Raw genomic sequence first — 72,089 nt, forward strand, 5'->3', positions numbered from 1 at the left:
ACAGCTGTATCCATATTAACCTTTAAAAAAGCGTGAAAGAATACAGTTTAATTCGACAGCTCGTTGTAGCATATTAATCAAACAAGGTGCTCTTTCTGGTGCTAATGTAAGAAATCTCTATATTAGCGCTCCTTTAAAACAACATTTCAGCACTTAAATTACTTTTAGCCTTACCCAGGGTCCTGACAGTGAAGCACCTACCCAGCACAGGAGCCCCATCTCTTAGGCTCTCGCTGTGGATACTTCTCTCAACTCAACACTGCAAATTTATTGGCAGCTTTTAAAAAATATTTACTGCTCCACTTCCTCTCCCTGTGGGCACCTAGCCTGTAATCTTCCAACTCGTTTATTAGATCATTTGTCAGAGCCTTGAACCTTTCTCTCCCCTCCCACACACATTTCTTTTTTGTCATCATCTTCTCTTGACTCTTTCTTTAAGGAGTGTGTATCACCTATAAAGGTCTACATATGAGAGAGAGAGAGAGGGAAAGCGAGAGAGACAATTAGGTGAGACAGAATGGGCCTTGGAGATTAACTCCTTCCGTGCCCCTCTTTTCCTTTTTAAAACAGAATTTACAGCTGATTAGCCTCCACTGTAAAGACAGGCCCCAGCTCACAGAAGGAACACTGCAAAACATTTATGCAAGGCCAGACGCAAAGACCCTTATTAAAAACATGTGTTCTTCCAAAGACCCCTCAGAGAGACATCTAGAAAGGGGCTGAATAAAATCTCTGCAGAGGGCTCGCTCATCTCGTTTTCAGCACATTGTTGAAGGAAATGTCTGAAATAAGACTCATGAATATTTAAAAAAAAAACATAAATAATAAGTACCTTAAAAATGCAAAAGTTCAAAGTAAGTGTAAGACAAACAGAGGAATGAGCTCTTTACAAAGAAACAAAACACACTTGCAAGATCCTCTTAAGCATGAATTAACAAAATATACGCTTTATCATGACGATTATCCATATATTTAAGCATTAAATGTGTTTGTTTCCTGGCCAACAGCTTATTTTACATCATCTTAATAATCTAAGCTAACTGGTTTCTAGGTGTAGCCATATTTATTTGGCCTACTAACTGCACAAGGGGACTAGTCTACAATTCCTACCATCTAACTCTTTGAAAGAAAGTAACCAAACTGTCAAACTAGTTCTTTAAAGACCAACAAATCTATATATTTAAAACCACAAAATCTGGTTAATCAACTGAAATAATAACTGCTCTCCAAATGGATTTTTGCTCAGTGTCCAAACTTAGCACTGAGCTCACTGTACCACAGCAGTGCTTAGATTCACTGTTTCCCCTTATGGCTATAATCTGTGTGTGTGTGTGTCTGTGTGAGTGTGTGAAGGCAGGAGAAAGTGAGAGAGGGCACGAGAAGGTGAAATTGGGTGTAGAAAATACTGAAAAAAGTGAGAGTGAACTTTGTTATTGCTGAAGACGTGTATGGTGAGGCGGCGGCTGGCGTGGACACCTAGACCCTTAGCTACTGTTGCTGCCAGGCTTCAGCTGCTACGTGTGCTCAGTCTTCACCACGTGCCCACAGAGTACACAAAGCAGCCACAGGTATGTCCCCATCACCCCAGGCCACACCGATCACAGCCAGGACGCTGTCAGAACCTTTCTGCTAGCCTGTCAGGCTAACGAGTTGTGACTGAGTCTTTGCTGCCAGCACACAAGGAGTTGTTCCATTCATATACCTTCTATTGATGTATGGAGACTTTCCTTACCAGGTCACAGCCATCAAGGAGGAACCCTGGAACGTGTGTGTGTCTGTATCATAAGCACGTCTGCTTTTAGAGACTGCGAATGCGTGTGTGCTTGCATGTGGGCGTGCATGTATCCATTTATCTGTTGGTGGGTGTTCAGTCTGGTTTGCCACAGTGGAAAAGATAATCATAAACTGGCTGGGTGATGGTAAAAATGCATCCAGGTGGACTGCGCTTGTGTGCTGCTGCATGGCTCTGTGTGTCAGCTTGGCTGGGCTCACAAAGGTCCCAGTTCTTCATGAAATTTGTGGTAAATAAATTGTTGAGCTGTACACTTCAGTGCAGCCAGTGGATCAAAACTATCACACAGCTGGCTGCTGCGACAGGGAAAAATGTCCCGCAATCATCTGCAGGAGGAATTACGACAACATTAGGCATGTTTTTCTTTATCATTCCTGCACAAAGTTGAGCAATATAAGCAAAACCTAATTTGATCTTTGATCATTTAAACAATGACAATTGTGTGGTTAGGACTTGATGCCAAATTACATGAGATAATTTACCGTACAAGCTATCAAGAGTCTATATCAATATATGGCAAAAACTCAATAGGGTTAATAACACTAGCATGGCTCAGACCAAGAGGATAGAAAAATTAGTTATGGCCAGTGTTTCCAACTGACATAATTTTAGCTATGTGAGTTTCAACATAAACAGAAAAAGGAATGAGAAAATAATTGTGGTCGACTGGTGTGTGGTAACCCGTTGGTTTCAGTCTACATGTTGGATGTGGTGTTCTTTTTCCAGGGTTTTGGATTTCTCATTATATGTTAGGTACATGAACTTGTATATGGCTCGATACGTGCTGTTAGAGTTGACTGAGTACAGCAGCATTCCCTACTCAACCTAAACTCACAAAATATTTTTTTCATTTGCCAGGATTTTTATTGAGGGAGAATTTTATGGTAAAGGTAGATTTGCAGTTGAAATCTGAAAGTTCATGCACACGGTGGGGCGTCACTGTCCACTGGAGTCGTTCCAGAAAAGTGTGAAATGATGTCAAAACAGCCTTTAAATTATATTATTCCTGTATGGGCAGCAGACAAATAAAATAAATTGATGGGATTCAGGAAATTAAAAGGATGCGTGCTGTCAAGGCATGATTAGTTTTGAAATGTAAAATGTATTACAATTAATCATTAACAATAAATATTTCACTGAAAACTGAATAATGCTGGCAAATCTCCTGCTTATCCAGCAGTCTCTGAGATACAACAAGATTGTCTTTCATTCATAAATCTACAAATTTAACATCTTTTATTTTTGGCATGCTATTTTTCAAAGAGTTGGGCTTTGGAAAATAGTCATGTCATTATTTATAAATGCATAAAACAGATATTAATCAACTGTGGCAGCTATTCCCATTGCAGGATGGCATTTCGTTAGTTACTACAAATAATCACATTCTTGCCTCTGCACATTTTTTAAGGTGAAATCTGCCAGAGGAAAAAAAGGAAGAAAGATTTACCTTCTCACCATCCCCCATGATAAATCTGAGAAAATAGCCCTCTGCTCTGTTCCAAATAATTTCCTTCCAGCTCTGTCCAGAGAGATTTCAGGGACTAGGCAGTTTGGTTTTTCTCCTTCAGAGAGCGTTAGCTTGGTTGGCTGCAGGGCTAAGGGTCCAGCTCTATCAACTAGCGCCAATGTAAACACAGCAATTCCTCCCCAATTAGAAACGCTAAATGCATTGGACTCGGTGCAATACCAGGGCTGGTCTATGCAATTAATGCAGTCTTAGTCTCCACTGGCTGCTTTGGATGACTGGGATGGTTAAGATGTATACAGTTTCAGTTCAAGGCCAGTCACTGGAAGTCTGATTATGCAGGTTGGACTCATCATGGAAGTATAAACATGAGGCTGGATGGGCGCTTAGTGGTTGGGGTTTTCTTTGGGTCAGCCGTGCTGGGTAGCACCACCAAGATATGCGTGGGAGGGAGGTCAATCAGAGGGAGATATTTGTAAAAGAGGAAGCGGCATTTCAGCTGTGGAAACTAATCAGATTCAACTCTTAGAAAGCACAGAAGCTGTGATTATTACAGTGAGGATCTGTATGCACTTTTTCAGACCAGATGTAAAAAGACTGATTATTTTGCAATTAGGCCACTGCAATGCCATTATTTTATCAGTTAGTAATCAGTAATTAAAAATAGACCTTGCGCCTGCAATATCCAGTCACTTCTTAAGATTTAGAAAACATATGGACATTCAGACTTGCACTATCCCTATTCTTACTTTTTATATGTGATAATTTCACATTCTTTTTAATTAGATTAAAGCTACAGTGTCTGGTGACTTATCCTGCTACATGTGTGTATTTTGAGTTTCTGTTAGCATGCAAAAAACATGCAAAATAATTCAAAAAATGAAGAAATAAATAAAAAAGATGGTAAAAAAGATATAAATGAAAGGTGCAAAATACAACAATGTATCCACTGATGAGGTGAGGTTAGTTACGTACATCACACACACACACACACACACACACACACACACACACACACACACACGTGCACGCACACACACATACAACCTCTTTTTTGTGATAGAAGTGATAGAAGATCACACAGGGTTTCTTTTGTCCTTTGGCCATTGTGCATTTAGGTGTTGATTTGCTTCAGCCCAGGGCACTGTACTCTCTCAAAGATAGTTTGCTAACAGAGCTTTCACTCCATTGCCTCTAATGAAAATCCATACTAAACATTTAGCTCTGTGTGAGAAAGGGAGGAAATTCAATAAGACACATAACACAATTTATAAATTACAGGAAGAACCAATCGAACCAACAGGGAAAATGGAAAAAATGTTTTTATGTTTGTATTTGTTAATTTTGCTTATTTTGGGCAATGTATTGTATTTTGTATGTGGCTTCCAGTGTGTGGTGAGCATAAAGAGGTTGAAATCTATTTTCTGGGCCAAAATGAAGTCTAGTGCTGGGTTTTTATTCCTTCTTCTTTTCCACAACGATTATCAGTCATGCCGCCAGAGATGTCTCCACTGAGGTATTCCCCAAACTAATGGTCGCTCTTGGACAGCACTATCGATAGTAAACTAATCTGCAGCCTGCAAGGCACAGGAAACAGATCTCATTAGCACTCACTGAACTATCTTCCAAGGAAACTTTCATCTTTAGACCACTCTGACAAGAGGCCTGAAAGCCAGACTAATGTCACTTACTAGTTCTGGGTTTAATGGCTGACTGAAAATGTCTGAGATGGATGGACAATGAAAGAGTGGAGGGATCTGTGTGAAGTTGTTTTATGTTTGTGTGCTTGACTGCGGGGTCATAAAGCGCTATAGTTTAGCAAAAGCTATGGAACCATACAACCTTTTTGTTGTTAAATCAGTGTTACTGCTAAATACATTTGGATTGTTTTTGTTTATTTTGTTATGTGCATTTTTGCATAGTATATGTTTTGTGACAATTTCTTATTCTGACTTTGATATCACCTTCTTATTCTGTATTTACATGCTAGACAGTATAAATATGTGATTTTAGTTGATCTAAATTAAGTCATTATAAACTAGCTGTGAAAAAAATAAACAAAAACATTTAACAAAATATAAAAAAAGTCAATATAAAATATATATGTCGTTTCTTTCTATTCCTCTAGCTTCAAGTTAGATAAATATACTCACATTTAGAACGATGCTGCCACACCATGGCCGAAGCTATTAGATACACATGCAGCGTTTGAACTTCTAGTTATTCAGCCACTAGAGGGCGACTTTGAATTCATCGCACATCCCGCGAGCTTTAGTGAGATCTCGTTGTTTGTTTACAACCCGAGAACTTCCTGTCTGATGAGAGTAGCATTTTGGTTTTTTTGTGTGTGACAGTGACTGTTTGAGCTAACTAGTTAGAAGTGAGCTTTCAAGATGGGTTGTGATGGTGGCACGATTCCCAAAAGACACGAGTTGGTGAAAGGGCCCAAGAAAATCGAGAAGGTGTGTTAGCTTTATTTGGCTTCAGTTTCCCTTCCGTTTTTAAATAGAAAATATCCCTGTTGGCGATATTTTTCGAACGCTAACAAGTTGCTAATGCTAACGGGCTAAACTAAGTATTGTTAAGTTTCGGGGTTTCATCATGAGAATAAAAAAGACATATTACGGTATTTTAAATGTGGTTTCTAATGTACGTTATGTAGTTGCTGTGAGTTTTCAGAATTTAACGCTAGTTAACATTATCTTGACGTGTTATAGACGAAGCTACATGGCGTATTCTTTCCTCACGGTCTTCTTACATAAACAGGTTGATAAAAATGCTGAATTGGCTGCCAAATGGAAGTACTGTGCATTGAGTCAAGAGAAACTTAGACGACCCATCGTCTCCTGTGAACTGGGAAGGTGAGTTATTTTTTTTGTCTTGTTTTGTACTCGGGCATTATTTGATGTTTGGACACGGTATCGCTCGATGATGCGACAGCGCGAAGGTATAAACACCGTTTCACAAATAACAAAAATCAGACATGAATTAAGACTGTACAGTTTTTCATCTTTTCATTACACCACATTATGTTCTGGTGGTCTGGCCCATGTTATTTTTCAGACTGTACAACAAAGATGCTATCATTGAGTATCTCCTGGATAAGTCGGCTGAGAGACCCAATGCTGAGGCTGTAGCACACATCCGTGGGATCAAGGTATATTAACACCGAAGTGTGAACATCTAACTTGTTTTTTTTTTATTTGTTTGTTTTTGTAATTAATAAGATACAGAGCTACATTATCCATTTACACAGTTGGAGGACTTCAGCCCATGTGTTTCTGGACACATGATTGTGTGTTTATTCGTGGTTTCAAACAGGAAATCTATCTATTTGCTTTTTCTGAAGGATATAAAGGAGCTGAACTTGACTGATAACCCTGAATGGGAAGGAGAAAGAAGAAATACAAAGGGAGACAGATATGAAGACATTCATTGTGGCATGTTTATTTGCCCTGTAGTTGGGTTGGAGATGAATGGCAAACACCGGTAAGCAACCTGAGTGAAGAGGTACTAAACCTAAGAATGAAAAAATGAGACTGACGATTCATGTTCTCTCTTTGTTTTAAGGAGCAAGCCACTATATCTAAGTTAATTTTAATATACTAAATACATGTTTGAAATTCACTGCAAAACATATCATGGCATTCGTCTATCTTGCTTCTGATATACTTATGAATTTCTGGACAATTCTGTATTTCTTAAAATTCTCTATTTTTTATTTTATTTTATTTTACCTCTGTACATAACCACATCGTACTTTAATACCGCATTTGAGATTAAGTTGGAAATCAGAATTTTCAAGTTCCCAGTGGAAGTTTTTATCTGGAACGCCCTCTCAACTCAAATTTCCAACTCAGAAATTCAAAGTAGACACGCCAACCACAAGTTAACAATTGTAAGATGGCAGGACTGAACGTAAACGTTATTAAAAGTGTAAAACTTTTAACCTGTGCTGGTATTGTTTCGTATTTGTGATTCGTTAAATAATCCATTCACACAGCACTTACAAGGTTCGATCCATGACCATGCTGCAGCAGTGTTTTTAAGTCAAAGAAAAACAAGTATTGCTGTGTTTTGTTAATGATGGATGAATAGTTCTATCTTACTAAGAAGCAAGGCATAAGACATCCTGTTTTTACTGTCTTCTCTGACTGAATCACACTCAACTCAGGAGTGATGTCACTCCTGAGTTCTGACTTCTGAGGTGTCTGGAACACAGCGTAAGTTAAATAATCAAAATGTAATGGAAGTACAGATTTGTATCTTTGATTCTGGAGTTTAACAAAATGCATTTGGTAGAAATGTTGATGCAAGTGAAGAAAACAGTTATTTGGCTGAGAAAACAAAACAAACCTATCAGAGAGAAATCAAAAACCTTGGGAGTGGCCAAATCTTCAATCAGGTACATTACTGAAAAGAAGAAAGCATTAGTCTGCTCTGCAACTCCATCAAGCCTGAAAGGCCACAGAGGAAAACTAAAGTGAATAAGGTCAAAATTCTTTATGGTTAAGAAACAAAAACATTCACAAAATCTAAGGGCTCCAAGATGCTATGGCACAGACTTGTCTACATGTTGTAGCTGTTTCCTGTCACCAGGGGGTAGTGTCACAAACAACTCGTCTGTGGGTTACTTTTGCTGTTACGCTGTTGTGGGACCTTGTCAGCTGTGGAAAAGAAAGGCGGTAGTGTACAGAGGGAAAATTACAACGTGTCAATAACCCAAAAACGTATGGACCTAACTTTAGATCACATAAAGTTAGAAAGAAATACAGTTCCCAGCCCTGCGTCCGTTATTTATTTATTTATTTATTTTTGGTGAATGGCCCTAAAAGCGATACAGGTCGAAACTGTTTAACAATTTCATATAAGTGTTTCTCTGCTTTTTAGGTTCTGTTACCTCCAGACTTGTGGCTGTGTCTTTTCAGACAGGGCCCTGAAGGAAGTCAAGACAGAAATCTGCCACAAGGTAGGCAACATTCATTTATTTATTTTCCCAGGTTATTTAGCCTCAGTAGGTTGTCAACTCTGACAGTTTTTTAAAAAAAATTCTTAAGACACTTTTAATCTTTACTGCCATTAAAAATATGTAAAACAAACATAGCCAGCTCTATTTGTGACATCATTTCTGCTGAACAGCAACAAGATGATAACGTAGCTTTTATGCTCCTTAAACACAAAACCACCAATAGTTGAACTCAAAGACTTGATGGACCTAAAGTCCCCATCATTGACCTTGGGTGTTTGGCATTAATGCTGCTTGTTTAAGTCACACTCAGCAAATTTTCAACGCTAATGATTTGTAAATAGGCAGGTTTGATAAAAATGTAGATTAGATAGCAGCAGTCTGGTATTAGCTTTGTTCCAGATGCACAACTGGTTGCTCAGATAGATAAGAATGCAAGTTAAATTACTGAAGTGTAATGATTTAATGCTCCCATGAGAAGACATAAATAGAAATAAAAACCATCATGTTCACATTGTTTTCGGTATTTAAGGGCTAGTAATAAAAATGTGAGTGAACTCTGGCAATGTTTTACATTCGTAGAATACACACAGATAAATAACTTATTGTTTTTGGGTTGCTTTTTTTTAAACAAAAAAATTATAGCATGTTGACTTTTAAAAACTATCACAATATCAGCATTGTTAAGAAAATAAAGCCTGAAGAGAATGTAAATGTAACTAAAGTGCTCCTATAGTCCACTACAAACCACTTTGTTGTTCTATAGGAATATGTGATTAGGCAAATGTTTGAAATTTGGTTTCATCATGTTTTGACTTTTGTTTTGCTGAATTCACAATTTGCACTAGAATCTATGTGAACTTTAATTTGAGGATCAGAGGAAGTTTAACGTTTAATCACTTTAGTTGAACATGGCCTTTATATAATGCGCTTTTACAATATTACTGACCTCTTGCTGAATTTAAATAATACTAAACCATAAAGAACATGCCATATCACAACATTTAATTATGTGAGTAGATGTGTTTTGGACAGATTAAACTGCACTGTTCCTTTCTTCAAGTCGCTTCTGAGATTGCCCTAGTTTAAGCCACACGGGAATTTGAATCAAGTAGGCCTAAGGCCTTTTATGGGTTCTGACCTTGTAGTTGTAAGGAGCATTAAAACTATGGTGGAAATTTCCCATGCACAGGCTATTTTGAGGTAACAGAAAGCAGATGGTAGCTGGTCAGTGTTGTTATTTCTGTTTAATTAAAAGCATTTTGGAACAGTGACAGATCAGTTGTTTGACTTTGTCAAAAATATCTAAAAGTATAAGAAAAGCTACAGCGCTTTTCGTGGGAAGCTGACTTAGAATACTGTGATTTTTGATAAGATAGGCTTATAAGGCAGCACAGTTTCTGGAGCCAATACGATTAGCCTGACTTTACCCACTCTTTATTCAGTTGCTGCTAAGTTTAGGAAATGTAAAGTACAGTTCACTTAACCTTAAATGTCAAAGTAAAACATACAAAATAACTGATAATGCAACATCACCCTTTGTTATATCCATGTAAGACAATAAGCAGTTTGTGCTGAGTTTTGGACAGGTTCTATAAAAAGTGATAGCCATTTTGGCTTTTTTTTCCCCCTTTGCATCCAGTACCCATCATAAAATTGTTATCTAAGGCTGAACTGTCAGAATCAAGTTCAGAGTGTGTGTCATTGGATAAAGACTGAATCTTTATCTAAGCCAGCATTTATCTCTTTCTTTCTTTTTTTTTCTTTTGTGGGTTCATATTTGAACTCTGCTTGCATGCTGCTGTTTACCGAACACACTTTTTGTCCTTTTTAAGAAATTTTGTTGTTTTGTTTTTTTTAATTTTTTGCAAGGAGTCATTGCATAAGTTGATCTGCCAGTAAAAATGTAAAAATGCCATTCACATAACCAAATGTCTTTAGTCTAGCTTGACTTACTAGAAAATTCTGTAGCCCATATAAAAGAAACCTTCTTTTTAAAAAGGCAAAACACTGTTTACTCGGGTATTGTTCAGACACACTGACAGCATGCGCAAGATCATGTGAAAGTTAGGACTCGTTATCACAATTGCTTTTATTTGTTTACACCTGTTACTTCTTAAATAGGAGAAAGGGTCAACACCTTTATCAGCAGTTGTGTTTTTCAAACTGAATGTCATACTGAATAACATTTCTTTGGTAGTGGCGTTTCATCCAAGCTTTAGTCATTATTTTTGCTTTATGGACAGAATTTATTTCATATTTTATTTCTGTATTTAGAAAAAAGGACAGCACTGATAAAGTTTCATAGATAAATATATTAGTATACACACATGGTCTTGAAATGCATATTGAATGCATTTTGTCTTCCTTGGTTTTGCTTTCCTATGCTTACATTATGACATAACAACACAAGACAAGTGCAAATAAGCTCAACTAGATATAGATTGCATGTTTGTAGTGATTTCATTCTCCAGCACTGCTGTTAAAGTAGCTGCTGCTGTTGCTGTAGTTGCTGTGTATGGCCAGTAGCCATGACGGTTCTATGGGAACAGTAGCCTGGTTGATAACCTTGTTTCTGTGCCACTGCTCCAAACAGTCTAGTGCCTCAGGAAAGGTATTACTCTCAAACTTATTGGCAAACATGCTGTCCATGCTGATGATCCATGGTAGGTCTTCCACTCCGTAGATACAGATGTCTCGTATGTAACGCCCTGGAAAACAGCAGCTTGGACATGATTTTTTTTTAGCATTATGCTAAAATTCGTTCCTTGTATTACGAGTTTCCATTATATAAATAAATATATGTACTCAAGCTTATATAACCTTTGACGTAAAGCTAGTGGAGAGTATGCCATATATATATATATATATATATATATATGTATGTATGTGTACACACATACATACACACACACACACACACACACACGTATATACACGTGTGTATATATTTAATATATATATATATATATATCTGTGTGTGTCTATTTATGGATGTACATGTGACTTGCTCACAAGGATTTATGTGGGATTAATAATTTATTGTTGGATTACAAAACTAAATACCTCATTTTTACCACATTTTTATAATTTAAATAATTAGGAAATATTGGTAGAATTTAATCTCTGGGAGAGTAACTAATCCGGTCTTTATTGACATATATGACTATACCTTTGCAACCACTGTGTGCACTTCCTTCTTGATCCCGCCATTTGATTGCCCGGATAGCTCCTTCCCAGCCTCCATCAATGCGACTGCCTGGAGCTTCTTAAAACATGTAATCAGACAAAATTGGTAATTATATGACCTAATTGAATTGTCAAGGTTTAACTAGCCCTGCTCAGGCCTCCTTCATCTGCTGTTTGAGAGTCAGTTCTCGATACATCTCAAAGAAAAGTTAAAGGAAGAGGTAGCATTCGCAGTCTGTAAGCAATTAAAAGTAGAGACATTGATCAAAGTTGCAAAAGTTAAACTTGTTATAATTCCTGATAAGTTTTCATTTTTACCAGGGGGTAATGAAATAAAATGTATAAGGATAACAAATGGTCACAGGCAGGCTGGAGTCTATTCTAGCTGACAAAAATGAAAAAGAAAAGTATAACCTACATAGGTCACTTGACAGAAACCCATTCAGTCTCCTGAACTATGAGAAGGAACTGAAGTACTTAAAGAAAGCCCACATAGATACAGACACAGAAGGCTCCAGTTAATAAGGAAACTTGAACCTAGAACCTTGTTTCATATCATCTTTTGTTTATATCACATCATACTCACATTAGTACATGTTTAATAGTTTTGTGCTAGCTGTTAAACAAGCGTGGAGTTTTGTGTCTGTGCACCTGTTTAAAACCGCCATTTTACCTTTGATATGGTTGAGCGTCACCCAGTAGTGTTCATCTGGACTGAATGTGTCCCTGGACCAATCCAAGAAGTCATGCGCTATTGGGCTTTTCAGAACAAAGTCCACGAAAGGCCTTGTAAGAACATAGTAGGCTGTTCCAAAATATAATTGCAGATTGTGTGGAGGAGGCCTTTTCCTCAGGCCTAGCCCTTTCGGAGCTACATGTGACCCCACAATCTCCTTGTACTGGCGTTGCGTTCTGTACATCATAGACATCGGCTGTTTGACCCCAGGTGTCATGTTTTTATCCCTCCATTGTTGGCTCTGCATGTACTGTACCAGTTCCAGGTTACTCTTAACAGGGAAGTCTTGTCCACACAGATTCACCACCTTCTTCCAGTCTGTCTTGGATTTCGCTAGATCCTTCATGCAATTCAGATCTGCTTGCAAACGAGAAAAACCAGCATAGGTCACAGTTTCACTGTGACTGGAGAGGAACGTATTTGGAAAGCAGCTGACTAGCTTCTGTACAGCCTCCCGATACTCCCGTGGAGCCTTAGCATCCACGTGAATGCAGTACACATTTTGTGGCATGTAAATTGCCCTCAAGAGGCGGACAAAAAGCTCCAGCTCTTTATGAATAGTCACAATGAAAGCTAAAGGGTAAGCCTCCTCTGCACGACTTAGAGGTTTTGTTATAAAGTGTAAATCTCTTTTCAAGTTTGAGCACGGCAGGTGGCTGTTTAGAATGTAGCTTTCCACCTGTAGACCAAAAAAGCATATATTGCGACTGTTACTGTTGAAACTCATTTTTAAATAGGAATGTCAATGTGACTGTGCTAATGCTCCTAACTGGTTGTTAGATCAAATGAAAATTTCATCTAGAATATTTGTGCTTTTTATTTCTCAGAAGTAAAGAAAGGGTGGGGGGAAAATACATACCTGGCAGTCACAGCTGTACCAATTTACTCCTTTCTTCATGCCTGGCAAAAAAGTTTTACACGCAGTTGAGAAAGGTTTGCAACTTGAAGATGGGGGAGGCTTTAACTCAGGTGGCGTCCTAGTCCTCAAATAAATGAAGGAAAAGATAATAATACTTATCCCGAGGCACACGAGGAAGCTGCATTTTGTCCCTTCAAGCTGGCGCATAATAGCCCTGTTTCTCTGTAGTCTGCCAGTACCACCACAGTTAAAGCTTCTGCAGTGGAGACATCCAGTTGGATTATTTGCAGAAGGATCCTGGATCCTTGAGGAATATAAAATAGGGTTAAGTATTTAGGTTGGACCTAATTGATGAAGCTAGCTTGTAATATTTGGCACATTAACTGCTGCTGCTTTAGTGCTTCCGCAATGTCTATGGGATGTGTTTTCTAGAACCACAGCTTGCAACACAGGAAGTGAATTACTTGCTGTTCTGTATATGATAATATTACAAAAGCATGGCAAAGGTAATTGATATCGATCACTATGTTAGATGTATTTTTTATGATAATGCAAAGCAGTTCAATTGCAGATAACTTGTTTTCATCTTGTTGCTATGTATATTTTCAACGCGGCAAAGGGAAGAAGATGATTTAGTTCTTGAAAGAGTACTTGTAAAACGTTTCACTGATCACTTGCAGAGGAGCGGTTTATTTGGGGGACGTTGAGTGTAGTTTCAGAATTCATCATAGTACTGAAACCTCTGTAGTGAACAATTACTTTACTTGAACAACAGGCTATCCTATTAAATCTCAGTGTCACATTCATTGGCCACAGTATTTTGCTACAGAGACTCATATATGCTTTTGTGTTAAAGGAAATGGTTTGTATTGATTTTAATCATGACTTATTTGATGGATTCCAATGTGTGCATGCAAATAGGGAGTCGTCTTCTCACATGACAAGTTTGTTATTGAGTTACAGAGGGTTCTGTGCTGGGACCAATTCTGTTTACATTATAGATGCTTCCCTTCCCTTGTTATTAGACAATTTTGCATACATTTTCATTACAACACAGATGATACCAAGCTATAGTAACCTCTGAAGCTGGATTACACAAATTAATTAGTTAAAGCAGCGGTCCCCAACCTTTTTTACGCCACGGACCGGTTTATGCCCGACAATATTTTCACGGACCGGCCTTTAAGGTGTCGCGGATAAATACAACAAAATAAAACTAGTACCGGTACCGAAAAAAAAAAAAAAAAGATTTATTCATAACGCACGTGAAAAGACCCGGGACAACCGAGTTAACGATAAAAATGATAACAAAATAACGCTGAAAACTGATAAAAACCCTGAAAACGGTCCTCAACTCTCGCGGCCCGGTACCAAACGACTCACGGACCGATACAGGTCCGAGGCCCGGGGGTTGGGGACCGCTGAGTTAAAGGACAGGCATGTTTTAGACACAACACTAAAGTTATTATATTTGTCCCTAAAAATCTCTGAAACATTATGTCTAACCAGAACGCAAACTCTTGATTGGCATTACGTTAGCCTCCAGTAAGTGAGGAACCTGAGAGTCATTTTTGAACTGGATATGTCGTTCAACGTGCATTAAGCAAATATGTGTCGCTGCTTTCTTTCAGGTGGAGTATTGTAATCCATTAATATCAGATTCTTCTAAACGTCTTCTTTTTATCTCTCTGGCTGCTCACAGTTTGTTCAAGTACTCACTCACAGATCACTATCTACTCCAGTTAATTCTGGTGACCTCAAGGCTCTGTCCTGGGTCCTTTACTTTGTATTATCTATCTCCTACTCCTAGGTGATATTTTGAAGAAGTATAACATGCAATTTCACTGCCATGCAGATGACACCCAGCTCTACTTATCTTCCAAACCCACAGGTACTCTCCTACCCACAACTATTTCTGATTGTTTAAGTGACATCAAGGTTTGGTTTACTCACAACTTACTCACAACAACAGAATTTATTCTATTAGTCAGTTTTGATTTGGTGCCTAAAAGTTCCAACCAGAAGTCTTTCATTATCCATTGATAACTCTGACAACAGAGTTATCAAGTGGACTCTCAGGTCAAGAGTCTTGGTGTCATCCTTGACAGCACTCTTTCCTTCACAGCACTAGGGCTGCCACAAACGATTATTTTGATAGTCGACTAGTCAACGATTATTTTTGCGATTAGTCGACTAATCAGATTGTGCGTCCATTGGACGTAAAACTTACAGCTTATTGCGCCAGCTTACAGCTTTAAGTGTTTAAGGTATGTGCTAACTAAAAATAAAGACAAGATGATAGTTTATTAAACTTTTAATGAAATTTGCAGATTGTCTCGGTAAAGTTGAATAAACTCGGCCGTCTGCTCCTTGCTATCTAAAATATAACAGGACACCGGAGTATATTCTCGAGCATCTCGCACTTCTGATAATCAGTTGTCTGCTTGATGTTTATTCATCTGTGTAAAACTATAATTTTAATCTCAGCCAAACCAATTTACTTGGGAACAAATAAAATACTGAAAAAAGCCAAACAATAACATTTTTAAGTTATCTAAGTGACTTATATACCATGTTTAACCTGAGTAGCGAAAGACGGCGGTGGGTTTGAAAACGATTTGCCGGGAGTCCGGTGTTCTCACCGGCTCTAATGAGCCTTGAACCGAGCTGTTGGGTAACAGACGTCTCCGAAAACGCTTTTTTGGAGGAGGTTTGAAATAGCTCCTTTTTAGGGACTAAATCGGTGCGCTGTGATGCACCGAGCATATCCCGACACCCCCAACTGGATATGGCAGATTACTGCCCCCCGGAGCCAGTTTTTGCTAGCTGTTTCTTTCTGTTAAAAGAGAGTTCTACACTCCCCACAAACTGCTTGCTTACAGGGAATTTTTTAAGTTTTGGTGTTTTCTCCCAAATACTGTTAGGTCCTATGTAAGTAAACCTGAGTTTAATTGAAAAAAGTACAACTTTTATTTTTTATTTTTTTTATTAAAAAAAAAAAAAGAATTTATACCCAAGTATCCTTTGGAGGGCAGAGAAGCTTTAGACATGTCTGAACACTGTTCTCTTTCACAGTAAACATCCTCACTCAAGCCTGTTCCTGAGAATATCACTGAAGATAAAGATATCAGCAGGGAGGCTGCCATGGAAATGTGTATGTTTCTGATCTGCTGAGATTCCTATCCTTCTCATATTGCGACTAATAGAAAGAACAGTTCATATGTAGAAACGAGGAATAGCTTGCTGGTTATCAGTTTGGGTAGATTTAAAAAAAACCCTTTGGTTTCCTAAAATATTTGTTTATACATTCCTTGCAATGAAAATTTGAGATCATATTTAGATCAGCATGTTCGACTATATTTTGTTTTCGTGCAATCATTTATCACATTGCTGCTTTGGTCAGAGGCAACAGAAATAAACAGACAATAGCAGAATATGTAAAGAAAGAAAGACAAAGAAATGCCAAGCTTAGTGACCTACCTTTGATGCAGGTCAATCTGTACTCCTTATAGTGAAGAGGTCAACTTTTGTACATCAGCACCTGTTTGGGTCTTAATGACCTAAATTGCTCCTGCAAGTTATGTTGCTATAATTCATTTGAAGTCCTGCAGTGAAGAGTCATTTCCTTCGCTGGCAGCAGCAGCGGTAGCGGTAGTGTCAGCAATATATTCAAGCTAAATTGAATTGCTTTCTTGTCTTCTCGTCAGGAGGTTGCTTTCTCAGAGCTTGATGTTGCGTTGTGAGTGAGCCACAGTGGTTTGTAATTGTGTGGAGTATTCTCTTGTTGTGTTCGCAGCTGATTATGTCTCTCCTCCCACAGCCCCATGAGACAAGTCCGGCCCTCCCTGGTTACTAGCATGAACACCCAATCACACACCTGACATAAGGAGTCATATTCACACATTTCACACACACCCACTCTTTCTTGCTATCTCTCTCTCTCTCTCTCCTGCTCACTTGTGTATTGCATCAGTATTTTTGTTTTTTGCTTGTCTTCGAATCTCATTACCTCAAGTTTCTTCTTTCTTTTTTCCTCTCAGATAAGATCAGTTCCAGTTTATCTGCCCTGTTAATGGTGTGCATGTTTATGCACACTGTGCAGTGTGACTCGTCTCTTGTTCACAATCTTGTTGCCTCTTGCAGTTACAAAAAAAAAAAAAAATTTGGTTGACTTGTTTACTAACTGACTTCATGCTAGTTTGTGTCATTTTTGGTGATGGTAACAGCAGAGTGACAGACTTCATAGCGGCCCAGAGTTTATTTGCTGCTTGGTCAGCTCCCGAGATTATCTCTGTTGTGTTGAACAGAGCACATGGCCACGGTTCACACCCAGTGAGCCTGCATTACAACCACACAATGGATCCCCTACTTGTTACTCAGGGGTTTAATATTTGTTTTTGAATATCGGTGTGTGTTTTCCTATTAAAAGCATTCATCCCGTTTATATGTTTAGAGACACAAAAACCTAAGCCTTTTTTTTTTAATCGCAAGACTTTCACAAATATGTAAGCCAGTTTGTTTCATACAGGGTTATCGTTAACCAGTATTATCCTGTATTTCTATTAGCAAACTTACAAACTGTTGTGGATAAATGAAATCATAACTCAAGTGCTACTTCTGAAACCAAAGGAACGATGAAAACAACAGCAACAATAAAACAAATTACATTTTAATTTGGTTCTGGAGCAAATATTAAACTTTTGATTTGGTGTGACAGAATGGTTTATTGTATTGTGAAAATCTCAAGTGTCAAACTGTTGAAATAATAACATAGAATAACAATAATATTTCTTTGTCTTAGTCATTTCATCGATGTGTGCGTGTCTGACTGACACGTTCGTGGCATTTTGTTTTGTTTTTTCCCCCCTCATGCTTCACAGAGTTTAGCCCGTCATAGGCAGGCAACATGCAAATAAAATGGAAAAGGGACGTGTCCCGACAAAGAAATTATCTGTGGGTTGATCTAATAGTTTTGTTAGTTAGTGTTGAGTTCTAGGTATGTTTGGATATTAATGGCTCATGGAAAAAGCAAAAGGCATATTAAAAAAAAGTTTTACTGCGAATTCCTGCAAAAGATGCAAACGAGCAACATTTTATGAACGTCCATTGAGAAAGTTAAAAAAACAAAACAAAACTGATTTGCAAGATGGATTGGACTACATGTACTTATACGAAGTGAAACTGAAAGCAGTCACTTTTTCAGAGAAAATCATTTTAAACTAGCCTGACAGCCAAATATGTATATCTCAAAATACCTTAAATGATGTTAATTACAATCAACTTTCAGTTTTGTTACTTCCTGTTTTGCCACAAAATTTATAATGCATATACAACCAGACAATGTTTTATCAATGCTAGCAGGCGGCAGCTTTTAAAAGTGTAAGTAATTGAAGGGCACTTTTTTAATCCTCCTTTGCCAAGAAGCTACTGTCACTGATAACAGTTTACCTCATTCAAAGGTTCAAGGTTCTTTATTTGTCACATGCATAGTTATACAAGTATAACACACAGTGAAATGTAGCCTGACATGCTCCTCGACATGTGCAAAAAAATTGTGGGTGGGGGGGAAAAACATTATTTATATATATATATATATATATATATATATATATATATATATATATATATATATATATATATATATATATATATAGTATATACATTGGGTGAATGTGCAGTAGTAGCAGCAAGCAGGTGAATTCTGTACATTAATATGAATAGACATCTGACTATTTTACAGGATAGACAATATAAACATATTTAAAATTAAAGGAATTGAAATGTACATTGTGCCTTGGTTTAGTGTCTGGAAGAGTCCTGACTCAGTCAATTATAGATGATGTGAGAGGGCGGGTGTGTGTGTTTAGGGCACGGATGGCTTGGGGATAGAAGCTCCTCTTGAGTCTCTCTGTCCTTGCCCGGAAGATGCGGAACCTTCTACCAGATTGCAGAAGTTGGAACAGTTTGTTTCTGTGTGAATCTATTGAAAGGAGGCACTAGCAACAGCATTATACACAATAATAACACAATTAACAGTAAAATAAGCTAGTCGTGTTTCCCTGGAAATTTCAAGTAAAGGTTTAACGTAACTCCTTAGCACTTTAGTTTACCTATAACTAAAAAAACGTCACTTTTTTACTCGTTCGGAGCCTGCATAGTATTTTAGTTAAAAACTTTTATTCCTTTTTCAATAAAAATGAAAAAAATATTTTCTACATTGGATGTTGTATCTTGGGTCAGGTTTTTTAACCAACCACTTAAAGTCCTGCTTTTCCACACCAGTATTTTCCATCCAAGACTTGCTCTATATAGAGTGCAGCTAGTGATGCTTGGTTGAGTGTTTACTTTACTTTAGGATTACACAGCACCATCCTTCATAGCTTGCTCTGCTGAATGGGGTGTTGTTTCCTCAAATAGTAAAACAGGAACAGGTCTGTTGCTTCCACCTTGAGAAAGAGAGGAGGTTTATGTGCAGATTTTGCAAAACATCTTGCTTTGTTGGGGGTTGTTGAAGTAGTTCCCTTTTTAGGTACTAAATGGTAAACAGAGGTTGACACAGAACTTGCTCATTGCTTCATGATTTCAGATGATATATGTGAAAGTCCTACCTCATATTTAATTTTAAAACAGTTGTGCTGGATAACAGTGCATTAGCAGAAATAACGCTATATGGTGAATGTCTTCTGCCTTTACACTTGTTGCAAAACATGTTTGCCTTTTCTAAATCCCTTTAGGAGTCCCTTATCTGGAATATAATGTTTGTGTTATAGTGTGGAGATCCATTTAAAGATGAAGATATTGTTGTGCTCAATGGCAACAAGGAGGAGGTGGACAAGCTGAGGGAGAAGATGGAAGAGAAGCGGGCCAAAGCTAAAACTAAGGTGTGTGACTTCTCTGCTTTTTGATAGAATCTGTCTTCACAACTACAAAACCCTGAAACTAGTATTCTTTGATTTTCAGAAATCAAAGAAGAGTAAAGCAACTGAAACGGTGTCAGCATCAGAATCAAAAGGTTTGTGTGAAGCCTAGTAAGTAAGTCATCATATGTGTTCAGCATTTGCATGAACAAGGCCAACGAACTAGCAAAAGGCCAGAAAATTTTCTTCTTCATTTGGATAATATTTTGAATGTGCTGTAGTGTACTAGCTGGGTTATTCAAACTTTTAACTCACACTGAATACTAGTAAATACTGAGAAGTTAAGATACATATAAATGTGATATATAGTGTGTGGCCAAGCTAATGTTCACTTCAGTCTAGTTAGGGGGGGCGATGGGGATTTTTCGTTTTTATGGGCAGATGTTTTGGTTTTTTTGGAGGTTTTTTTCTTTACGTAACGGTATAAACAATGAAAGGTGGTGGATTGGCCAGATGCTGGCAGATGTGTAAAAATAACTCAACTGCTTGGTGGTGGCTATGGCGGAGCTTCCACAGATTCAGTAACATTAGCAAGTGGCTGGTCTCCACCACTTGGAAAGGTGGGAAAGGTGAGGCAGGAGGAGGCTGCTAAACAACAGCAGCAGCACTTAAGGTTGATAAGTTGTTGTTAGAATTTACTTAATATTACTTTCTAGTATCAGCTGGCGTTTGCTGGAGCCACAGCTGTAAAAGCTGTTGGTCATGATATCGGTTTGGATATGTGGTGAGAGGGAAACATGAAGACGAAACCAGGAGATGTCCTTACTGAATCATCAGAGCTGAACAGGTGATGGAGAAACAGGTTTACCTTTTAGGTGACATGAATGAGTTGAAGGGAAGTTATGAACTGTTTCTGAGAGACAAATAACACCAGGATCCTTTTTCTACGTTGCTGACAGCTGGTAACTGTGCAGGGGCGGTCTAGCAAAGTCTTGCCAGGGGGCCAGGTAGGGCATTAACAGGGAAAGGGGGGTACAAAGAAATACTTCTCTTTCTTATTCTCTTTTAAAATGTCTAGCTTTTATTAAATAATTTGAAAAAATAATCTGAATCTTACAACCAAAGTTTTCATTTGATGTAAACTGTATAGAAATCCATTATTGTACATAGGAATGTTTTTTTCAGGGTCCCATCATAATTTCTTCAGAGGATGTACTGTATATGATGCCAGTATTTTCCCACACTTTCTAGATACTTTACCAGTACTGTGTGTAAAATGCCATCAAAAAGTCAATTAAGTTTTATTCTTTCTCACATGTCTTTCTGTCTCCTTTCACTTTTTAAAGGTTGCCATGTTAGAAAAAATATTTGCCCTGCCATTGACGTGGTAAATAAATAGTTTATGAAAATACCACTAAATCTGTCATTTATTATTTTTAATATTCAGTAATGATCATGTCTCACCTCTAGTCTTCTCTGTCTTAATTTCAGGTTTCCAACATGTGTTGTAGATAGTTCAGGAGGTTAACTCGACCAAGCAGTCTTTGGGTTTCGGCTAAGTACTGTTTAGAATACCAGAATAGGGAGGATGGTGTAGGTTTAAGTTTATTAGATTGATGCATATACACCAACAAGACAGTGTACATCACTGTTACAACAGCATTCGTTTTCATTCAAAGGCTTTATGGTTTTTCCTATAATACCTGGTGGGCCAGTCTCCAGTCAAAATGCCCGGGACGATTTTTTGTCTCCAGTCAGTGCATGTCTTAAAGCATACATTGGAATGTTTTTGTGGATGAATGTTTGACAAGGTATAGAAAAAAGTGCTTGTTATGAATGTGTGTGTGATTGGGTGAATGAGGGTTGTAGGAAGAAAGCACATTTAGTGCTCAGTTAAAAAGCGCTACATAAGTATTAGTGCTTTTAACCATTTATCCTCTGTCTTGCCTGATTGCTTTCCACACAGACGGCACAGTGTCTCCTCCCAATGATATAGCAGGAACAAGCTTGCAACAAAATGGTGGTGACAGCAGCCAGTCAGGTAAATAACAATACTTGGATCTTTTACGTACAGACAAATAGTCTATTGACATTGCATTGTCTTCACAAATCTCTTGAAGCCAACTGTTTTAAAAACATGAATGTGGTTTTCTGTATGTAATTCATTCAGCCTCTTTTTATTAACCTTCTAAGACCCAGCAATGAATTTTTGTCCTCTGACTGAGACTGCTACATTAAGCACCATTTATGCTATCTATACGACTCCTACTATACTGTCAAGGGGACATGATGGGCTTTTTATTAATGCCACATTTGTGGAGGTTGCAGAGCACTTTCTTTTCAAAATAATGGAAATTGCAGCTTCCACAGATTGGCATACATTATGATTCTATTGCTTACACTCAGATTGTTTCTTCAATTTGAGAGTCTTAACTTTGACTTTGATTTCAGAAATGTACAATAAGTTTATCCCTTCCAAAACAAAAATTGTATTCACTGTCCTTTGTATTGAACAGCAGGACTTACTACTTACATTTCCAACCAGTGTCCGTACTTCCGGTAGCAGAAGGCAGGATGAAGCAGAAAGATAATTTACTCAGAACTATGGAAGAGGAGTCAGTGTTACTGCTGTCAGGGGATGAGGTGGACAAAGGCCAGACATCAGAGTAGGAAGGTGGAAGCTCAGAGGCTCACCATCTTTAAAGGAGCTTACGAAGGGGTGGTGTGACTGTACCTACCATCCATAATAGGAGCTGTTTAATGTAGGGCTATCATTTTTTTAGGCATTTTAATATCTAGAAGGGGAAATAAAAACCTATTCAGTTGAATTCACACACTCACACTTCCACCAGCTAAGATTTTGATTTCTTCTCTTATTTTGTCAAGTCATGTAATTAATGCACTTTCGGCATATATATTATTAAACTCTACATCTGCTATCTTTCTTAATTCAATTTGGGTTACATACTGAAATTGGGTTGAAAATTCTATAGGTAACATGAAAACAGGAAACCATTGTCTGGTGGTTGTGTGTAACAGAAAAAATCACCACACAAACAAGAAGGAAATGGTGACTTCTGAAGGTGGCATTGGAACTGAAACATTGTTCAGTTTATCTGTTGTCACCGCTTGTAAAGATAGCTTAAAATCTGAATTTACTGGTTCCTAATTAAAGCCAATTCATTAAGTTGAGAGAGCTTCATCAACATTGGGCAGTCTAAGTAATAATGATCTTAACGTCACAGCTAAGTGGGAGCAGAATAAAGCACTCTGGAAAGTGAATACAGAATGCAATAAGGCTGCCATGAAGTGCGGTTACCTTCACAGTTCGATGTCCTGCATAACAGTTGAGAAACCAGTAACCACCCACAACTTCAGAGCCTTAGCTTACACAATCCTTCTTGTCCATAATGGGCGATGGATGTTATCATTTTGCCAGGCTCCTCAAAAGCTGGTATGAACTTTTCACTCTGTCTGAAATTTCACCTTCGTGCTCTAATGTCTTGCTCTTGTCCACCTCATTTCTTGACAGCTCTAAATTTGACTCCACTTCCACAGTTATTTTTTCTTTGAAACAATACTTAAATTATCTAAACGGAAATCTATCACACATTTTTTTTCTTCTAGGGCTCAGGAGGTTAATGATCCATGTTCAGTCTAATGTTCAGTGTTTTACCACTGATGTCCAATTAAAGTAAAATTCTACTGTAGTTAAAATGTCTATGAAGTGTTCTCAGTCATCCAGGTCATCGTAGTTTAAGGGGCTTGGAAAGAAAAGCGTCTGGACTTCTTTAAGTTTCCTTGAAGACATTTCACCTCTCATCCAAGAAGCTTCTTCAGTTCTAAGAGCAATTAGTGGAGAGTCCCAGATTTTAAACCCTATGGGAGTGTCCCCAAGAGGGTCATGGACCCCCTATTGATCCTCTACCTAATCACACGAGCCAAGGTGTGAAAACGGGTGTGGGTCCTTGTTACGTTCCCCTGGGGGGGTCTAGGCGGTGAGGGGGACGTAACAAAAGTGACCGGGTCAGAAAAAGGAGTCAAGGAGGCGAAAAAATGTTAAATAACACAGTTTTATTGAAGTAATTCAACTAAAAGAGACGGACAAGCCGCTATCACCATAAAACACAAACAAAACACAAACAAAACTTAGGCGTTGGTCAAATAAAGCAAAAAGTCAAAAGGAAAGCGCAGCTCACTAGCTGGAAGCCACACTACACAGCTCACTAGCTGTACCCACACAAAATGGCACTCTGGCCCAGAGCTCACCCTGCTCTGGGCTTAAATACCCTTAATTGCTGATGGGAGTCAGCTGTACAGGAGGGAAAGGTGGCATCTCAGGCAGGGGAGGTAGTGGAACACGCCCACACAGGCACCCTCAGGAGAGAGAGAGAGAGGCTAGGGCCGTAACAGCCAAGGTTTTGGATGAACCCATTGTGAAGCCTAGCCCCACCCTGTCATGTGATTTACTGAGGTCAAATCTCCCAGGATGTGAGTGGGCGTTAAGATGACAGTATTGTTGCATTTGTTTTTTCACACCTTGGCTTGTGTGATTAGGTATAGGATCAATAGGGGGTCCGTGACCCTCTTGGGGACTCTCCACATGTCTTAAAATCTGGGACTCTCCACCAATTGCCCTTAGAACTGAAGAAGCTTTTTGGATGAGAGGTGAAACATCTTCGACTAAACTTAAAGAAGTCCAGACTCTTTCCAAGCTCCTTAGACTATTGTAGTTAAAGTAACATCCAATGGGTATTATCAACCTGTGGGAGGAACAAGTCCTTATTTTTAAAGATGCCTTTTTTTTTGTCTCTTTCATCCTACTACTCAGCTGTGGCTGGACCCTCTGGATCTTCCAGCTCGTCTAAAGCGACCAAGTCTTCATCAGCCTCTGCTACAAAGAGGTCCATCCAGGATATGAACGAAAAGTCAGAGGCTTTTAAGTCTTTGTTCACAACCCACAGTTCTGCCAAGCGCACTAAAGATCAGACATCCAACTGGGTCACCCACACCCCTTATCACTTCTAATAACTACTAAAGTGCATAGATCACAGTTTCTAGATCTTTCTAGAAATATTAACATATTAAAATAAATCTTGCTGTGCATACCAAGCACACACACCAACCCTACATGACCTCAGATATTGACAGCGATATGTGGGCTAATTCCCAATTTCTCTCTCCAGTTCCCAGTAGCTCAGTGTTTACATGTTGTGAACATTTAGTTGAGGCTCCCTAAGTGGTTCTGAGTGTGTGCTTTGTAACTTAATTCCTCCCCATGGATTCCCTCACAACCTCTTTGTTGTCAGTCACAGGTGGTTGAGGAATTAATACTAGGATGACTGTATTATCAGTGGCACTCTGCTTCCCCCTAATGGGCAGAAAATAGCATTTTAATGTGTTCACAGGATTGCTGCATTTATTTTAGTCCTTAGTTATGATAAGAAAAATGAAAAAAGACAAACTGCCCTGCATTTGAAAAGGCAGATCCTCAGTAATTAGTATCTCCAGATTTTCCTTCCTCACAAAATCTAGTTGTATGTGCCTGGTAGCTATTTATTTTGGCTTATTTTTTTAACAGGTGTAGCAGGTGACTTTCACTCACTTTTGTTCTTTTAATTAGTTATTTCTCAATTGTTCTTTGAAACGGGGGAAAAACTAAAGATTTGGTGTATTTGACTCCTCTGATTTGCAAAATAACCACCACAGCCAGACCAACAGCTTTAATGCGATTGGGGAAATATACTCAATAACTAATGCTTTTTTCGTTTTTGTGCATTTTAGTCTGGACTTTAATGGAAGACCTTTAAAATAAAAAGTTACATTGTATTATTGTCTCCAAATGAATTCATATTGGGGTTAAATGTGCTTGTATAGACAGTCAGTACATTTACAACATTTACAAAGAAATAAAAAAATGCTTTGTTCTTATTTTTTGCTTTTTTTTTTTTTTTTGTAACAAGCAATACCACAATAAATTTCTATTCACAGTATTTTAGTGTTGTTTTTATGGTGCAGATTATATTACATCTTTGTGTTCTCTCTTCTGTAACACGTTACCAAGTGCATAACAGAGCATTAATTATCCAAGATCACAAAAGCAAAACCAAATCCCTGTTGTGCACTTGAAGGGAAACATCACACCTAACACAAGCTATAAAAAAACTCTTACGCAACAACAAGTCTCCCTGCAGTGATAATGTGGACAGTGTCACATTTTTGTAATTAGGGCTTGTATCTCACAGTAATGAGACAACTAGGAAGCAACTGAAAAAACAGACTCGGCATAAATCCACAAAAAAAAACAACTTTTGAGTATTAGTGGCATTACTTACAGTCAGGGAAAAAAATATTTGAACCCCTGCTGATTTAGTAAGTTTGCCCACTAACACAGAAATCATTATCAGCTATATTTTCAGTGGTATGTTTATTTAAACACTAAGAGACGGAACAAAAACAAAAAAGGAATGGATTTCAAAAAAGTTTTTAATTCCATCCATTCGCAATTTAATGAAGGAAATTGGTATTTGATCCCTTTGCAAAACGTGCTTTAGTACTTGGTGATAAAACCTTTGTTGTTGGCCACAAACTTTTGCACACATCTCAGGGATTTTGTCCCACTCCTCTACAGATTCTCTTCAAGTCAATAATGTTTCATGGCTGATGTTTGGCAACTCGAACCTTCAGCTCCCTCAAAAGATTTTCTGTGGGATTAAGGTCTGGAGACTGACTAGGACACTCCAAGACCTTCATATGCTTCTTCTTGAGCCAGTCCTTTGTTGACTTGGCTGTGTGTTTCAGATCATTGTCATGCTGGAATACACATCCACGACACATTTTCAATGCCCTGGCTGAGGGAATTCAAATTCAAATTCAAATTTTATTTGTCACATACACAGTCATACACAGTACGATATGCAGTGAAATGCTTGGACAACTGCTCGTGACCTAAAGAAAACAAAAAAGGAAAAGGCTATGAATAAGATGGGAAATAAATATGAAAAATTAAAAAGGGTAAATTTTACTAGGAAGGAATAAAATATAAATTAAGGTTAAAAATGAAATAGCTGTACAACACAAATTAGAATGAAGGGTAAATTTAACTGAGAAAGAATAAGATAAAATATATAAATTGAAGTTGAAAATAAAATAACTGTACAACAAAATACACAATACACAATATAGAACTATATAAGAATGTATGAAGAAATATAAATAAATATATACACAATAATAGCAGCTGTACAAATATTAACTGGAAATGAAGAATATAGTGTCCAGTGTTGTGCAATCCACATTATGTCTTCTGCAGTGCAAATATGCTTAAAGTGATTTAAGTGATGAAGTGAAAACAATGTCCAGAATGTCCAGTGTGTGTAAGAACTGTATGTGTGGGTCAGTACTGTGTGGTGGTGTGATTGAGAGACTGTATCGCTTGCGGGAAGAAGCTCCTCCTCAGTCTCTCTGTGTTGGTCTTCAGGGAGCGGAATCGCTTTCCTGACCTCAACAGAGAGAACAGTCTGTTGTTGGGATGGCTGAGGTCCTTCACGATCTTCCTGGCCTTGGTCCAGCACCGCCTGCTGTAGATTGAGTGCAGGTCAGGGAGCTCGGAGCGGATGGTGCGCTCAGCTCAGAACACACCCCTGGGGGGCTCCAGTGCTGAGAGTGGTGGAGGCTGAGACATGTCCGCCCATCCTTACTGCCTGTGGTCTGCCAGTTAGGAAGTTGGAGATCCACTGACACATAGATGAGCTGAGTCCCAGATGCTCCAGCTTGGTGGTGAGTGTGGAGGGAATTATGGTGTTAAATGCAGAGCTGTAGTCTATGAAGAGCATTTTAACATAATTCCCCCTTCTAGTGTCCAAGTGAGTGAGTGATGTGTGGAGGAGATGAGAGATGGCATCGTCTGTGGAACGATTTGGACGGTAAGCGAACTGTAGTGGGTCCAGTGTGTCTGGTAGTGAAGAAATGATGAAGTCTCTGACCAGGCGTTCAAAACACTTCATCACTACTGAGGTGAGGGCTACAGGGCGATAGTCATTGAGAGAAGAAGGGTGGGGTTTCTTCGGGACAGGAACAATGATGGACTCTTTGAAGCATGTGGGGATCACCGACTGAGATAAAGAGATGTTGAATATCTCAGTGAACACAGGAGCTAGCTGGTATGCGCAGTCTCTTAGGATACGACCTGGGATGCCGTCTGGTCCTGCTGCTTTCCTGGTGTTCACTCTTTTGAAGGCTCTCACCTAACCATCCTCCCTTTGATGCAGTGCAGTTGTCCTGTCCCCTTGGGAGAAAAACACTGACAAAGTAAATTGTTTCCACCTCCATGTTTGATGGTGCGGATGGTGTTTTTGGAGTCATAGGCAGGAACCTTGGAGTCATTTTTGACCAGGACATGTCCTTCAACGCACATATTAAACAAATATGTAAGACAGCTTTCTTCCATTTGCGCAACATCTTTAAAATTAGAAATATCCTGTCTCAGAGTGACGCTGAAAAACTAGTTCACACATTTAGTACTTCCAGGCTGGACGACTGTAATTATTCATTATTATCAGGATGTCCTAAAACTCCCTGAAAGCCTTCAGTTAATCCAAAATGCTGCAGCAAGAGTCCTGACAGGGTCTACAAAGAGAGAGCAGATTTCTCCTGTTTTGGCCTCCCTTCATTGGCTTCCTGTTAAGTCTAGAATTGAATTCAAAATCCTGCTCCTCACATACAAGGTCTTAAATAATCCGGCCCCATCTTATCTTAATGACCTTGTAGTACCATATCACCCTATTGGAGCACTTCGCTCTCGCTCTGCAGGCCTACTTGTTGTTCCTAGAGTATTTAGAAGTCGAATGGGAGGCAGAGCCTTCAGTTTTCAGGCCCCTCTTCTGTGCAACCAGCTTCCAGTTTGGATTCGGGAGACAGACACTATCTCTACTTTTAAGATTAGGCTTAAAACTTTCCTTTTTGCTAAAGCATATAGTTAGGGCTGGACCAGGTGACCCTGAATCCTATGTTGCAATAGACGTAGGCTCCCGGGGAATTCCCATGATGCATTGAGTTTTTCCTTTCCAGTCACCTTTCTCACTCACTGTGTGTTAAGAGACCACTCTGCATTGAATTATATCTGTTATTAATCTGTCTTTTATCCTGTCTTCCTTCTCTCACCCCAACCGGTCGCAGCAGATGGCCGCGCCCCTCCCTGAGCCTGGTTATGCCGGAGGCTTCTTCCTGTTAAAAGGGAGTTTTTCCTTCCCACTGTTGCCAAAGTGCTTGCTCATAGGAGGTCATATGATTGTTGGGTTTTTCTCTGTATCTGTTATTTTAGGATCTACTGTACAATATAAAGCGCCTTGAGGCGACTGTTGTTGTGATTTGGCACTATATAAATAAAATTGAATTGAAAAAATTGAATTGAATTGAATTTCTCCTCCTCCCAACATGGTGAGTTGAGTTGATGCCAAATAACTGAATTTTGATCTCGTCTGACCACAATACTTTCCCCCAGTCCTCATCTGAATCATTGAGATGTTCATTGGCAAACTTTAAACAGGCCTGCATATGTGCTTTCTTGAGCAGGGGGACGTTGCAGGCACTGCAGGATTTCAGTCCTTCACTTCTTAGTGTTTTACCAACTGTTTTCTTGGTGACTATCGTACCACCTACCTTGAAATCATTGACAAGTTCCTTCTGAGTAGTTCTGGGCTGGTTCCTCAACATTCTCATTATCACTGAAACTCCACGAGGTGAGATCTTGTGCGGAGCTCCAGAACAATGGAGACTGGCAGTTATTTTATGGTTCTTCCATTTGCAGATAATTGCACCAACTGTTGCCACCTTCTCACCTTGCTGCTTGGCGATGGTCTTGTAGCCCATTCCAGCCTTGTGTAGGTCAAGGTCAAGGTCAAATTTATTTATATAGCACATTTCAAACAGCCGATGCTGCACAAAGTGCTTAACAATATAAAAATGGTATTAAAAAGCAACAATGTAATACAATAATAACAGTAAAAAACAATAATAGGACAGTAAAAGAATTAAAACAATAACTAAACTAATTCAAATAAGACCAAAATGCTTGGGTCATAGTGTGTTAAAAGCCAGGGCATAGAAATGTGTCTTTAGTAATGATTTAAATTGCTCAAGTGTTTGTGCAGATCTAATATTTAAGGGGAGACTATTCCAAAGTCTGGGACCTGCCACAGAGAAGGATCTATCACCACGGGATTTGAGGTTAGTCCGTGGGATGGACAACATTAGTTTTGAGCTAGACCTCGTGGTTTTTCCTGGAGCATAGGCAGAGAGGAGCTCAGACAGGTAAGGAGGGGCTCGGGCATTAAGTAACTTAAAAACAAAAAGTAGAAGTTTAAATTGGATCTTGTAGGAGACAGGAAGCCAGTGTAAAGAAGCTAAAACTGGGGTTATATGCTCTCTTCATTTTTACAATATGAGGAAAGGGCGCCCAGAGTGCTGTCGACACATCCTTGGACCACTGACATCCTTGAAAAGCTCTTTGGTCTTGGTCATGGTGCAGAGTTTGGAATCTGGATAGATTGATTGCTGCTATGGACAGCTATCTTTTATACAGGTAACGAGTTGAGAAGGCTCCTAATGTCAACTCATTACCTGTATTAAGAAATCTTGCTGATACTTGTTTCCTTCATGAATATGCGAAGGAATTTATACCTTTACTGAAATGTGGATTTTTTTTGTTGTTAATGTTCTGTCTCTCACTGTTCAAATAAACCTATAGACTGATCATTTCTTTGTTATTTGGCAAACTCATAAAATTAGCAGGGGTTCAAATATTTTTGTCCCTGACTACAAAGTTAAGGTTTATAAAAACTGGACAAATTGATGGTAATAAAATACTCTGAGAAACCTCTGGTTTCAACAGCTGATATCCAGAACCTGTGAATGTTAAATATGGTCTTTCTTGCTTTGTGATACTCTGTCAGACTTTTACTGCATCCTGAGTTAATGTTTGCCGGGTTTTTCCTTTCTAATTTTCCATATAGGGAAACGCATGACTTGGGTTGCAATTAGATGACTGACTTGTGTGATCGAGAAAATGTAAAAACTTTTTACCTTCAACATTTTATTGGTTGCTTTTAGTGCCATCTGCTATACAGTACTACCTCTGCAACAATCATTCTTACACACACACATATGTGAAAATGGCAATAAAAAGTAATATGCCATGCCAATAAGCTATTTTTCTCACTGCTGAAGTAATCATGGCATGTAATGTAAATACCTAAATAACTTAAATAACTGAAAATTAAGTACCGTAGATGTAATATGTTGAGCTGATCTCTGAATAGGTCCACCCAGAGTAGCTACTTACTCCACAGCCACTACAAAACAGGCTACTACTGCAGTCCTGTGGTAATGAAAAGATGCGGCCCCTAGGTGACAGCACAGGCACAAGTACCGCGCTGAGATTTTATACTCGGCGTAAAGAAAACAGCATACAAAGGGTGTACAAAGCATGCTTCTCGTTACACCACAAATGATCAAATTATGGTGGCTAAAACTTTAGAATAACAGAACTGCTTCCATCCAGAGATTTTCCTGGTAGTCTGCTGTTTTCTTTCTTTCACGTTTGGATCACTTAGTGCGGCATTTTATCAAACAAAGCATTCAAAACTGATTATGAAACAAGCTTATTTTAATTTAGTTGATAGTTATAATAAAGACTTGAGAATGAGAAAAAATATATTTATTATTTAGGCCTCTTTAGTGGTCATGGGGGACTATAATAAAACTAAGTTGGTGTTTTGTTGTGGGTTTTTTTTTTTGGAAAGATATAATAAATACCAACTACACGGAACAATTTATTGTTTGCTTATATTGGTTTGAATTATTTCACCAACACATAACGTCAGATTTGCTAAATTGTAGATTTTTCCCCCCCTCCACCCTTAATTTTTGTTTTACTCAAGAACGTAACAACAAAATTTATATATTAGAAAATCTTTATTTTTTAACAGTAGCACACGATTTTAAATTAAGGTCTTATTGTTGGAATTAAATGAATCTGAGGGAAAATGTGTCATTCCACCATTTTTTAAAAATCGATTAAACAGGTGTCAGACCACAGGTAGACGTCTTTCCCCCCCCCTCCCCAGATCAAGATATATCAGCTGCATTCTTAACCACACAGCAAAGACACTTTGATCTGTTCTTTAGTTTAAGCTAAAATCTTCTGGAGATCAGATAACAGGGACTATACACCTTAAAAAGCTTCAGTGGCTTTTGAAAGCAGATTCTTGTGGTCACCCCGAGGCGCTGTGGCTTTAGGGCTGGGCTGGAATTGCCTAATCTTGAATTTTCCATACTTCTTTTTTTTCCACGTATTCATTAATTTTATCCTCCGTAACTTTATTTTTATTTATTTTTTTACACTCAAAACTAGAATACAATGATAAGTTTAACTGTAGTACTGTCTCGGTTATAAGTCTAATTCTGTGCATCAGTATATGTTTGTTTTCCTCAGTGTTTTTTTTTTTTTTTAGTCTTTCGTACCAGCTTTCCTCATATTAATAAATTAATGTACACGTTGTTTTACACAAACCGTATATGCAAATTTCCATAAACGGTTTGGCAATAAATTTTGATTTGTCCACTCAGGTGCAGTTCATTAGAGTGCGCATGCGTCCTGCGCTGCAGTCAGGTGAAGTCGGCAATGTAAAACTCATGGTTTCACTCATTCGCTGCAGCTCAGCGGGATTACTGCGACTGGAGCCTTGCAGATGTCTGTACTGGAGAGGATAGACTGGAGGGTGAGTTGGCTGCCTCCTGTATTTTCCCTCTTACAGATGATCTAATTTGACCAAGCCTGTATCGTGTTTATCGCTTTTGTTTTATTACTTCCCACCATAACAAGGAGTTAAATTGGGCTGGTGCTGTTCGGGCCTGAGTCCCGACACACTCCTCACAGAGCTCCGTAGACGATCAGCCTCACTTAATCTTAATATAGGTTAGTTTAGAGTCCGTTTTTACAGCCACACTCTTAAAAATTTGAACAATGAATTCATGCACTTCCACCTCTGTCATTAAATTTAACAAGCCTGACTAATTACAGCTGTAGGGTATAAAATGGCAACTTTCAAATATCACAAGCTTCACAGGGTTTCCCGTAAAAGTCACCTTGCAGATCAGCTCCCTGTTTTGTCAAAAACCACCTTGAAGATCAGGTCCCTGTCAGAAGGCGCAGGCATTGGGAGATTGTTGCGTGCGAGAGGCCACGGAGTGAGAAATAAGGGTGAAAAACGAATGCAAATTGGTTGACATCCTGCTTGAACAGGACGGAGGCCTGTGGGATTATCTTTTAACCTTCGCTGATTTAACTAGTAGCTTCCAGTTAAAATAACCTGAATATAAAAGGAATTTAAATTGCACCATGTTTGAGTTTGAGTGAACTACGGCAACAATAATATCCAAGCATATGAAAAGGCTAATGTAAAATGTAAACTTATAATTCTAATGCACTTATTAAAAAAGACTAAACTTATTCGTTTAATATCTACATCAGTGGAAGACTAACAGGAAGAGTAAACTTACGGAGGGTCTTTCTTACACTGATCACTTTAAAAACAGTCTTGTTCAGAGTAGAATAAAAACGTAACCCTAGTTTAGGCTATATTAAGTCAAATTATAGCAATCATAGATCTACTCGTAAATATATATTTATTGTCTAATTTAATACGTTTGCATTGTGCAAACGTGCGCTCTCGTTAACCTTAAGACTGAGTCCCTCCTTATATAGCCTAAACCTTTACAGCAGCCATTTGGACACGACGTGGTAAGTAACTACAGGTGTTACTAATTACAAAATCTTCATTAATGTCATTAGTAGCGGCTGTGGTTGGACACTGCTTCACGTCAAAATGGTTGCTGCGGAAAAGGGCAGTTACAAATTCGTTTTTATCCCCAGCTTAAAGTCGCACGGCGCTATATGCGCTTTTTGAATAACCTGTGATTAATGCCAATAATAACAAGGTTTAACTCATCAGAAACTTTGAGTATTTTCGCTTGAGGCTACTGGATTACAAACCAGTGGAGCTGCTGATGGTTAAAACTGAAATAAAGGATGAAATGATTTTTCAGTAAAATTGCTGATAGGGTACTTTTTCCACCTCTTCAATAGTTTCTGCAAACAGTTTAAGTTATAAATTTTAAATTGAATTTTTTTTGGGCGGGGGATTACAAGAGTAGATTTTCCGCCCAGTAAAGTTTATATATATTTCTTTCCTTTTTTTTCTTCAGTTATGAACACATATTGGAGCAACTTCAATATTACTGTGATCTCCAATAGGGTTGTTCACTTAGTTGTTTACTCACTTAGTTAGTAGACCTATCAATACAATGCAAATTTTGGGTGTTTAAAATCAGTTCATAAACCAGCTTTGAACTATATTTCTTAAGTCTGGGATCAAAGCAAACAGGCAGATCACTAGGCAGAGCTGAGTCATTGGCTTCTGTGACACTTTGAATGTGTCCGGGCACGGATTCATTTTGTCTTCACACCTGACATCAGCTGAGTCGGCTGTCATTAAAATGACAGGCTGAGCATCAGGATTTTTCAAAACCTTACCGGTCGGCCAAGCGTGACTAACTTTCTTAGGTCCGTCCTGTGCCTGTTTCAACACAGAACAACATTTTAAATAGGGCATTTAAAAATAAATAAATAAATAAATTGTGCTTGGCATGACAAAAAGGGGCGGACTATCACAGCTGGGTGGAGAGAAGCCACGGGATGTCCGCACGTTAAATTCACAAATTAAAATCTGACACGTACTGGTTTACGTATCAATTGATAATGCAAAACAACGTGATAAAATACTAGAGCAGCCTCGGGGTGGCATAATACGATTTGAAGAACTGATAACAGGTGTTATTTTTATATCATGTATTTCCCCCCTCAAAGTCTGTCCTACTTGTCTTTTGATTAAAACCAGAGTTCAAAGAGCCCTCCTTCCGAGATACTATAAAGCTCAACAAAAATTTAAATGAAGTTAAGAAAGGGCTGCTTGCCGAAATCCTTTGAGCTTTGGAGCTTTTTGAGAGAATAATGCGGCTAAGCCCTTGGGCTTATTGCGGTTTGAAACGTACCACTGATATGAAACATCAAAATGTCACGGGCCTGTTGGAATACCTGTTACTGAATTAAGCATACAAACTGTAAGTACGCCTTGTCGTGGGAAAAAGGCGATCTTTAAGATTATAAAATTATCCAGTCGGTCAAAGCATAACCACAAGGTTTTAGGAATAAAAGGGAAACACACAGTAGCTTGGCTCAGTTTCCTATCACTGCATTTATGCGTAGTATGTATGCAGGCCAATAATAATTGACCTACATACTACTGCTACTACTACTACTACCACTAATAATAATAATAATAATAATAATAGGCTTTTACTTTTAGTGGTGGTGGTTTTAAGAACACGAATGTTAACTTTTGTTTTTTTGTTTTTACCTCAAATTAAGACGTTCTCCTGAGAAAGCTATTAAAATTAGCAGCTCAAACCGAGCAAAGTGATTGGTCTCTAGAGGCAATACACTGTGTAAAGCCTGCGTATACTACATTACAAGGTCTCGTCAAGAAGCTCTCATTAACGTACAGCAGTAACTGCAACGTTTTCACAGGTTCTGTCTCGTAGTCGTAATATTTTACATGAGCACATTGTCCTGCAGTTCAGTAAAGTGCAATTTTGTAAATATATAAAACTCAAGAAATCATTTCTTTGATGGCTAACAGATCTCTGCCCAATGAATCGCTTTAAAGCCCAAGAATATAATCATTAAACAGAACACAGTGCCCTGTAAAATTAAAGGTTCAACTACCCATGGGCCCGAGGAGATAAAAGAAGTAAAAATGTTAATGAGAAGCAGCATTTGCTGCAAGACACGAGGAATAGGTAAAAAAAAAAAAAAAAAGAGAGAGAGAGAGGGGAAAATGGATATAGACTACACTGGGGATGTTTAATCCTTTTAATATTTGACGCCGTGCAAAGACGCGCTACAGACGGACCGAATTTTGATTGGACAATCACCCCGCCAATCAGGATTTTTTATTTTTATTATTTTTTTCCAATTCACTGACATCATCGGACAGGGTGACGCCCACTGTAAGTGGCTGTGCAGATATAGTGAAATGCTCATGTTTGCACTGAACAGCACTGTTTTGTCCATAAGAGGGAGTCAAGTTTCTTATGAACCGGTTTCGCCCACTTTCACAACAGAAGTACTGAGCGCCTTGGCAGGAAAGGGGGGGAATATTGCCTGACAACGATTATTTTTCTCTCATAGTGGCTGTGGAAACTCATATCTGTAGTTGGATACTCAGTCGGTAGGTCAGTTCGCCCTTCAGCCTTCGCCTACAACTTTGCCTCCTGCTGCAGCTGAAGAATAAGCGGGTTCATGACCACCAGGAAGCTGTTAATTTCTTCATACCTGGATTAACTCGCGGGCTTCTTTCCCCCCCATTTTTTTTTTTTTTTCTTTTACACTTTTTTTTTTTTTTTTTTTTAAATTTGCAATAAAGAGACTTTTTCCTCAGCCAAAATGTTGTGGAAATTAGCCGACAACGTAAAATACGAGGATGACTGTGAGGTGAGTTTCGTAAGAGATGGCCTCCACTAAGTGAGATCAGTGGCACCGAATTTAACGGCAAGAAGTGGGTGCTGACTTTTAATCCTTTGGGCTGAAATAATCACGGTAAAATTTCGGAAGGTGACTCATTAGAAGCAGCATGATGTGCTGCACCAAGGGAGAAAGGTTAGAGTAAAGTTTCGCGAAACAGTGAAAACAGGATGTCGTTGTCAGAGTTAAAGCGGGCTGTGATTCCTTATAAAATTAAAGTGGGGTCGTGTTCTTATTATTGTTACTCTATATACAAAATAAAATATGATAATAATAATAATAACAATAATCTGAGACGCTGATTGCTGCTGAGAATATTTGCATATGCTTGCAATGGCCACTAAGTACTAAGAAAAATTCCAAATTAACGGTCTCCGTTATTGTTTTATCCCGTCTAATTCCCATTTTTCAGTAGACATCGTGCCAGCGAATAATCTGACATTTTATCTCCTTGAGTGACAACCTGCCATGTTGTTGGCATCTTTCTCAGCCGCTTTGTCTCCTCCATTCCTTAGGAAAGGCACGATAGTAACAGCAATGGGAACCCACGGCTGCCTCACCTGCCGGCGGTCAGTCAACACCTCTACAGCCCGTCTACTTCCCTCTCACACTCGGCCAGTTCAGACTTCCAGCCCCCTTACTTTCCTCCTCCCTACCAGCCTATCTCGTACCCGCAGTCTAGTGACCCCTACTCTCACCTCGGGGACCCTTTCAACATCAACTCCATACACCAGTCGCCATCGTCGAACCAACAGCAGCCGTGGCCTGGGCGGCAAGGCCAGGAAGGGCTCGGCGCACACGGGAGGAGCGGACTCGCGAGTCAGATCCTAGGCTTGGAGGGAGGCTCGTCAGGGGTTAGGAGGGAAGGGTTCCGCCGACCGGAGCTGCTGTCTCCACACGCTCACAGTCTAGAGTCGTCGGTTATTGGCGATAATATGGGAATGCATGACATGGGACACGGACTGGATGATGTTCAAGTAAGTGGATTAGATTTATATAATCACTTGACATTATACTTTTTAGGCAGAGGCGCGCAAAGACTGAGGCTTTGTGCTTAAATGGTTGTGTGAATGCAGTCGAAGTAGTGAATATACTGAAAAGTCGTAAATGGATCCATTATAGTGTGTTTTATTGCACTCGCCTGTCATATGGAGATTTAAAATCTCCTAAATGTTAATATAACCAAAGGCCACATATATTCAAAATGCTTCCAAGTTAAAGGTGCGGTAGTATAAAATGTTTTTATTATAAAATGGAACATATTACATTATATGCTTTGCATGAAAGAGACAGACGATGATTACTAATATCGAGAAAATACCCACCTTAGGAAAAAATAGTCTAGCTCAAGCATCTTATCAAAACAGAGCAATGTATGTGTTTACTTACTGCTGCTTCTTTTCTTTGTTATCAGCAAGTAGACGACCACAGTATAATTATGGCAGATCAGACCGTCATCAAAAAAGGTGAGTTGTGACATTTTATTTATTTATTTAGACTTTTTAACTGTTAGAGCAATTAAAAAAGAAAACTGAAGAGGAATGCTTTTGTACAGCAAAATATGTGGTAATTACTAAAAAATGCTGGACCTTCATTTGTTGAACTCTATATACTTGGAAATGACATACTTCTATAGTGGCATGTCAGGGCACTCAGTGAGAGAGTAAGGAAAGGAGGCGTCTTCTGTTTGTACTTACACTGCATACAATGATAATCCATGCGATGCACTTATTTAAGCCCGATGTGATCCTTAGCCTATTCTGTTGAAGGTGCTTGAATGGATGCCCAGTGGGAAAGAACTGATCCCTTTCATATTCATCAGGCTACAGCTGACATGACATGGAAATTGAGCAATCTCACAAACTGTGTTGACTGTGAGTTCCAAAGCTTTGGATCATCTTTAGGCGTGTTAAGCTCGCAATTGCAGCTCTTTTCAGTTCATGTTAGCAGGAAATTATGAGTTGGTCTTGAAGCTGTGTTTGGCTCTGCAGAACCAGCTTTTGGGTGGGTGTGGCATTAGGCTTGCATGTGAAGGACAGTTTAGTAATTTGTTGAGACTTGAACTGTTTTGAGGGAGAAACTTATTCCTGCTGTTTTGTCATCAGGGCTCTATTAAACAGACTTAAAGTGAAAGATGAACCCAAGGAACATCATGTTATTATGAACAGTATGTGGACAGTGGACAAGTAGAAAATATAATTTGCTTAAGTAGAGTTAAGTTTCATTTTAAAATGTAAACGTCACGCCTTAGTTTCTTGTTCATATGCATGTTAAACATCAAAGTAAAATTGATGTTTTTGATTTGCTGACAATGTCATATTTTGCAGTACAGTCCCAAAGTTTTATTCTTTGAAAGCATACTAGCAATTATAGGGTTGCTTTGTAATATTGCAATATTACAGTACATAACAAGCAGCACGACATTTGCAGAGTGCAATAAACCAAACAGTCTGCATTTGTTACGTAAATCAGTGATTGCTTATTATACTGTTCCCAGGCTCAAGGGCACGCTATGGGCAATCTAGGGTTTCCACTTGTAAACAATGGCATGTCATTCCCAGTGATTTGCCGGAGAGGAGATTTAAAGCACTGATGTGACTTTGTCATTTCTGTCTCAGTATTAGGACTTCGAGGTGGCAGGAACCTTGATCGCTTACAGAGGACTTATTATCAGGGGGGAATTTTCGCGGGTGAGGATGAAGATAGCTGTTTTTGTTTTGTAGTGTGCTGTACTGTTTTGTTTGTCTGTCAGTGCTTTTGTTGTGGGATGACATTTAAAAAAAAAAAAAAAATCACAATGTCTAGCTCGATCAAAGACGGTGAGACCAATCAATTCACGGTTCCGAGGTTGTGGCTTAGATGAGTGACGGTCTGTATGTGCGTACCTGTTTGTGGATGGTGTTTGACGTGAGGGCATCATAGCTGTTTAACCATCAGGCATCCGATCTTTCCAAAACCACACATTTCAAAAGGCTTTAGAAGTTTTTTTTCTTGTATATTTTGGCACAGCAGAGACTGGCTTTCCTCATTGGAGGAGAGCAGCACACGCATACTTCTGCTCGCTTTTCCGCACAAGACACAGAAAGATCAGAGCTTATGCACATAAACAGGAAACGTACAGATTGGTTTGTCTGATTTATTTTTATTTTTTATGGACCGTAAGTCTGGAATAAAGATTGACAGTAATTAACAAATCTGACTGCCCAACCACAATCTGTTTTTATGTTCTTTTGCACTACTTTAGTATTTAGCTTACAAACATTATTTTCCTCACTCTCCAGGGCCTGTCACTCTGCCTAAAGGAAACGCACTGGGTCTTCCCTTCCAGAAAGAGTCCCTGCTGGGCATGGTGTCAAATCCCACAGAGGTGTTTTGCTCCGTACCAGGCCGTCTTTCCTTGCTGAGCTCCACATCCAAGTACAAGGTTACTGTGGCTGAAGTCCAGAGACGTTTGTCACCCCCAGAATGCCTCAACGCATCGCTCCTGGGAGGCGTTCTGCGCAGGTCAGGGCTCGGTCTCATTCCACGTCACAGCTAGACAGTATTCTCTTTTTCCTTGTGGTTCGTAAAAATCTTTAACATGACACGTGAATACATTTCTATTGATTCACAAAAAATAGGATTAACTAATCAAAAATGATTTCAGTTGTTCAAAATTTCTGGTTTCTGCAAACTGTTAAGACTTTTATTATCTCAAAAATAAACCATCATTAAGCTGTGGAAGGCGTGGAGCAAGTGATCTGTAGGCTAAAGCTTAGTAGCCCATGGGAAAGGCTCTTTTTAAAAGCACAGCTTGACTCTGTTGCTCCGGCTCATCATTTTTCCTCTTTTTTTCTTTATTTTTTGCAAGGTTTGTGACATTCTGTGTTGTGTGCAATTTTGGTTCAGTGCTTCCATTGGGGATAGGTTGCGTCAACATTGTTAGTACCTACCTATTGTGTTTGTGTGCCTGTATACGTGATTGCGAATGTTAAACTGTGCCAGAGCAGTTGACCTTATGGCACACATGGTAGTGCAGCAGTCTGTTGAGGGACTTTGAGGTTACAGTACATGGTTAACACTCCTGACTGGAGCATTTTGTACTTGGAGTGCATGTTTACCACTTCCCATGTGCCTGTATTAATGCTGACATGCAGCCACAGACCCACATATACAATCTCTTTTTTTTTTTTTTTTTTTTTTTTTTTTTTTTTTTGTCTTTCTTAAAAGTAGGTCACACAGCAATAGGACTATCGTTAGTAGTGGGACAAGAGGGAGAAGGGGTGGGGGCACTCAAACACACATGTCTCTCCAAAGATGCGCCCCTTCTCACCGACCACTGAGGGGGAGAGCTTGTCTGCCAGTCATGCAGAAAACTGAATTGGCTATGGCAAGTGGAGAGTTCAAGAGCTTCTGAAAATGCATTTATGAGTTATACCTCTCTGCTGTGCTTTTGAGTGGAACATGAATTGTTTCAATATTTTATTTTAGGTCAAGAGAATCTTCTTGTAATTTATTTTCAGAAGTGTTTGAGACTATACACATGAATGTGTATTACACAGGTGTACAGTACATATCTTCTAACTCTTGGTATTTCTTTTAATTTATGGTCTCAAGGGGGATCAAATAAATAGTCATAAATGACACAATCTTTTAAAACTCCACTGATAATTTGATGAAAATGTCAAGACAATGTGTGAATGACCTCAATTTCTTTTTCTCTTTATACAGAGCCAAGTCAAAAAATGGAGGCCGTTCTCTGAGAGAAAAGCTGGACAAAATTGGGCTTAACCTGCCTGCAGGAAGAAGGAAGGCAGCTAATGTCACTCTACTTACCTCGCTAGTAGAAGGTATGACACATCAGTCATTTGCCCACAGTCAATTCTCGCACTATAATTACGGTTTGCAGTGGCTGGAATGTCGCGTTAGAAGTATGAGAATGTGGGAATGTCAGTGTATTGGCATTGGTATGTGTGTGTTTCACTTCTTGTGGAAAGGGTAACTAAAGGCAATGTAACTGCAACCCTTTTTTTTTTTTTTTTTTTTTTTTCCTGTGTTTAATGTGCCAGACTGTCAGCTACACATTATTTGGTGAGTCATAGTGGTTTGGAAAATTTAGCCAAAATTAGGTTGACTGAACTCATATAGTGTATAAAAGACTGAGATGACCATTTTCCATCTGAAATACTCAAAAGAAACAACAAACCTCAGCACTAATTCTGTTACTCCATTGAGCATGTTGTCTTGTATTACCTAGTGTGCAAAGTCACCTCTGAAACTCAGTTGTGTTAGGGAAAATTAATTGTTCCTGTTGATGGAAAGAATACTACCAGGTCATACAGCCCTGATTTTTATTGTGACTGTTTTCTGTTGCTGTATAGTTTGAATGACAACGGCAGTCATACCTCAGTCAGTGACATTTGATTCTATCATCCCAGTATCACTTTAATCACATTTACCTGCCGCTGGCTATAGAAAGATATTATTTTATTTTTTTTCCCTCTCTCACTCCCCACATGCCGAATTTTTATAAATGGGGTGATGATTCTGTGCAGGAAGATGACTGGAGGCCTGTGTTATTTAGAGACCTTCAAAGCTGAATTAAGCCTTGTTATCTTGTGTTCGGCTTGCCAGGAGGGCCAGCTGACCTTAAAGCTTGTGCTTCTGAATAGCTGCCAGCATTTGAAGACTTGTACATGTCTATCAATAAGCGGTGTTGTTGGAATCTCGGGGCCAGTTTTGGTAGCATTTATTCAAATAATCCCTTTATGAACATGCAAGTCGAGCCACCCTGAAGACAAAAATGTATCAATCTGCATAGCTCTTCTTACCTAGAGTTGGAAGAATGACTGCAGATGATTATTCTGCAGTTCAGCTGCTTCACTTCTTGTGCCTTCATGCTTGTGTATATCTGTTTGAAAATGGGACTATTCATGTAATGCTCTTAAACTAGTAAATTGTTCTGCTCCTGGACAGCTTAACAATCTAGTATGTCAAAGGATATGTTGTTATAAATATATTTATTCACAAGTATTAATTTGTGGTTAGCAATAAAGTTGCAACTTGAGTGTTTTCTTGGATCTACAGAAAACCTTTTTTTTTTTTTTTTTTTTTTTTTTTTTTTCCTTATATGTAATATTATCTTTTTCTTTTTTGTCTTAGGTGAAGCTGTTCATTTAGCAAGAGACTTTGGTTATGTGTGTGAGACCGAATTCCCTGCAAAGGCAATTGCTGAATACCTGGGTAGGCCACATGTGGAGCGGAATGAGGTTAACTCGCGCAAGAACATGCTCCTTGCTGCCAAGTAAGTGTATTTTCAATCATTGTTTTAATTTGCATGCATTTAAACACCTAGCAAAGTGGGATGTAGCAAGACAACCTTTTTTCAAAAGCTGGTTTTAAAGTATTTGATCAATAGAAAGCTGTATTTTCGAAATCATCTGAAGTATTATCCATTTTCCAATTAGGTCACAAATCTGTACATATTTCACATCCTTAGTTATTCTGCTTCTCTACCTACAGGCAAATCTGCAAAGAGTTTACTGATCTGCTCACTCAGGACCGCTCACCTTTGGGCAACGCTAGGCCCGCTCCCATTCTGGAACCTGGAATCCAAGGCTGCCTGACTCACTTCAGTCTCATCACTCATGGCTTTGGCTCTCCAGCCATCTGTGCTGCCATGACCTCGCTTCAGAACTACCTGAATGAAGCGCTCAAACAAGTGGACAAGATGTACCTGAGCTCTGGTAGCGACACCCAGGGATCCTCAGACAGTGGAAGTAAATCTACTGACAAAATGGACAAGCACAGGAAATGAGAGCTTAAAGGAGAATCCCTATGAACTTGAGATTCCCAGAGTCCCTTAATCTTGCTGCCCCGACTTCCCTTTTGGACCTTTTTAAAAATCAATATTTGGTATTGTCTTTTTGAGAGCTGCATTTGTGTGTGAATGTGTGTGCTCACACTGTAAATTTATAGTTTGACAGGTTGGGGATTTTTAACAGCCTGTCACAGCAGGCTACAAATCAGTTACTGTTGGCATGTGTGTTGAATGCTCTGGATTTGTCCTAATGGGAGCCCGCTCTGTGAAAGAGTAAAGCCCTTTTCAGACATGGCATGTGTGGCTTCTTCTGTCTGCTAAAGCAACAGGATTGTCATTTAGTGATAGTTCACTTCTATATTAATGTTTGTCTTGCCTTCATTCACACAAACCAGTAAGAGGAGAGCAGCATGGCATGTGTTATTTTTCACACGTGCAAAAGATTTGTTTTTGGCAACAAGTCCTGCCATTATGAACTGGTAAGGTTTGTGCATTCAGTTCTCTCTACATTTGCCACGGACAGCAGGGTCTGTGATGCATGCAAGTCGGGGAGAAAAGGAAAAAAGTATACATTTATGTTCATATTGCTGTTTAGCACAGTTGCTATTTGTCATAAGCTAGTGAAACTACAGCCATGACTTTTACAGAGAAGTTACCAGGGTGTACATTCATACACCAAAGTAATGCGATAAAATACTGTTAAATTCCTAGCAAGGAGTACATGCCTAAAAAGGGGATTAATACATGCCGCATCATGCTAGCCACTATGCAGTTACATACAGTTGCTAGTGGCCTACTGCTATAACCACAGGGCCTGCATTTTGTTGAAGAAGATGAGGGGAAACAAAATGCATTCTGCGACTATTTTTCCACCTCCCTTGTCTTTCTCTTTTTTTTTTTTTTTTTTTTTTTTTTTTTTTTCCCCCCTCATCTTCCCTAGAGGACATCATTTCAAGATGACTTTCTGTGGCTGTGAATTCCTCTCAGTTTTCTCCATCCTGCTCAGTCTGGGGGCAAATCCAGTTATTTCCTGTGTCTCAATTGACTTGCAAAGGACAGTTATGTGTGAGAGAAAATCTACTTAGTTTTCTTTATTTTTGTGCTTTAGTTGTACCATTAATTCAGAATGGATCCAGTGTTATTGTGTTTTTGTTCATGGGAGTTGATTTGAAGCTTTGAAGCTAGATGAGAAAAGACAGTTGGTTTTCTCATCTCAGCCTGTGCTCTTTCAGAAACCAAAAACTTTAAAGTGCCCCCATTATGCCAATTTAGAGGCTCATTATTTTATTTTTGTGGTTGTATACTGCTACAGCACATCTCTTCACCCTCTGAAACACTCAGTATTACTGGCTGCATTAGGTTTTAGTTGACTGCTTATTCTTTTTTTTTTTTTTTGAGGGCATGCCAAACTAGCTGCTAGGTGTGCATTATGGCACCATGTTACATAGTGATGTAAATAACAAAAAGAAAAGTCTGGACTTCAAATTATGCATTTCAAGCAGTTTAGCAGCACTGGTTTTTGCAGGAGAGAATAACTCACTTTGATGTGGACTTTGAAAACCCTTTTTCTCATGTGCAAAAATGATTTAACAGACTACATGATAGATAAAATCCCAGAATGCATAGCAGGGGCACTTTGAATTTGCTATGACAGAAGCCTCCTCAGTGTTTGTGGATTACAGGCGTTGCCATGGATCCATTGTTACTCAGTCTTACAACACATACAGTACATAGTCGTGAGAATTTATTTTGTTTGTTTGCTTTTACTTAATTTTTTGTGAACAAGTTATTCATTAAAATAACATCCAAATTGACACTAACCTACCAACAAGCTCACTTCTGCCAGGTTGTGTGTTGGTTGTGAGAATGCGTGCGTAAATGTAAATATTTCTTTTAAAAAAAAAAAAATGTTTTTAGAAATTAAATTCCAAGCATAGAATTTTATCCAGTGTCTTGTCCTGGATGTAAATATTTTCTAATTTATGTTGTAATTTAATGGGCTTGTGTAAATAATGGTATCAGTTTGGTGCATAGCTTAACTTTTTATGAAGATGTGTTAAACTTTTGTAAATCAGTTAGGGTTTTTTTTTTTTAATTTTTTTTTTTTTATATAAACTAGACTTTAGAAAGTGGGGATGATATACATTTTTGAAAATATGTTTAAAAAAAAATGCTGTTTTTAAAGTTTCAGGAAAAAAAATAAATGACAGCCTCAAGCCTGATTTAGTGAGTCAGTAATGTTGCCTAGGCCACACACTTACTATTTTTTTTTTCTTTTTTTTTTTTCTTAATGGATAGCACTTTTGTTCTGTAGCCTCTTTTTCAGCAATATCACACAGATGATGGTTAAGTCATGTGTTGAAAAACTTTCCTATTAATAAACGGCAAAGAAAATCCCCTACTAAACTAATGAGAACAGTAGCCATCATTATGTGCTCTCACTTAGCTTCACAAATAAGCTGTGTTGCTCAGTAAAAGCACAGACCTCAAAAGTACATCATGTGATGAACAAAGAAGTGCAGCTTAGAGAGGACAAATGGGTTGTTTATGTTAAACTGGGACAACTATTGAATCGACTGTACTAACCGTTCAGCATTCAACGTCTATCCTCTGCAGCTTCCCAATATTTCCTTTACATATGTTTGGAGCAGGTGAGCCATTAAGCCTACTTGCAAGTTTCTTGGGGAATAATGAGATGCAAATTTGTGGCTGCAGCAAAGAATTTAGTTAAGAGAAAAGGAAGTTATGCAGAACAGTCTACTTGTTTCATCATCACTTGTCTGTTCAGGCCTTGCTAATTTCAGAGGTTCATCTGTTTGTTTCACGTAGGTATGAGGGGCCGTACAAGCCAAAATTCATTCTTTCGCTCTCACATACATATACTTTCACTCTCACATAGTTTTATTTTAATTTTTATATTTAGATATTTTTATTCTCATGTTTACACATATTTAACACACATTGCAATATTGTGCTCTCTTATACATGTATTTTAATGTACATATTTTCACTCTAACATACTTGCATTTTCATTTATGCATTCCTACATTTTGCTCTCATTTACATGCATTCAATATGCATTTAATCTCACAAATAATATATGTATGTAAGAAGAGAATGCATACATGTCTGAAGAAAATATATGTATGCAAGAGAACAATGTATGTGAATGAAAGAGTATAGTAGAAACGGAAGGCTGGGTGTCTGTATCGCTATGATTGGCTGAGAAGCACGCGCGGGTCACTTTCAAGTGTCTGACTGCATCGAGTTCTTCAGCAAGCTATCTATGGCGTTATTTTTGTGCCACTATTCTGAGCGCACGTAAAAAATTTGGGCGCAAGTAAAAAAAAAAGTTTGCAGGTGCAAGTGTTGCAGCTTGAAAGAATGAATTTTGGCTTGTACGGCCCCTCATACGTAAGAGTAACACTTATATGAATCAACATAGAACATATAGCTGAATTGAAAGGTATAACAACGGCACTGAAATGCACAAACATATATGACATCAGTGTTTCTCTTTATGTTTTATATTAGCTTTTGGGGTCAGTGGGTGAAACGAACATTTCCCAAAAACCAAGCCACAGGTTATAAAGGAAGCAGCAGCAGCAGCAACTACCTTGCAGTTAAACAAGTATCAGCCTCTCCCATCAGAACCTGTTTAACCAGACCTGTCAACGCAGTGGCTCGCTGCCCTCACAGCGGTTGACTTTAACTGCCTTCAGTTACTCGTGTTAGCTTGTGTGCTTGGCCCTGAAAGGGTAGATAATAGGTGGAGGAGGTATGGGTGAAATTTAGCGGAGAGAAAGAGGAAGGTTTTTTTTTTTTTTGTGCCTTTGATGACAGGCTGAAAATGGTTGAGGAAGCACTGAGGATTTGATTGGAGGTTGACCTTGTTTCTTTATGCCGTCTCTTTGTCACATCACAAAGTTTGTTTTGGCAGATGTGAGCTGTTAAGTACACACGTTCCATTTGTTCCCCCCGCATCTCTTATTGTCAGTAGAATCAATTCTAACTGAGCACATTCACAAAGTTGGAGCTGGTCATATGATCAGCAGAGTTGTTAAACTGACCTGATTTTACATATACAATGATCATGTTTTCAGTTAGACATCAGGTGAATGGCTTTGTTTAATTCCTTGTACGTGTTTTTCCAAAACACAGGCGACATCGCAACTGGTCAAACGTTTTCTTCTCAACTGTGAGACCGTGTGAGTAATTCTCTTATGACACGCCTAATGTAGCTGGGAAAAGGAGGCGAGCATAGACTTGTTGCACTTACCTGTTACCTTCACTTCTTTTTCTCTTATGAAAGAAGAGGAACTCATGTACTTTTTTTTTTTCTTTCAAAAAATAGATATTAGAGATTATATCTGACATGTTAATATAATCTTCAGACCTCATTAGGATGCCCGAGGCTACTTGTCAACTCCAGATTCACTGAACTGTAGCTGTATTCTATTCCAGCTCTGACTGAATGACCTTTCCATGTAGGTCAAACCAAGTCACAGGATGAAACTGTAAGAGAGGAAAAAAGGCCAAAAAGGAGACAACTTGATGTGATATTTCCCATTTTTTTAAACCTTGTTTGACAATCTTTTTGTTGGTTTTTATTACTTATTAGCCTAACAAGTTGACTGTATGCTCTTACTGTTACAATCTTTTATAGATTTCTGCCCAACTTGTTTCGAGGACACTTAGAACTTTACAATTACCCTTTTAGTTAACCGCTTCCCTTCCCTGTCTTTGAAATCTGTTGTACATTAAGGCTCATTTGCAGTCAGACTAATCGCTTGCTTGCAGTTCCCAACCACTGAAACCGCTTTATGAGTTAAAACATAGCCTTAACGTTCCATGTCATAAGTGACAAGTCACACAGATGAGAGTAGTAGTGTAAATCAGAAATCTGAATTAAAACACGCCTGGCCCTGTAAACGCACAACCCAGATGATCATTTTAATATAAAAAAGTGTCTCTCATTTGGACAAAAATAGGAACAATCCGGTCTTTACATGATTAATAGTGCCATTTTGGTGCCACTGAGGAATAAGAGTAAGGAATGAGGAGCTGTATGGAGAGCGAGTTGACTAAAAGTATTAGAGATGATGTATTCTGATAAAAGTTGATGCAACATGGTCTGCATCAGTGCCGGGAAAAGCACAAGAACATACCAGGATAAAATAAAATCAATCATACTGAAGTAAGTGTACTGAATCTGATCTTAACAGCAGAGGAATTACACCTTTAATGAGTTGATGTTGTACTTTAAGGCTAGCCTCAAGTTCTGTGACATTGTTCCGTTCACTGTCGACTCCTCGTTGGAGTAGGGGGTGGGGAGTAAGTTCTTTTGTGTTGGAGTCAAACTATTTTTTTATATACTGGTTATAGGGGGAAAAAAAAAATCACAGAAATACCCATATTAATATGACTAATAGAAACTGACCTTACATAACAGTTTCTCTAGAAAGAAAAAGGCTTCTTATGTTTAGTCCAGACTGAAGATGAGTTCTATTTTGTTACTGTATTACTCATTATGACACATGTGGCAACTTACCCAAACAAAATTCAGCTTTTTTCCAATTTAAAATGTTTTGCAAAGATGTGGAATAATGTGTGTGTATATGCATGTAGTTTTAGTTACTGCAGGGCACAGTAGAATTCCCCAACAACACACAGGCAGAAGGCAGTTCTTTGTTTCCAGTCTGATAATGTTCTCACTCCTGCAATTTTACTTGTAAATGAAAACAACTGAAAAAATATATTTTGGGAAGAAAGAAAACAGATGGGGTGGGGGCGGGGATGAGGCATATAATGGATAATATATGTGTGTTAGAAAATGCAGAAAATCAAGAAAAGACCAAAGAAAACAAACGGAGGCAAATGTGGCCTCTTAAAGTCATCTAGGCCAGCAGTTAGTACTTACTGTACATGATGCGATGGACTGGCTGTTTTAAATTGAAGAGGAAAGTGTAATTAACTGTTGGTCAATGTAAATATATTTAAAACGTAATAGTCGTAAAGCAAATGTGTCTTTGCTTTACTTTCCCGGTATGGCTGAGGAATGTTTGTGTCTACTCCCAGAGTGACTCACTGGCATTAAAGAACACCTGAGTTACAGTAAGTCTGCCAGTATTTGCCTGCTGCGACGCAGTGAACAGTTGTCAAAGACCATGGCTAATTTGTGTATTGACAATAGTCACTGCCTTTTATATGTTCACTGTGTATCTGTTATTATAGCAGCTGTTTTGTTATCCCTAATTCCATAATTATTCCCAAGGCAACCTCTACCTTTTATTTATGAGAAACCTTTTAAAGATGCCAAAGAGGTTCATCTTTCCGTGACAAACCACTTTGGCTAGTAATTGCTGCAAAGGATGTTTATTGCAGTGCGTGGTTGACGGCATTTGAAAACAGCAATAATAATTCTGAGTTGACTCTAAGTATTGAACCAAATAAAGCTGAAAATGAGACATAATGGTTCCTTTATATAATAAGTAGAATCATATATCAAGCTATCCACACTGATCTCAGTTGAGAGGTTTTACATTTGTGAGTGATTGTTTTTGTGCGAAGGTTGGGGGTAGGGTGAAGTTATATTTGGTGGAAAGAAGTTCAATAATGAGAGCATTAAGCAACTATGGTAGGGGGTGAGCTGGGTGTGCGTGCATGCATGCTGTGTGTATGCTGGGGGTAGGAGTGCTGGGGGTTGGGGGGTTGCTGCCTAATCCCTGAGGAAAATGTGGAAGAAATTAATCTAAATTACAAGGATGAAGCTAGTCTGGAGTCTGGGACTGGAAGAGCTACAGAGGAAAGGCGGGTGAGAGGGAGGGAAGAGGGGGACCAACTCTTTCTTTTTTGTTTTTTTGGTTGATGTTTTCTTGTTATTTTTTTTTTCCTTTTTCCCCCCTCATCCTGTGGGAATGAGGTGGTCTGTCTTCCTTCCTCTTTGGCTTGCCACGCAGATGCCCCTCCTTCGCTTGCTCATGAATGGGCCTCTTTCCAATTAGTTAGCATTGTAGCCACTGCCGGTGTGGACAAGATTGTAGAGACCCCTCAGTCCCTGTTCTCATCCTGGTGCTCTCTTCTCACAGACAACAGATGTTTTGGTTTCTCGGGGAATACGTGATCCTTTGCTGGCTTCTCCTAGTGTCAACAGCAAAATGAAGATACTTTGCAATTCTTTTCAACCTGCCACATCTCAGTACTCTCAGAGAGTGGAGAAGAATTAGCTGTAGAAGAGACCTTGATGGTCTCCCGCAATTTTATATAAGCTAAGTCGTACAAAGAGTCCACCACCAGTAAAAAGCCCTTACTTCTTCCTCATTTACTCGCACACAAAAACAGATAAATTAACACAGGATGGTTGCCGCCACTCATCTATTTAATGAAAAGCATCTGCCGTCTCCCCTTGCTAACCAACATACAGGCAAATCTTGTTCACCTAGGTCTGAGTGCAGTAATCAGAACAAGCTGTTTGGTCAACAAACAAACCTGTAAACACAAAACGTACCAAAGTTTATGCATAGTACTGTTTACCAGTTTACCAGAATCAAAATTCATGACCACAGGGGGTATCGCAACAGGAGATAAGTAGTCTCATTAGTTGCTCAGATGCTTCTTTCTCAAACATTTTTGTGCAGTCCATTAAGTCTACCGTGAATCAATAGAAAACAGAAAAAAATCCCATGAAGCAACATTTGCTGCTTATTGTTGTTACCATTAATGGGATTATGGCTTAGCAGGGATTATTGATTTGTCTCCGTCTCGCTGCTCAGTTCTTCATTGTCACTGACATGCACATGGCTGATTCCCGAGCCCAGAATAAAGTCTGAGAACGCATGGCTGAAATAAAGGATAAGGCCGCAGTAATGGCCACGTTCTCTTCACTGTTCATGACGTCTACGTGTGAGTTCACTAAGCAATTTTCTACTTTCTCTATTTTAGTCTTAAATCCTATTCTTGCTGACCTATTTCTTTGGTCATGTTTTTTTCATGCTCTCAATGTTACAACTCTTGTCTAATGATCCTTTTGCCAGCGTTCACTATCAGTCACTAGTCTACAAAGAATTTAAAAAAATTCTTTGGAATCTTTCACTGTGGGTTTTAGGGCATCTACAGCGCTCTCATGGTGCTTCACCCAAAGTGTCATTCAGCCATCTGCTCTCTCTGCTCTACCACCACTGCTATCTAGACTTCAGGTTTTCCCGTCACTACCTTCCACTCCCAAATCTACTTCCAAATGTGAAGAAAATAATGTATTTATCTTACATTAAACAACAGACAATAGTTTTGTTTGTTTATTTTTGTTAGTAGCTGATGAATTATACAAAGAAAATGCCAAAAGACAATGGAGTTTAAAAGTGCTGTGCTCTTAGAGTTGACTGGCCCTATTCTTGTCTGAGAAATTTTACTGGTTTACAATGTTCAGCGATATTTTTATTGGGAGCTCCAACAGTCTTCCAGGTTTGATTGGTTTAAAAAATTGTTTGTGGGGCTGCATTTTGTAAAAAGTAAAGGGTAAACTTTGCAGATGCTTGCAGGTTGCAGTTAAATTTATTTATAATAATAACTAATACTTTGAGCGTAAATGAGCATATTTTATGTGTATTAATGTATTTATTTCTATATTTTGTAATCCTTCACAGGCTCTGGCATCTGTCATGCTAGTAATGACAAACTCTTCTGTCATCAAAACTGAATTTAGGCCCATTCACATTATAATTCTTCAGTCAGTTGGGGACGATCATGGCTAATCAGTTGATACAGTTTTTGTTTGTTATCGTTTTATTTTTTAAAAACATTTAAAGATTGACAAGTTTGAGTCTATTGTTATCATTTTAGTATAATATACCTTTGTGAACATATTAATTTGCTGCACATGTTAGCTTTTTGTCCACTCTATGTCCGTGTGTGTCAAGTTAAACTAACAGAGTATCCGGTATACTGCACTACTACACCTTATTTAGCTAATGTAATGAAAACATGCACATGCTTTCAGTCACAAAGTGAGACTTTATAAAAGTAGCTAGTTCATTCAGGAGTTTGCTTGCAGACACAATAAACCATCTAGATTCTGGTTACTTGAACAATTCAGTAGAAAGATCCAGTACCTGGTGTTTGCCGTGTGTAATAATAACTGCTTGTCTTTACTTCCTGAAGCTGTTTTTTTTTTTTTTAATGCGTTAAAATTAATACCATTAATGCTATATTTTGCTATTCACTAACAATTCACTATCTAGTGCTAACTATTTCTAGGGTGCTTTTCAGTAAAAAAAAAAAAAAAAGAGAGAAACGAAGTCAATGAAAAAAGTGGAAGTCCAAGCTGTAAAACTAAAACTGTGATCTGAAAGAGACTGAAACACAAGTAATATGCATCCATCCATCCACCAAAATATTTAAAAATATAAATACAAAATATTTAAACATAATATCTTTAATATCTTTAAACCTAATAATACTAATATTTGTACTGTATAAGAAAAAAAAGATAAACATAACAAATAAAGGAAAACCACAAATCTGAATTAAGAAAATTAAATCCCCCAACTAAATATTAATAGTACAGGAAAAAAAGACACAATAAAGCACTGACAAGTCACACATTTCATTTTGGAAGCTACAGAAGTAAATCACCTCAAATTTAGAGCGAGACAGTTCCACATTAGTTTCATTTTCAGCATAATTGTAAGGTTTTGAAATTTATACTAGATCGTCAGATGAAAGCGGCCGCCTGTTAAGGTCATGAGGTATGAAGATGCTAATGATGTAATCCGGAACAAGTTCGGTAACCGATGAACTTGCTCGACATGAGAATAACAATTCAGGTTGTTAAGTTGCACATGATGAGGGGAAACATTTAAAAGCCTGAAAGTGATAGCTGCTACAACCAGGAGATAGGATATTAAGCATACATGCACATGTGTTTGTGTGTTGTCCTCACTTCAGAGCAGGAATGCCCATAAGCAGGAACTAGCCTTTATGGTTCAGCTAAAGGTAAAGCTCATTACTCTGGCCGACAGTCTCTAACCAGCTGTACTGCACAGTTTAAACTCTGTCCTCGGGCACTTTGACTTTCCACTAATAAAGATAGCAGAGCAGAAGAGAAAAATATGGGATAGAGAATAAATACGAGAACGTGAAGCGGTAAGCAAGGGGTACGCAAAAGACAAAATAAAATATCTAAACATAACTGGACACTTGAGTTTTAGCTAAAAAAAAACCCAATTGAAAATAGGGCCTTTGTTTAACAAAAAAAAAAAAAAGAGTTAGACACAACTCCCCATATTACAAAAATCTAAACGATCTCTTGTAAGGTGCTTTTTGAGGTAAGAATCAGCTAAATGAAAAGATACGTATCTTCCAAAGCAAGAGAAAATAGTAAACATGTGAAGCCAAAGCTGCTTTGAATGGATTTCTTTGACAACAAATGCTTCCAGTATGGAGTGAATCATTGTAAAACCACATTCATTTCCTGCCTGTGTTTATCCACAGAGGGATGAGATACAAAGCTGTCCAGACTTGTTTGCAACGTGCAGGATAGTGTACAGAGAGGGAGATGTGCTCATCTCTGACAGGGGAAGGCCATACTTAAGCAACTTGTAACACTTGCATGAATAGCAGTTTGACAATCTCATGCTACCGAACAAAAAACAAAACAAAAGAACAAATAGAAACACTAGCAAGCTGCATTTTTTTTTAAAGTTTAAACAAATTTATTCATTATAAAGATGAAAAAAAAAAGCAGACAAAGTTTTACTTCAACCTTCATTGTCCTACTTTAATCATTAATTAATCAAAAAGCAGCTCTTTTCTTTTTTTTTTTTTTATCCTCTTTGCTCATTCCTTCCTTTCCAGCAATTTATTCAGCCCTTGTTTGGCATATGGCAGCCACAAACTTGCATGCCTCTGTGATGTTGGACGCCATTGTGTTGAAGGGAGGGAGCGAAAGGGAGTGAATGTTTACAGTACCTACCCGTGGCATCCGGCCACTACGCTGTTATTGCTTAAAGAGGGAAGGTGGTGATGAAAGGTGTCAGTGTCCATTGGCAGATTGGTAGAGCTCCTCTTTAAACAACAGAAAGAGAGAAACAGGAAGAGGAAGAAAGAGAAACAACAAAGCTATTTTCTGCTGTGGTTTTACTGAAACCTAAATGTCGTAAACTAAATGTTGTATTTGAATATTACTCCAAATGTGCAAATCATATCTGTCATAGTGTGGATTAGGGCTTGTGTGCTAAACTGGGCAAACACATTTGCTTGTTTTAAATGTTTGAACAGCATAAAGTGGACAAATGCCTTCGCACCAAATGGATTTATTAAAAAAGAAAAACCATGATCTGTTCTGCTTACTTAAATGTTTTGCATTTCTTTTTATATGCAGCTGCTTGTGTATGACACGAATATAAAGTAAACAAGCATTATAAAATGTGCGTTTGTGTGTAGACTCACATGCACCTGTCTATTCAGAATATATAACAAGAAAAAATAAATAAATTAGCGTGACTGCCACTTACAACGGTTCTGCTGATGCAACCACTGCTGGATAAACGGGCAAAGGAACAAAACGAGAGCATGAAGAGCACAAGGGAGAGAGAGAGCATGGAGAGGTCCCAGATGCCAGTGATATGAGGGCGATAAAGCTCATATCTCAGCATGTTTATACTCAGAGAACTGCTGCGGTATACTATCTGATTGTTGGGTGAGAAACAGAGGTGCCTCTTATCAAGAGAGTCATTTTATACCTTTAAAACTAATGTAGTCTTTGTTATTACTTAAAAAGCAATTGCTGAAAGCAGTATATACTTACCACAGGCATTGCACTGCACCGTACTTTGCTTTCTGGTATCAAGCTGTGCGTTTTAAGCAACCTTCATATCCACAGTTGCATTAACAAGATACTTGAAGAAAGCAGACGTGATAAATTTCACAACTTAAACAAGTTGCTTATCAGACTGTTGGGAAATTGATTTTGAGATATCACACTGCAGGATGTATGAGTGCACCTGCGTTTATGGATGAGTGCAGTATGAGTCACTAAATATCTAGCAATACAAGTTTACTAGAATACACTGTATTATACCACAAAGACAAATCAACCACACTGGATGGATTACTATATCGTTTTTCTAAGGGAATATACTTTGACAGGGTATGTACATTTTAGGTTGCCTGCCTTAAATTATATTCACACTAAAAGCAGATGAACACTGAGTACAGGTGTAATTTAATACAGATATGAATGTAAATGTTCTCTATTATAAAACTAGGCCACACTGGTGAACTTTGTTGTTTGTATGTGTTTTCCATCCATCTCTAGATACACGAGTGGACAAACGTACGAGCATGAATGTATGATTACACAAGTGTGTGTAAGTGCAATCCTGAACATGTTCATGTGTGGGTGTACATGTATGTGTTTGTGTGTGGGTTTAGTTCTTTGTCCAAACAGACAGGCAGAAGTCTCCAGCAAGGAGAAAAATGTGCAGCTTGAAATATCTGTCTTGTTCTGACATGTCTCATCATTTTCTGCTCCGCGCAAACTGCCTCACTCCAGCTCACTCATCTACCAAAAAGCCTGACAGCAGCAACGTGAATGCTCCTAAATGATTAAATAAGACAACTTGAAGAATCCAAAACGCTTGAAATATCATATCATTTAACTTCCTAGTAGTTATCTCTAATGACAAAAGCTTTACCTAAGTGTGAGAGCACTTTAACAGATACATCAAAAAAAGGATTTTTAAAAAGTCAGCAAAAATATGGTGAATAATTCATTTGTGAGCAAAAGGGTTCTTTTACTTGACAAGTACCAAGATGACCCACCAAACCATCTAATGAATAAAATAATTAGCATGTATAGATTTTTTCACGTAAGAGTAAATGCTCAGATATAAATTGGTTAACTAGCTCTTCAAAAATTCAAATTTTTTCATTGTTGCTGTTAAAAACAACACAGTTAATCAGTACCACTGTCTCCTTACTTAACCTCTGAGGGGGGCATCTTCCTTACTGTCTTATCTACATCTGATACCAGTTTCCCTGAAGTGTTCTCTTGAAAGCAAGTTATGCCCATGCGCTTTATCTCCTTATTCTCATGTTTCAAATGTTTAAATCTGAGGTGTCATTTCAGTGATATCACCACAGTGAGCTACTTGAAATGATTTTTACTTGTTTTCCATACTCAGATGAGTAGTTAGGCCAAGCTAAAGAGCTTTGAGAGATAAAAGTAAAAAGTGACTAGAAAAGATTCAGTCTAGTTGCCGGTTTAACAAAAACAAACAAGCAAAAAAAAGTAGACTTACTTTCTGTGCACTGTGCCAAAAAGATTGCTCGTGATAAGAATATGTCTTCCAGATAGTAAACTAAAAATAGTAATAATGCTGAAAGTTGCCAAATACTGGGTTCAAGGACACAAGGAGACAGCCTTGAATGAGAGATCTATGATATTTGAATCAGTTAAGAGTCTAATTTTTACAGGCAGCGTCACAGAACTTCATGATTAAACAAATTATGAATCTACAAAGCTGAATTTCAGGAGGTCTAAGTCTACCTCTGCTTGACAGTCTTTTCTCACTAAAAAGACACTGGAGCATAGTCTACTCCTGTGGAGCCACATGTCCTTACTGACTTGTAATCAAATCTCACTGGTGCTTTTATATGTCAAAATGTGGTTCCTGCTTTCTCGTGTTTGCTCAGGAATGACTTCAACAACTCTTCTATGTAATTAGCGTTCTGGGAAGATGCCATGATAAAGGTGTTTCACTCTGGCCAAGACTTGAGAAAGCATGCAGTCTGAGGTTAAAATTGCTTATGGGTGATTCTCTGCAGACATAAAAGGGATGAATTATACTTTTACATTATGATGTTTTCCAAGGTTTTACATATCAGGTCATTAAAAACATCATTTAGTCCTCACCAGGTCCAAAAATGACTTAAATATTGCCTCAGATGAACAACAACAACAACAAAAAACCCATGTAATATTACACCATCTAATTATTTATTTATCAAAAACTAAACCAAAATGCAGAAACGATATGTGAAAGACTAAGTATACCAACTGAGTAACTCGTAGAACCAACTTTACAATTAGAATAGAATTAGAAGCAATAACTTGAATAACTTGAAATAATAATTTCGTTAGAATTAAATCAGTCTCTCACATTGTTGTGGGTGAATCTTTGCCTGCTCTTCTTCACAATGTTTCATTGGTTCATTGTGGGCATCTGTTTATGCATAGTTCTCTTAAACTCCTGCCACAGCATTTCAGTCAGGTGGAGGTCTGAACTTTGGGCCATTGCAACATCTTGTTCCTTTTCCTTTTCAGCCCTTCTGTTGTAGTTGTTACTGTGCTTGAGATAACATTGCATAGCTCAGTTTTACTGTCGAACAGGTTACATTTCAAACAAGAACAAGTTCCTGATCGACTCAATGACTGCAAGGGGCCCAGGTCCTGTGGCTGCAAAACAAGCTCCAAACATCACCCTTCCACCACTGTGCTTGACAGTTGGTTTGAGGTGTTTGTGATGATATGCTGTGTTTGCTTTTCTCCAACTGTGGTTCTCTGTATTATGGCCAAACATTTCCACTTCTCTTCTGTCCAAAAGGAGATTGTTCCAGAAGATTGCTGCAGGGACTTTACCTTAAAACATAAAGAGCTTAACCAGAAGTAAGAACTGAAAGGTTTTTTGTTTGTTTGTTTGTTTGTTTGTTTGTTTCATTTTCTTTGAGAACTGGGGTGAATTTGCTGGGACAAATTTCCCCTGGAAACATTGACAACTGTCTTAAATGTATTCCACTTGCAAATTATCTTTCTTACTGTAGAATGATTGAGTTTTGATTGTTTGGAAATGGTCTTATAACCCTTCCCAAATTGTGCAGCATTAATTGCTTCTCTAAGATCATTGTGGATTTCGTTACACCTTGGTAGTTGCACAAACGCACAGCTAAATACTTCAGACTTTAAAACTGGCAATACTAAGGAAGCGGTCACACCTGCTCGTTGTACAGTCCATTAATGGTGCCACTGTGGTGGAAATGAAAGTAAAATGTCCCCTGAACTTAACTGCATCTCAAAACTAACTTATTTTACGTTATAACACAGTGATTTACAGGAAACACATTAACTAACCACTGCATGCCATTGGCTATCTTATTTGACAGACATTTTTATCTGCCTTGTTTGTTCATTTGTTTCATCAGAGAAACAGCGAACAGAAAAATATTGTTGGTTATTTTTGCTCAGCCACATTATTATGGTTATTGCCATTGGTTAATTAGATTTCTGGAAAACTGAATACTCCACAACTTATGGTTCACTTATCATAATAGTGTTGTTGAAACTGCTCTTAAATAAGATGTTTTTCTCTATACTTGTTTTTCAGATGTCATAGTGTAGCAAAGGGTGCTTACACCATCACCCAGAAAGACCAAGGAAAAGACTTCCTAGTGAAGTATTTGGCCGATTATTGCACTTAAATTGTTTAAAAGACACCAAGGCCTCAAACTAGTTTGAAAGGTCCAGTTGTCTGTATTGTTAGCATTCATCTGTCAGTCAAAACTAATATTAAGCCTTACTAAACTAAACTAAACTACTGCACATTAACAGCAACCAAAACCATTCTTTATACCAGGCTGCAAACATGCCATTTCCTTCTAAAAGGATACGGTTAAAAACACATAAATTACTGTCTCCATATTGTTTTTGAAATCCTAAGTGTTCAACACATGATGATTTCCCAATCATGTAAACTGGTTGCAATCTAGACCTATCATTACAAAGTTATTATTTCTAATCTCCTGTAGTTTACCGCGCATAAAGCAATGCCACACTTTGCAGTTTTTGGTTGTAATTGCCAGATGGGAGGAAATAAGGAAAATGATATTAGTCTTTCCAGTTTTCATCTTGACAGAAAGAGGAAAATCAAGTAGGAAATGCCTGTGATTGTATATATTTGTATAATATACACATTTTTACCAAAAACCTAAACAGGATATTGGAGTGAAAAAGGGTATTAATTGAAAAAAAAAACACAAAACCAAAAATAAAATTTAAAACCAAACCAAACAAAATATCCAGTTCACATGACCATGAAAGCACGTGTAAAGCACCTACTTACAAACAGCAATTGTGCTCATCTTCTTTTGTCAGTAATTATGGACCATGTTTATGCACGTCCATCCATCCATCCATCCATCCATCCCATCCATTCGCTTATCCTTTTCAGGGTCGCGGGGGGGCGCTGGAGCCTATCCCAGCTGTCATAGGGCGAGAGGCAGGGTACACCCTGGACAGGTTGCCAGTCTGTCACAGGGCCAGACAACCATTCGCACTCACATTCACACCTAGTGGCAATTTGGATTATCCAATTAACCTATCCCCACAAGTTGCATGTCTTTGGACGGTGGGAGGAAGCCGGAGTACCCTGGAGTGAACCCACGCAAACACGGGGAGAACATGCAAACTCCACACAGAAAGACCCCGGCCTGATGGTGGAATTGAACTCAGGACCTTCTTGCTGTGCGGCAACAGTGCTAACCACCGTGCCACCGTGCTGCATGTGAATAGGAAAATGACAAGTAGAAAAAAAACAAACAAACATTTTCTTCCTGCACATTTCAAGAAGAAAATTCACTTTCAGCTCATGTGTCAGAGGAAGAAAACTGTGGTGTGGTCTACAGCTTTTGAGGAGCATAGATATGGAAAGTACTTTTTAAAAATGTATTTTTAAGCACAAAAGGACAAGAGCATGAAGGTAAAGGGCAAACTGCATCAGGACAAAAACAACCACATTATACTGCTAACAAAACTTATGCAAGCATCTGCACAGACAACATGCTAACACAAAGCTAGCCAAGAACCCAGAGTGATGTTGAAGGTGATTCCAAATAAACCCTTTGATGATGTTTACTTGTAAATTTGTTTAGTGGAGAGCCGGTAAATCACGAGGAAGGCAGTATAATAGCATCTTGCAAGTGATATTTGTGGCTACAGGCCCACATATTATGTTGTTGTCTATTAAAACTTGCATACAAATTTAAAAATGCTGATATAAAAATAAAAATTGTCTAAGGGCAGAAAGTAGATAAATATGCTATGTTGTACTATAATAAAAATTAGTAAGATATTCAATGGTAATCATCATTCCAACTGAGTGTTGCCAAACTGTAATTAAATAACCAACTGGATCATATAAAAAAAAACATTCCTGGAATGGCGGTCGCCCACAGTGTCATCTCCACGTTCTTCCTTAAGCTTGTGACAGTGACATCACAGACCAGCTGTTGGCATTCATCACCTGGCCACTATGCACACACACACACACACACACACACACACACACACACACACAAACACATCTACAGGTAACAGTGTTGTAAAGCCTGTAAAAGGCAGACAAATGCTTGATCTACCCTGTCGCACTGAGCAAAAGTGAATAACAACAGAGTGCATGTGTTTAGAATTGCACATGTGCTCACATACGTACATGTGTCAGTGTCCACAAATGTGTGTGTGTGTCTTGGGATGTAGAGCAGCATGTACACATATAAACATCCTCCAGGCAATGGGAGTCATCCTGGGAATATTTATCTTTGCTGGTAATGCAAAGAGGCAGCCAACCTCTAATCTGGCCCTTAGCTATTTTCTCTGAAATCTCTGAAAGGGAGAGGGGGGGTTAGAGAGGAAGGAGGGAGACAGCAAAGTCAGTGGGGAAGTAAAGAAATCTCTGATATGGTGTAGGATGGAAAGACAATAAACTGGAGAGACAGCACTTGTCTGGTGCATGTGCATGTGTATTAAATGTGTGTTTTAGTTGACATCTTTGTGTCAGTATGAGTCTATGTGGATTGTAGGTGTCTTTGCATTTCTTTTAGGCGTGTGTGTTCCGTCCGGTTAAGAGGAGTGACCAGAGGCTGGGTGATGAGACGCACTGGAGCCCTTGTGTTTTGTGTGTCTGTGATCCACAATGAGATGGAGTAATGAATCGCTCTCTGTCTCTCGATATATATGTGTACATATATTGAGAGAGATAGATAGATAGATAGATAGATAGATAGATAGATAGATAGAGTGTGTGCGTCTGTGTAGGTGTGTGTGTGTGTGTATGTGTGTGTGTGTGTGTGTGTGTGTGTGTGTGTAGCAGTGGCCATCCCCTACAGGCTGAGCTGGATCTCTCAGTGTGTGGCTGATTCGAAGTGAATGGCAGCGTGCCGTGTGGCTCCATCGTGGCCAAATGACTTCTGACACTCCTCGCCTTGTTCTTTGATGTATGAGGAAACAAGGCGACACACACACACACACACACACACACACACACACACACACGCACACACACACACACACACACTGTGCAATAAGTGAAAGCCCAACATTAAACTTCTAAACACAATCTCAGACATGCAGACACTGACAGATAAATACTAACAAACATTGGACAATTTGAAACAATGTCATTTTGGCTCCAGTTGCTTCTAATGGAAAATTCAGTGGAAAATTTGATGCTACAGAGACTACAAATGTAGAGCCATTATTCTGTTTGCCTTGATTTGCTTGTGTCTATTTACTGTACATGTGTTTTACTTTAACATCCCTGACCTGAAGGGCTTGAGGGAGAAAGATGCTAAGGGGATAGAATGCACGCAAGAGGAACACGACTTCCTGTATGCTTTACATGTCTACATAGAACATAGTGTGCATGTATGTGCATGTGGGCATCGTTTACACCTTGATGACTGACACTCTGACCACATGCACACAATTTTTCCAGGCAGTGTATGTGTGTGTGTGTGTGTGTGTGTGTGTGTGTGTGTCCATTTGGTTTTATTTGGAGCTCTGTCATGTCACATACAGTCTGCTTGGTGCTGCACTTGTCTTTGCCTCAGGGTCGAAGTGTCCAAGACAAACACTTGATTTGACCGGGGCCATGTTTTTCTCGTAGACCACCACGGCTCATCTTTAGAGCTCAACTACTACAGAAATCATTTGTTTTTGTTGACTTTGAGTATTCCAGGGATTGGTGAATGTTGGTCTTCTTTTGCCTAAAAATGATTCGTGTGTCTAGGAAAATAAATATTAATAAAAGCAACAGAAAAACACCACGATGTGTGTTAAAAAAAGAGAGAAAAAGAAAAGCATGACATATGAAACATAAAGCATAACAATATGTTAGCCACGTGTCAAACAAGTGAAGAAAAGTAAACAGCTATACTGCAAAGCAACATATGCTCAAAATATGCTTAAATAAGACAAAAACAGGTCAAGATAGTGTATCTACAGTTAAGTAACTCTGAAGTACAAGGAAGTTGCAATTCAAAATAAAAACAACCATGGATTAAAATAGAAGAAGGGACTATTTTGATGGGGCTTATTGCTTAAGGTAGTGGTGAGACGTGATCCAGAAAGTCGAGTTGGAGTAACAGACTGTGTTTGAAGGCCTATCAGCTGGAAAAATGTTGCACAACCATTAGTAAGACTCAAAGGCAGTAATCGTAATGACAGCTGTGCTGTCAAGATAACTGTCATAATAATGAAGGGAGAAATAGTAGAAATATCCTAAAAGTGTCCTTGCTTGGACAATGTAGCTCCATTCTCTATGAATGTAACTCGTGGATCGAATGTGGCCCGATATTAGGGAGGCGTAAACAGAAACTACCACTGGGAATACAGTTATTATGTTGAATCAATTTAAAACAATATATGGTATATCAAAAAGGATCAAAAACAAATCAAAAGGCTAAATTTTTTAAAGTAATGGACATAAACACTTCACACATGACTAATTATAAAGTTTTACATGCAAATCTGTTCACAAGTGTTCAAGGTGTCTCCAGATGCCTGGTGTAAGTCTCTGCAATAATTAAGCTCATCCCATATTTTTCAAGCATGTCTGGAGTCACTGCAGCCACTGCAGTTGTTATGCTACCTACTGACAACCAGGTCAAACTCACGAATCCCCACTTTCTCACAGTACATGTTTTGATCATAAACGGCTGTGGAATCAAAGACGTCTGAAATTGGCAAATTCTTTTTGATACACCCTGTATTATACCAACATTTTTATTGCCCTTATGGTAAGCAGGTAATATGAGCAATAATAATCTTGTGGCTACATGCCTTAAATGCAGTTTTAAATGCAGTTCTTGCTCCTTCTCAATTTAAAGAGAGCTACAGTGGGGCAAAAAAGTATTTAGTCAGCCACCGATTGTGCAAGTTCCCCCACCTAAAATGATGACAGAGGTCAGTAATTTGCACCAGAGGTACACTTCAACTGTGAGAGACAGAATGTGAAAAAAAAAATCCATGAATCCACATGGTAGGATTTGTAAAGAATTTATTCGTAAATCAGGGTGGAAAATAAGTATTTGGTCAATAACAAAAATACAACTCAATACTTTGTAACATAACCTTTGTTGGCAATAACAGAGGTCAAACGTTTACTATAGGTCTTTACCAGGTTTGCACACACAGTAGCTGGTATTTTGGCCCATTCCTCCATGCAGATCTTCTCGAGAGCAGTGATGTTTTGGGGCTGTCGCCGAGCAACACGGACTTTCAACTCCCGCCACAGATTTTCTATGGGGTTGAGGTCTGGAGACTGGCTAGGCCACTCCAGGACTTTCAAATACTTCTTACGGAGCCACTCCTTTGTTGCGTGGGCGGTGTGTTTTGGATCATTGTCATGTTGGAAGACCCAGCCTCGTTTCATCTTCAAAGTTCTCACTGATGGAAGGAGGTTTTGGCTCAAAATCTCACGATACATGGCCCCATTCATTCTGTCCTTAACACGGATCAGTCGTCCTGTCCCCTTGGCAGAAAAACAGCCCCATAGCATGATGTTTCCACCCCCATGCTTCACAGTAGGTATGGTGTTCTTGGGATGCAACTCAGTATTCTTCTTCCTCCAAACACGACGAGTTGAGTTTATACCAAAAAGTTCTACTTTGGTTTCATCTGACCACATGACATTCTCCCAATCCTCTGCTGTATCATCCATGTGCTCTCTGGCAAACTTCAGACGGGCCTGGACATGCACTGGCTTCAGCAGCGGAACACGTCTGGCACTGCGGGATTTGATTCCCTGCCGTTGTAGTGTGTTACTGATGGTGACCTTTGTTACTTTGGTCCCAGCTCTCTGCAGGTCATTCACCAGGTCCCCCCGTGTGGTTCTGGGATCTTTGCTCACCGTTCTCATGATCATTTTGACCCCACGGGATGAGATCTTGCGTGGAGCCCCAGATCGAGGGAGATTATCAGTGGTCTTGTATGTCTTCCATTTTCTGATGATTGCTCCCACAGTTGATTTTTTCACACCAAGCTGCTTGCCTATTGTAGATTCACTCTTCCCAGTCTGGTGCAGGTCTACAATACTTTTCCTGGTGTCCTTCGAAAGCTCTTTGGTGTTGGCCATGGCGGAGTTTGGAGTCTGACTGTTTGAGGCTGTGGACAGGTGTCTTTTATACAGATGATGAGTTCAAACAGGTGCCATTCATACAGGTAACGAGTGGGGGACAGAAAAGCTTCTTACAGAAGACGTTACAGGTCTGTGAGAGCCAGAGATTTTCCTTGTTTGAGGTGACCAAATACTTATTTTCCACCCTAATTTACGAATAAATTCTTTACAAATCCTACCATGTGAATTCATGGATTTTTTTTTCACATTCTGTCTCTCACAGTTGAAGTGTACCTCTGGTGCAAATTACTGACCTCTGTCATCATTTTAAGTGGGGGAACTTGCACAATCGGTGGCTGACTAAATACTTTTTTGCCCCACTGTATGTGAAAAGTGATTTCATACAATATACGAATACATGTGAGAAAAAGCCTAAATGTACATTTCCAGATCATATGCAAATAATTCTTAAGGCACACATAAACCCCTAATTATTTATTTGGTGAAAAAGTGTTCAACTGTTTAACATATTCAAAGCTTATTTTTATTATTCTAATTAAATAATTACAGAAATCGACTGCGTCTTTATCATTTTGGGACATTGTAGTTCTCCAAAAACAGTGCTCAGTTTTGGATTGTATCTTCAGTGCTCTCCGTGCTGCAGCTGCCTCATTTTGTGTTTGTATTACCAGCAGTATGAACGGGATTAGAAGTGTGTGTACAGAATCTCTCAGTCATCAAAATCCTTTAACTGTATTCACTGACCCTGCTCACACACACAAGACTCCATACACTTCAGAATGTAGTGTTCATACAGAGTATTTATGCATGTGTGTGTGTATGTTTCGGTATTAAAGACACATTGTGATTGGACTGCATTTTCCTGGTATGTCTGCTCTATTTTTCATTCACTGTGTATATATGGGTGCCTGAGTATGTGTACAATTTTGTGGTTTGACTCCATTATGTCTGTGAATATGAAGTAATTTATACAGTTTGAGCAATAAACACAAATACCAGCTTGATGTGGTTTTAGAGGAACTGACACCAGTACAGCACAGTTACTCACACAACAGCAGTAATCACACAAAGGAAAAAATCCTGCAATCTTTGTAAAAAATGGCCACTAGGAGAGCAGAACTGTGGTCAATACTCAAAAGTTAATGTTTCGCTATATACAAAGGTCTCCTAGTTCTGAAAAATGGTCTCAATTCTCAATAATTGGGAGCCAAGAATGAAAAAAAAGATCATCAATATTCACAAACAGCAGTCATGATAAACAAATTAGCAAAAACACACCACTGAGCTGGAAACAATGTCCTCACTGTTACAAAGAAGCTGCCTCATCTCAGAAATAAATGTTTGGTCCTGAATAAAGCAAAACACACTAACCAATTTAGATCACTTCTGCTTGATTTTAGTTCGATCATGATTGCCAGTTCTTATTTTACCTCATCTGACCAGGATATTATGCAAGAATCCAATATGTGATGTGTTACGTCTAAGGGCAAATTACAAACTTGTCTCTTTCAGTGACTATCACCCAGACGAGGACTCTACATGGCTGCCCTTCCCTGCAGCCTACTGTAACCCATCTCTACCGAACAGGGAAGGAACATTGAAGAGTTTAAGAACAACAATCAATAAAAACATAAATGTAAACATACCATAAATAAATAAACAATGATCATCTATGCTGTGAAATTATAGAATGAAAGGAGGATCTCATAAAAGAGGCAGCTTTTATTCCCCCAGACTTAGTGAGAGATATGTGGAGCTTTAAGGGATAATATCCACTCTGACACTGCTGATGTCATTGTCAAACTTGCCTGCCTCCGCTCCCCCCCCCCCCCCCCCCCCCCCCCACCACACACACACACACACACACACACACACACACACACACACACACACATCCCTCCAGCCTTCTGTTCTTACCTCTCTCCCTCCTCTTCTACTCTGTGCCCCTGGCTTTACAGACGAGCTCTGTAAGGATTAATTAACCAATTAGAAGTGGAGCCCCTGGGAGGCGTTTGAGGGTCCAATCCCCTTGTTGTCATTAGACACACATACATGGCCTCAATTAGGCAGTGCTGTGATAGGTCTCATTGACTGCAAGATGCATCTCCAGAAGCAGTGTTTGTCTCCCCCCTTGAGTGACTGAGTAGGTGAGTAACCTTTTAATTTAATTATCATTATTATCCTGATGTCCACTGTTTCTGCCTCCGCTAACCCCTCCTCTCGCCCTACTCATTTCCCCCGAGGTGCAGCTCGATTCAATTATATCGGAATCCCCATATTGAAGATTTTGAGCATCACCGTCTTTTCTCTTCCACGTTGTCTTTCTTTCTGCAGAGATCAATGTCCTCTCCGTAGCTCTAAGCAACAGGCATGTCAACTTTGTGTCTGTAAATTTACAGAAAGTCTGTCTCACACTGAGCCCATGCATTGTTATTGGTCAGGAACACAGAGGGAGAATAATGACTAAATGAAAGGATAAAAGGAAGAATCTATATCCTAACATGTTCATATGTTTGTAAGGTTCTTTCCCACCTTCTTAACTTGACTGACAGGGGCTGGATACTTGAGGACTGAGTGTACACTACAGTATGCTGTGTGTCAGCACTGATTGGCCTTATTAGGACAACACCGCAGACGGCCACGGACACAGCAGGGGAGTGTTGATGCTGCTAGAGACAAGACAAGACAAGTTCACCACTTCTCATCATTTACTCATTTGTCTTTTCACTTGGCCAGCAATCACAGCTGATCTCTACAGTATGTAACCATAACTGCTAAATGACAGCCTAACCTTTTGGTCACCAGGGGACACTAATGCAAGACTCTTAGTTTGTTTTGCTAGCATACTGAGCCCCACAAAATGTTTAGTATGTTGTAATGAGGCTCCAGTGGGCTGGTTAATGTTTTCATACATAATGTTGAGGCCTACAAAAATGAGTCATAATAAGCTAATCTTCTCAAAGTTGAAAGCCTGTCTTCACTTTGCATGTTGCTATGGCCCAGCCCCCATGCCACAACAAAAAAAATGAAAGGACATGACAGTGAAAGATTAAACTGAGATATTACAAAATAAACAAAAAAGCAAACTGAAAAATGTCTGTTCATCAGTGGTGTTGGTGTGTGTGTGTGTGTGTGAGAGAGACAATGGGGAGACTGCCAGGTGTTGAGAACCTAAACTAAAAGAAAATCAGAACCGACAAAGAGTGTGCTATCACCAAAATGTGCTGGAGGGCTTTTATCCTGGTTCCCAGAGCAGGTGTGCCAGATCAGCTGTTTACCCCAGCTGAACTTTGCCATGAGTGGTTTGGAGACACCCATACAGCCAGAGTTGTCATTCCCATTGCTCCGCAGACCCCATTAAGCAGGGCTGCCATAGTGTTTTAAAGGCTGCCTACAAAAAAGAAGACATTTTTGAACTTTTATTGAAACACTATTTCACTAGAATATTAATATGCTAGAATATTAAAAACAGATGCAAATAATTTAAGCTATGTGTTGTTATACAGCAGTAAGCTATACAGCAGTAGGCACACCTGTTGTTGGTGAAAGGGAATTTGTGAAATATCCACACACACACAGGACACAACAAGAGAATACTTGTTTTACATGCTATGCATCCTGGGAGTAAAATGATACAAGGGTTTTATAGGAACCATAATTTACAGGGACACTATATTTTGGAAAACTACATTTAGAACAATTCCACCGTTAAGAAACAGGTAACTAAACTAGAATATTCTTGACACAATAGAATAATGTGTGATGGCTTTGTTTGTGTGACCAAGTGATCCCGTGTCTCTTCCCCTACCATGTGTTTGTGATATCTAGAAAGCACTGTGTGCTGTGAATAAGCACAGGAGAAAGACAGGAAAGGAAAGTAGAGGTTTTACTGCATCCTGGTACATCCTGCCTTAATGAGGCCCCCCTCTCTGTCTGCCCATCTGTCCCCAGCGGGATTGGGTGCATAAGGCCCCATGTTAGTAAGCCGTACGCTTGCGTGTGCATGCATCTAACAAGTAACAACCTCAGTCAAAGTAAGAACAGCCTTGTTCTTACTTTGAAAGCTAATGTTGTGCTTGATATGACAGAGAGAGGTTAAGTGTCCACTGTTTTTACAATTCATTGTCTTGTTTCTTTTTAATCGCACACTCTTGTCTGTTCTATGACACATGAGTGAAAAGCACATGTTTAGGATTCCCCCTCCATCTCATTTAACAAAGAAGGAAGGGGACTGAGTCATCCATTCTTACCCTCCTCTCCCCCACCACCCCACCTCTGATGACCCCTCTTCGTGGTACAGTCTCATTAGCCTGAGCTGCAGCAGCTTGTTAACCTCACTAATCGAAATAGGAATGAGCATAAAAGAGCCCAAGAATTTACTGCCAAGTCCACACATCAAAGGGGACAGCAGGGAGGGGGTATCATCTAGGAGACTGTGAGTGTGTAAAGGTGTATGTGTACATGCAGAAGAATGCTGATTTATGCTGATCAGTTTATTACTAGTAGACCTACTGCTTAAGACAATTTGCTTCTCGCCTTACACTGTGCAGAAGAAGCTTCACCAGTGTCACAAAGAAACAAACTCAGCAAATACAACAAATTTCAGCTTCGGATTTTATTTTTTCAAAAACCTGATACTCAAAGTTAAAGTTTTCCTCTATCCACCTACAAAGTGTGCACTGCAGTAGCCTGGATCCTGTGTCAAATTCCCACAGTTCTTTAAATAATGCATGTGTAACAGAGACATGCTGCAGCGCGCCCTGCTCTCCCCATCTCTAGTGGAGCTGCCAGCACTGACGCCCATGAAACTAATATCGCCACTTCACCGCATCTGCGGGGCCAGTCCTCTTTGCATATTCTGCAACAGCTGAGATCAAGGAACTATTTTGTTCCTTGTTCCTTATTTATTTGTTCTACTTCAAAATGTTAAGAAAAAACAGAGAAAGATAACATGCACATCTTAAAGCTGCATCTTAAATCTCTTTTTCTCCAATCCAACATTTACATTATGATCAACCAACCATTAAGGAGCTTGAAATGCTATAATACAATATAATAATAGTTTTGCTCTTGGTTTATGCAGCAGAAAAGTTTCATTTTCTTCCACTGAAGGTGAATGTTGAATACCTTCAAACTATATACTGACTGTTATTGGGGGATTATCATGAGGGATTTATATCCTCATAGTGTTTACATAATGAATCTGGTGATCGTCAGTAGGAAAATATTACTGACACTGCTCAAAAACTCCAAGGATCAGTTAGCGCACCCCCTGTACTCCAGATCTATTCACTTGGTAGGGTGTGGCAGTCAACACTTGGCAAACTCAAAAATCCCAGAGGTGCAGAAAGCTATTTTGTCAAGGGGAACATGTAATCCATTTATTCAGTCATACATGTTTATCTTTTGAATCCGCTGTGTCACTTAAACTGTGCTTGTTTACTTTGTTTCATTTTCAGTGTCAGCACAAAGTTCTCTTTTTATATTATTCAAACAAAGTGAGATGCTGTGGTTTGGTTAGGCAGACCCAAAGAGGGATTTGGCTCATTCCAAGCCATGGTGCACCACAATGGCTGGTATGAAATCTGTTAATACCGGCCCACTCACTACTACCTGAACCCTCAGGTGTTTTTCAAGGCTGGTGCGAGTAGATACCTTGCCAAAACAACTCTTAAAAGAAGCTAGAAGTTTGTTTTTTTAGAAAGCTTCTGTATAAATAAGCTGACTTATTTTTACAGGACCTAATGGGAACAGCTTTATGCGCAAATCAACAGGATCTCACATCTCAAATGCATCTAACTCCTAACTCACTGTCAAAGGGGAATTTCATACACTGTCGCAATCTTTCATTTACATGACTGCTTGAATACTAGAATATTAGAATTACATTCGCACACTCAAGATGAAGTTTTATGAAGTTTTTATCATTACCTCACCTTAAAGGTATGACAAAATTTTGAGACCAAATGCAACTTTTTATATGCCCACCAGATATGTTTTCTAGCACAGGGCTGGGCCTCCTTTTGCCTGCATTAGAGTCCCTCTCTTAATTCTGTGTGAAGGTGCTGCAAACATTCCCGTGAGATTTTTGTCCATATTGGCATCAGAGCATCACTCTGATGGCTGCATATGCATATTCATAATGTAAATCTACTGTTCCACTTTATTTCAATGGTGCTTTGTCAGACTGAGTCTGTCGGTGTGATGTGCTTTCACAAATGCTCTTCTTCACATCTTGGTTGTAATGAGTGGTTGAGTTACTGTTCCCTTCTGCTCAGCTTGAAGCAGTCTAGCAGTCTGCACTGTTTTCTAGCAATAACAAAGCATTTTCACCTAGAAACCTTCTGCTTGTAGATGTTTGTTTTTTGTGTTTTTTTTGTTCTTTTACTGTGCTTTCATGCGTAAATGCACTGAGCTGCCATGTGATTGACTGTCTGATATCTGCATTCCTGAAAATGCAACACCTAGATGCAGAGGAAATGAGAATGTAGCATATGAGCAGGATTCGAGCAGGATGCAAACTCTGTGAGTGCTCTGGCCTGTATTTGTTTGGTGAACTTTGTGCAATTTAAGCCAGTTACAAGAAAAAAATGGTTAAGAGACAAAAAGAAAGAAAGAAACAGTGAGATACTTGTATGGTTTGGTTGGGATCAATGATGCACACCTGTAATTTGGACTACTTACAATTTACCAGTTTAAATAAGCCTCATAATAGTAGAGTAGTACTCCTGCAATGACAAACTTGTACAGAAATGTGGATGTAAGTGTTCACTGGTAAAACACAAATAATACTTTTTAATAAGGAAGCTGAGGTTGACTCATTTATTAAATGATTTTTTAATTTAACTGCTAGTGTGTCTATCAACAAATGCTTTTTTTTGGGAGGCATTTTGCTGGTAAACATCCACTTCTTCACCTGGGTCACTTCAAATAAATACAGAGCTGTTCTGAGGGATCATCTTCATCTTGTGGCTTAATCCTACAAACACTCGAGGTACTCTGAACATGTAGTGTACCAATAGTTTAGACTTTAGGTTCCACTATCCATTATTGCCACCTGTTTGTGTTAGTTTATGCAGATACAAGGGCATTTATTAAGATATAAATGACTATATTTAAAAAAATAAATAAAAAAATAATATGCTAAAAGTTTTAAATGGTGAGATAAATAATATAATTTATATATTCTTTAATTAATTAGACTGCATATCATCCATCCCTGCCTCTTTCTCCCATGTTTCCTGTTTTCTTAGAATTATTCCTGTCCATTAAAAGCATAACAACCCCATAAAAATAAATATTCAACAAGAAACACTAATTAATAAATATGATACCATCTGAAAATGTTTATGAAATTCTTTCACATGCTTAAAAAAT

The 72,089-nt window shown here is 38.8% G+C and overlaps 3 protein-coding genes and 1 long non-coding RNA gene across 8 annotated transcripts; 3 read left to right on the plus strand and 1 right to left on the minus strand.

Annotated features, from left to right (window-relative positions):
• Positions 1-5,552: 5,552 nt before the first annotated feature.
• Positions 5,553-25,857, plus strand: rtf2 (replication termination factor 2). Its single transcript, XM_040007619.1, has 9 exons — positions 5,553-5,719; positions 6,024-6,118; positions 6,321-6,414; positions 6,607-6,746; positions 8,148-8,226; positions 19,778-19,888; positions 19,968-20,019; positions 21,831-21,905; positions 24,696-25,857. Exons 1-9 carry the CDS (start codon positions 5,651-5,653, stop codon positions 24,890-24,892), a joined length of 912 nt encoding a protein of 303 aa, XP_039863553.1. The 5' UTR covers positions 5,553-5,650; the 3' UTR covers positions 24,893-25,857.
• Positions 8,042-16,847, minus strand: gcnt7 (glucosaminyl (N-acetyl) transferase family member 7). Of its 2 annotated transcripts, none has more exons than XM_040007604.1 (5): positions 16,488-16,847; positions 13,008-13,311; positions 12,086-12,827; positions 11,396-11,491; positions 8,042-10,934 (listed from the first exon to the last, which is right to left on the minus strand). In XM_040007604.1, exons 2-5 carry the CDS (start codon positions 13,212-13,214, stop codon positions 10,687-10,689), a joined length of 1,293 nt encoding a protein of 430 aa, XP_039863538.1. In that variant the 5' UTR covers positions 13,215-13,311; positions 16,488-16,847; the 3' UTR covers positions 8,042-10,686. The 2 variants fall into 2 exon arrangements, with proteins under 2 accessions (XP_039863538.1, XP_039863544.1); XM_040007610.1 differs by having other exon boundaries at positions 10,705-10,948.
• Positions 23,787-24,545, plus strand: LOC120718898. The gene is made up of 2 exons (XR_005692591.1): positions 23,787-23,828; positions 24,267-24,545. It is a non-coding gene; the product is annotated as an uncharacterized LOC120718898 (long non-coding RNA).
• Positions 25,858-32,504: 6,647 nt separating the features above from the next.
• Positions 32,505-45,711, plus strand: tfap2c (transcription factor AP-2 gamma (activating enhancer binding protein 2 gamma)). Of its 4 annotated transcripts, none has more exons than XM_040007585.1 (8): positions 32,505-32,643; positions 37,022-37,483; positions 37,921-37,972; positions 39,125-39,196; positions 39,788-40,010; positions 41,217-41,335; positions 42,648-42,789; positions 43,008-45,711. In XM_040007585.1, exons 1-8 carry the CDS (start codon positions 32,614-32,616, stop codon positions 43,300-43,302), a joined length of 1,395 nt encoding a protein of 464 aa, XP_039863519.1. In that variant the 5' UTR covers positions 32,505-32,613; the 3' UTR covers positions 43,303-45,711. The 4 variants fall into 4 exon arrangements, with proteins under 4 accessions (XP_039863519.1, XP_039863531.1, XP_039863518.1 ...); XM_040007584.1 differs by lacking the exon at positions 32,505-32,643 and adding an exon at positions 36,103-36,476; XM_040007597.1 differs by lacking the exon at positions 39,125-39,196 and having other exon boundaries at positions 32,507-32,643.
• The last annotated feature ends 26,378 nt before the right edge of the window (positions 45,712-72,089 follow it).

The sequence above is a fragment of the Simochromis diagramma genome, unplaced genomic scaffold, assembly GCF_900408965.1.
Source record: "Simochromis diagramma unplaced genomic scaffold, fSimDia1.1 OVJJ01000320.1, whole genome shotgun sequence".
Lineage (NCBI taxonomy): Eukaryota > Metazoa > Chordata > Actinopteri > Cichliformes > Cichlidae > Simochromis > Simochromis diagramma.

Bases quoted from the DNA above. Each gene is read 5' to 3' on its own strand.
- gcnt7 (XM_040007604.1), bottom strand. From the start codon at position 13,214: ATGCGCCAGCTTGAAGGGACAAAATGCAGCTTCCTCGTGTGCCTCGGG. The intron at 12,828-13,007 runs GTATGTATTTTC...TTTGGTCTACAG, and splicing joins GGTACAGCTGTGACTGCCAG to GTGGAAAGCTACATTCTAAA. The intron at 10,935-11,395 runs GTATAGTCATAT...GCTGTTTTCCAG, and splicing joins TGCACACAGTGGTTGCAAAG to GGCGTTACATACGAGACATC.
- tfap2c (XM_040007584.1), top strand. From the start codon at position 36,429: ATGTTGTGGAAATTAGCCGACAACGTAAAATACGAGGATGACTGTGAG. The intron at 37,973-39,124 runs GTGAGTTGTGAC...TTTCTGTCTCAG, and splicing joins TCAGACCGTCATCAAAAAAG to TATTAGGACTTCGAGGTGGC. The intron at 40,011-41,216 runs GTCAGGGCTCGG...CTCTTTATACAG, and splicing joins CTGGGAGGCGTTCTGCGCAG to AGCCAAGTCAAAAAATGGAG.
- rtf2 (XM_040007619.1), top strand. From the start codon at position 5,651: ATGGGTTGTGATGGTGGCACGATTCCCAAAAGACACGAGTTGGTGAAA. The intron at 20,020-21,830 runs GTTTGTGTGAAG...CTTTCCACACAG, and splicing joins GTCAGCATCAGAATCAAAAG to ACGGCACAGTGTCTCCTCCC. The intron at 21,906-24,695 runs GTAAATAACAAT...CCTACTACTCAG, and splicing joins TGGTGACAGCAGCCAGTCAG to CTGTGGCTGGACCCTCTGGA.